General features: G+C 43.6%; 2 protein-coding genes across 17 annotated transcripts; both read right to left on the bottom strand.

Annotated features, from left to right (window-relative positions):
• Positions 1-34,166: 34,166 nt before the first annotated feature.
• LOC123110458 (uncharacterized) lies at positions 34,167-37,516 on the bottom strand. 16 transcript variants are annotated; one of them, XR_006453436.1, is made up of 6 exons: positions 36,845-37,514; positions 36,588-36,680; positions 36,405-36,504; positions 35,982-36,043; positions 35,368-35,903; positions 34,167-34,549 (listed from the first exon to the last, which is right to left on the bottom strand). XR_006453436.1 is itself a non-coding variant. In XM_044530981.1 (6 exons), the coding sequence occupies exons 1-5, from the start codon at positions 37,118-37,120 to the stop codon at positions 35,856-35,858; spliced, it is 486 nt and encodes a 161-aa protein (XP_044386916.1). In that variant the 5' UTR covers positions 37,121-37,516; the 3' UTR covers positions 34,167-34,549; positions 35,368-35,855. The 16 variants fall into 16 exon arrangements, 4 of the variants coding, with proteins under 4 accessions (XP_044386916.1, XP_044386915.1, XP_044386914.1 ...); XM_044530981.1 differs by having other exon boundaries at positions 35,982-36,053; positions 36,948-37,516; XR_006453432.1 differs by having other exon boundaries at positions 35,982-36,053; positions 36,405-36,680; positions 36,845-37,513.
• A 679-nt stretch (positions 37,517-38,195) lies between these two features.
• LOC123110457 (uncharacterized) lies at positions 38,196-49,054 on the bottom strand. Its single transcript, XM_044530978.1, has 13 exons — positions 48,510-49,054; positions 46,139-46,288; positions 45,822-46,034; positions 45,652-45,741; positions 44,782-44,898; positions 44,193-44,462; positions 43,948-44,104; positions 43,010-43,087; positions 42,217-42,317; positions 41,689-41,859; positions 40,282-40,356; positions 39,072-39,167; positions 38,196-38,819 (listed from the first exon to the last, which is right to left on the bottom strand). The coding sequence occupies exons 1-13, from the start codon at positions 48,918-48,920 to the stop codon at positions 38,484-38,486; spliced, it is 2,265 nt and encodes a 754-aa protein (XP_044386913.1). The 5' UTR covers positions 48,921-49,054; the 3' UTR covers positions 38,196-38,483.
• Between the last annotated feature and the right edge of the window lie 23,035 nt (positions 49,055-72,089).

Below are 72,089 nucleotides of genomic sequence, written 5' to 3'. Positions count from 1 at the left end.
GAGTTGGCCATTTGTGGGCATTGGGATTTTGACGCCTTTGCAATCTTGCATGCCGAATTTCCTCGGGACATCCTTGAGGTATTTCTCTTGAGATACGAAGATGGCATTGCGTTGTTGACGAATTTGAAGACCTAAGAAGAATTTCAGTTCTCCCATCATAGACATTTGATATTCTTCACTCATCATATAAGAAATTTTGTCACTGTAACATTTGTCAGTGCAACCAAAGATAATATCATCCACATATATTTGGCACACGAATAACTCATCATTGTAAGAGTTTGTGAAAAGAGTTGGGTCAAGTGAACCGGGTTTGAAGCCTTTCTTCGTAAGGAATTCCTTCAGTGTGTCATATCACTCCCGAGGGGCCTGCTTGAGGCCATAGAGGGCCTTATCGAGTATGAATATTTTGTCAGGATGCTTAGGATCTTCAAAACCTGGGGGTTGAGCAACATATACTTCTTCAAGCTTACCATTGAGGAATGCACTTATCACATCCATTTGATATAAGATGGTGTTATGATGGTTAGCATAAGCAAGCAATATGCGAATAGCTTCAAGTCTAGCAACAGGTGCAAAAGTTTCATCAAAGTCAATTCCCTCAACCTGTGTGTAGCCCTGAGCTACAAGACGGGCCTTATTCCTCACCACTTGGCCATTTTCATCTTGCTTGTTGCACTAGATACACTTGATACCTATGATCTTGTGCTTGCGAGGATCTGGTCGCTTGACAAGCTCCCACACATTGTTGAGCTCGAATTGATGCAATTCCTCTTGCATTGCTTGAATTCACTCAGGCTCCAAAAATGCCTCATTAACTTTGGTGGGCTCTTTGATAGAGAAAAAAGTGAAGTGCCCACAAAAGTTAGACAAATGTGAAGCTTTTGAGCGTGTGAGAGGACCTGGTGCATTTATGTTGTCGAGGATTTTGTCAATCTGCACTTCATTAGCCACGCGAGGATGAGCAGGTTGACGACTTTGATTGGGCTGAGCATTTTCCTCAGGTGGACCAGCATGAAAGTCTTCATTATTTGGGGTAAATTCTTCAGCAGGTTCTTTAGTGGGTATGATATCCTCAGTAGCCTTGAGCTTAATGGATTCCTCAGGAGGCATTTTATCTAGCACAGGAGGTAGGTGCTCCCTTTGTGAGCCATTAGTCTCATCGAACCACACATCTATAGTTTCAACAACCTTGTGGTGATGGGTGTTGAAGACTTTGTAGGTGTGCGAGTCCTTTCCGTAACCAAAGCATAAAACCTTCATGTGCTTTCAGTGCAAATTTAGAATTGTGATGAGGATCTCTAATCCAACGTTTAGCATCAAAAACTATGAAATAACTCACATTGGGTTTCTTGTCTGTGAGGAGCTCATATGAGGTTTTCTTGAAGAATTTGTGAAGATATACCCTGTTGATGATGTGGCATGCAGTATCAATAGCCTCAGGACAGAAGACGAGGTGTCTTGTATTCATCAAGCATAGTGCGATCCATCTCAACAAGAGTCTTGTTCTTGCGCTCCACGACGCCATTCTGCTGAGGAGTGTATGGGGGCACATAACTCATGAGTAATAGCAAGTTCATCAAGATAGTCATCAAGACCAGTGTTCATGACCTCAGTCCCATTGTCACTCCTGATATGCTTGATCTTGATAACCCACAAGTATAGGGGATCGTTTGTAGCCCTTTTTGATAAATAAGAGTGTTGAACCCAATGAGAAGCTAAAGGTAGAACAAATATTCCCTCAAGTTCTATCGACCACCGATATAACTCTACACATGCTTAACATTTGCTTTACCTAGAACAAGAATAAAACTAGAAGTATTTTGTAGGTGTCAAGGGATAAGTTTGCAAGATACTAAAGAACATGAAAATAAAAGTTAGGTGTTGTTTAAATAAAGTATAGTTAAATTAGTATAGCGAATGTGGATTAGTAGCGGTAGGATTTGCGGAATTGTCCCTTAGCAACTAACTACGTTACTAGATCGATAGCAAGTTTTTATGTGGGAGAGGCCACTGCTAGCATGTCATCCCTTACTTGGAACTCCATGCACTTATGATTGGAACTATTATCAAGCATATGCAACTACTAACGTTCATTAAGGTAAAACCCAACCATAGCATTAAGATGTATTGGTCCCCCTTCAATCCCGTACATATCAATTTCTATGTTTAGGAAGAAGCTTCTGCACCCTTGCCCTCCAAAGCATAGTCCTATCAACATACAACTAACCCTATGGTGTGATCCACACACGCGCTCATATGATGGGCACCAAAGGGCAGCAACATAACCACAAGCAAATTAAACAATCATAGCAGTTCACCAATTACCGACATGACAATAAAAATCTACTCAAGCATCATAACATGGCAACATATCATTGGATAGTAATATGAAGCGTAAAGCACCATGTTCAAGTAGAGGGTACAATGGGTTGCGGAAGAGTGTACTGCTCAATATAGATGGGGGAAGGTGATGAAGATGTTGGTGAAGATGATGGAGTTGTTGGAGTAGATCGTCGTCATGTGATGATTGCCCCAGCGGCATTCCGACGCCACCGGGAGAGAGGGGGAGAGAGCCCCTCCTCCTTCTTCTTCCTTGGCCTCCCCTCCTAGATGGGAGGAGAGTTCCCCCTCTGGTCCATGGCCTCCATGGAGGCGGAGGGGCAGGATCCCCTTCGAGATTGGATCTCCCTCTCTATTCTCTTCTGTTTCGCGTCCCCCAGATCTGGCCAAAAATCATTTCTTAAATATCCGGAGATCTGTAACTCCGGTTGCGCTGGGATTTTAACACAATTTTTTTTCGGATATAAGCTTCCTTGCGCCCGAAGTAGAGCAGCAACCGCCTTACGAGGTAAGTACAACCCGTCACCCCGCGCCTGGGCCCTGGGCCGCGCCATGGTGTCTTGTGGGGGCTGTGGGCCTCCTTTTGCGTTGATTCCACCTCCCAAAAATCACAGATATTCCAAAATAATTCCCCGTAAAAATTTATTGCATTTGGACTTTGTTTGATATGGATATTCTGCAAAACAAAAAACATGCAAAAAACAGGAACTGGCGCTGGGCACTGGATCAATATGTTAGTCCAATAAATCATATAAAATGTTGCCAAAAGTATGTGAAAGTTGTACAATATTGACATGAAACAATTAAAAATTACAGATACAATGGAGACGTATCACATCTTCACACCCAAATTTATCGAGGCCCTTGAAGAAAATCGTCTGAAGACTTCCCGCACTTCAGTTTTGTACGTGATGATATGCACCCAGGTGTAAAGAGAATAATCACCAACAATAACAAAGTCATATAATGATGTTGCATTTGTTAGTGGGGCATAATGAGTGGGGCCAAAGAGGTCCATGCGAAGCAATTAAAAGGATGAGTGGTAGTCATGATAGTCTTCGAGGGATGCTTGGATCTGGTCATCTTTCCAGCCTCACAAGCCCCACAAAGATGATCTTTGAGGAATTTGACACCCTCAATGCCGATGACATGCTTCTTCTTTGCGAGTGTGTGCAAGTTCCTCATGCCAGCATGACCAAGTCGTCAATGCCATAGCCAGCCTTCTAAAGCTTTCGCAAGTAGACATGTGGCAGGTTGTGGTCATGCAGAGAAATCAACAATATACAATTCTCCTCTCCTTAACCCTACGTAGACTTTGGAATTGTCAAATTCCATGAGTACTATGCAATGATATTTGCCAAAGACGACAACCATATCAAGATCACAAAGCATTGAAACAGACATGAGGTTGAATTTGAGAGATTCGACAAGCATGACTTGGTCCATGTGTCGATCCTTTGAGATTGCAACCCTACCTAGAACCAATACCTTGCTTTTGTCCTTTGTCAGTGTAGGTGATATGCTTCAGATGTGATGGAGATTGCACAGAGTCCATCAGTAAGTTCTTGTCACCAGTCATGTGATTTGTACATCCACTGTAGAGGACCCACTCAGTAGCTTTGGGTGATTCATCCTGCAGACGAATTAGTGTATCTTAAGAACTCATATACTTCAGAGTGAAGAATATGACATCAAATTTGTCAGATAGAATTTCATCAAGCAGTACAATAGATACAGCAGTTTAAGGATGTGAGAAATGATTAATTCATTTCTTCATGATTAGCTTGCATCCTTTCAAGTACTCTTAGGTCCCTAGCAAATTCTTCAGACGTTCAAGTTTGTGTGGAGACCTGACTCTGCATAAGAGATTAGTTCATTTTCTTCACCACCCACATCTGGAGGGGTGACAAAGAGTTCACCATTCTACGAGCTCCATATGAGAAAGGTGGCATTGAAGCCAGTGCACTTTGTTTCACAGGAGAAGGGTTAGAGCATGCATATGAATAAGTAGAGAAATTCTTTGAGGACTTATGAACATAATGGTTTGAAGAATAATGCACATATTCATGGCCCTTAGATTTTCCCTGTGAAACAGAAGCATTAGCATGAGAATAAGTATACTTTTGATCATATGAGGAATTTGATCCATGTGAAGACTTTGGTCCATGTGAAGAATTTGATATGGGGTTCCTGTTCTTCATGGGTGGTGTCATGAGGACATTCACCTGAAGACTTTAAAGGTACCTTTTGGGAACCCAGATTTTCTTCATAGGAGGACCATTCCTGCAGTTAGTTCCAACATATCTGGCTAATACTTCACCATTCTGACTTTTGAACAATTTATAGTTGGAGTCAAATGAATCATCAGATGAACATGAAGATTCACATGTAAAGCCAGTAAAGTAGATGGATCTATAGGAGGTCCTTTTGCAGCAACCCATGAGGTTTTGGGACACTGCTCAGGTTTCCAGTAGGTTCCATCGGCACTGAGTTTCCTCTCAAATGCAATACCCTCTTTCCTAGGGTTCCTGTTCAGAATTTGCTTTTTAAGCACATCACAAAGGGTTTGATGCCCTTTGAGGCTTTTCTATATGCCTGTCACATGCAATTCCTTAAACCATGCATTTTCATCAATGATACTTGTGGTATCCTCAGATGAGGAATTTGTGACCACATAAATAGTTTAAGAAGTTGCAGCAATAGAAGCATTTGAACCTTCAGGTGAAGAATTAGCAGTTTCACGTTTGATGCATTTATAGCAAGGTGGAATAAATTCTTCCTGAGCAGTATTGATCTGCTGAGCAAGCAAAGAATCATTTTCCCTTTGAAGATCATCATGGTCACCCTTAGTTTCTCAAGATCTTGCTTTCTTTGAAGAAATTCATAAGAAAGCTTCTCATGATATGCTAAGAGAGTTTCATGACAACTTTGAAAGTTATCAAACTTAGATTGAAGATGTTGAAGAGCATCAATTAGAGTTTATGTACGATCCATTTCCTCACTCAATAGGTCATCGCTTTTCTCAAGAAACTTTTGAACCTTTTCCAAAGCTTTTTGTTGTTTAGTGGCAATATTAGCAAGTTTGGAATAGCTAGGTTTGAGATTTTCATCAGATTCACCTTCACTAGATTCAGAGGAGGAATATTTGATTACGATGGCACCTTTTGCCATGAAGCAATAGGTGGGAGAAAAGTCATCGATGTTGTCGTTAGTGGTGTTGGAGTTGCCATATTCCTAAGTGTTGAAGATGGACTTGCTGATGAAAGCAGTAGAGAGAGCTAGGCTCGCCACACCAGAGCCTGACTCCTCATCATATCCCTCCCTCTTCCTCATTTTCCTCAGATTCAGCCTCAGAGTCCATTTCCTTACCAATAAATGCTCGAGCCTTTCTAGAACTGCTCTTCATGTGAGATGAAGACTTTGAAGACTTTTGAAAGGATCGATATAGTTGACTAGAGGGGGTGAATAGGCAACTAACAATTTTTAGCTTTTCTTTACCAAATTAAACTTTGCATCAAAGTAGGTTATCTAGATATGCAACTAGGTGAGCAACCTATAAGATGCAACAACAACAAGCACACAAGCAAGCAAGGGATACAACACAATATAAGCTTGCATAAGTAAAGGTGAGAGATAAGCAAGAGTGGAGACGGTGGAGACGAGGATGTGTTACCGAAGTTCCTTCCCTTTGAGAGGAAGTACGTCTCTGTTGGAGTGGTGTGGAGGCACAATGCTCCCCAAGAAGCCCCTAGGGCCACTGTATTCTCCTCACGCCCTCACACATTGCGAGATGTCATGATTCTACTATTGGTGCCCTTGGAGGCGGCGACCGAACCTTTACAAACAAGGTTGGGGCAATCTCCACAACTTAATTGGAGGCTCCCAACGACACCACGAAGCTTCACCACAATGGAATATGGCTCTGCATGACCTCAACCGTCTAGGGTGCTCAGACACCCGAGAGTAACAAGATCCGCAAGGGATTAGTGGGGGGAATCAAATTTCTCTTGGTGAAAGTGTAGATCGGGGCCTTCTCAACCAATCCCTAGAGAATCAACAAGTTTGATTGGCTAGGGAGAGAGATCGGGCGAAAATGGAGCTTTGAGCAACAATGGAGCTAGGGGAGGGAAGAGGTGTGGATTTGGAGAAGAAGACCCCCCCTTATATAGTGAGAGGAAAGATCCAACCGTTACCCACTTACTCAGCCTACGACATGCGGTACTACCGCACCAACTTGTGGTACTACTGCTAGGTGGTGTGGTACTACCGCTTTCATGGCAGAGACCAGACGAGGCCCTGTTGCGTTAAAGCAACGAGCGGTAGAACCGCCGGAGCGGTACTACCGCATGTCCTTGCGGTACTACCACAAGGCAGGGTCCGACTAGGCTGGGAAGGCACGGACTAATGAAATTACATCTGCGGCTACTTCTGCTGAATTTCGATCTGTGCAAAAATCCAACACGGTACTACCGCATGCAGGGAGCGGTACTACCGCGTAGGGCACGGATGTAAAAAATTACTTCCGCCCCTACTTCCGTGTGTGTCTCTGTGCTAGGCTAGAGGACACTGTACTACCACGCATGAGGAGCGGTACTACCGCATAACGCAGTAGTACCGTGGGCCACTGCGGTACTACTGCTCCCTTGAGCAGTACTACCGCATGCCATAGCACAATAGCACTTGGAGTCCTTCATTTTGTAAAGACACGGATAAACGGTTGGTGCTCCAAAGAAGCACAGGAAAGGTGGTGCAAAGGGACAAACGTGTACATGTTGATTCCACTCTAACCTTTCCGACGCGGACCCCTCTTAATAGTACGGCTTTCCTACGACTCAAATCCATCGAAAAGAAACATAGAGAAACGACGTCTTCACGTAGGCTCTGAGGGGCACCGAATCGTCTTGTGCCTAGACATGAGATATCTAAAATGCTCAATGCACATGATTAGTCCGCAAAAGCATTGTCATCAATCACCAAAACCACATAGGGAGAAATATGCCCTTACAATCTCCCCCTTTTTGGTGGACTGATGACAATACGGGATTTGCACATAAGGATACAAAAATGAACTTAAGCAAACCCAACATCTACAAAATATAGACAGGCTCCACCTAGATGTGTGCACTCTATATATATGCTTTGGACTGCACGGCACACATACTAGGATCAACACCCCCCCTATACTTTATAGACAAGGCATTCCTTGCAACAATATATAAATGACACTAAGCATGGAGGCAAGGTAATGAATATGAGCATAAAGTAAAGGGCACAAGATAGCATAAGCTCACGAACTACTAAGCATAATAGAGAATAAGATAAGCTTGAGTGCATATGTCCTACACCATATGATAGTCTCTGGGACTCACACGAACACAAACGCAAACCAACAAACAAAAGCAACACGAACGAAGGTCCAACGAGACAAAAACAAAGAGACACGACTCGCAAATCCTACACTCTCTCCCCCTTTGGCATCGAGACACCAAAAGGCAGAGAGGACACCTACGACACAGGGGGTAGCATCCTCTGTAGAGATCACCCAACAATCTCCTCATCGGTCTCGGCAGAGGGAATGGACTCCTCCTCTGACTCGGTCCACTGATAGCCCTGCTTTGTCATCCAGTCAGCCTCAGGAGTGATGTTCTTCTCTGACCCACTCTCCACGATCTTGCTGAACATCCTCAAGATCCTCTTGTCACGCTGGCGACTCTCCTTCTGAGCAACATGAGTCTTGTACTGCCCCTTGGCCTGCATGCAGAACAAAGCCTTCATCTTTGCCTTCAGCTTCTTAGCCCAAGAGGGCTCAGTAGATGGAGGAGCATAACCCGCAGAACAGTCCTTAGCCTCCTCCTCCTCCTCAACCTTGTCCTCATCAACATTCATCCTAGCAGCCTCAGCCTCAGCCTTGGTAGTGGTATTGGCCCACTTGTTCTTCTAATGCAGCTTGATAGGCTCGTGGCGAACCCAGTTTGGAGCAGAAAAGTCTTCATCCGGATAGAGCTTCTCCCAAGTCTTCGAGATAAATAGGTGCAGGTATGGACCATAGATGGGAACTTTGTGATTGTAGACAGCAAATCGGAGCTCAACCCACATGATATGAGAGATGTCCAGAGGTTGGGTAACTTGACGACGCGCCTCCTCACAAAGAAGCATCATATCCACGAGATAAGCATGCACCTTATCCTTGTCACGAATGCGCGGAAAGAGAGTGTTGTAGAAGATCCGGTGCATGACATCAAGGAAGGGTTGAGTACCCAAGACTGTGTGCCATTGGCTAACTTCTTCTCCACAAGGAACGGTTGAAGCTTGTTCTTGTTGGCGGACTCTGGGTTGCCGCGAGGGCGGACACCAACGACACATTGAGCCCCTCATCACGAACATGCAGCATCTCCATGAATTCCCTCCATTTAGCAAACATCCTCTTCCCATTGGCCATCCAAGTCAGGGTCTGCTCCTCATCCGTGTGGAAGTGCACGGAAGCAAAGAACTGAGCCACGATCTCCGGGTCAAAGTCCATGTAGAACGTGATAAAGTCTTCAATGCCAAACTGCTCCACCAAGTCCAATGCCTCACCAAAGTACGCCCGGTCCTTCCTCAGATGATTAATATCAATCCACTGCATTGGAACATAGATGTTGTGCTTGGACTTGATCACATCGATGTAGATGAGATTCTGCTGCTTGGTCCACAACAACTCATTCCCTCTGACATTCTCATGAGGGTTCACATAGGGGTTAATCCTCCTTCGAATGATGAACTTGGCTTGAGGCATCTCGTCCATGCCAAGAGTTGGCTCCTTGAACTTGTTGGCGGTTTTCTTGACATTGCGTTGTTGGGCATTGGAGCCCTTAGGTGCTTCTTGATTGCGAAGCCGCTTAGAGCTCGTGTCACAGCTGGGATTCGAGCGACGGACATTGGAGCCACCACCTATGACACACAACACAAAACACACGAGAAGAACAAGAAAGGTCATTGCAAAGACTAGGGCCAAAACAAACGAAACAAGTAGAAATAAGATTGGGTAGTCACAACAAGGTAGTTCATATGTCAATGGTAATACCGCACCATGAGGCAGATGTAAAAATTTACATCTGCTCTAGCCGCGGTAGCACTGCACTGGGATGGCACGGTAGTACCGCGCCTAGAGCGGAAGTAAATTTTTACTTCCGTGCGCCGAGCGGTACTACCGCTCCAATGGAGCGGTAGTACCGTATGGGCAGATCTCGCCAGAGTGGTAGTACCGCACGGGAGGCGCGGTAGTACCGCATGGATTTAAATCTGGCAAGAATGGATCTAGGCACATCCGCAAATTTGGATCGGTACTACCATTGATCAAAATTACCATGTTGCAACATACCAAATAGCATCTCTACAACACTAGCACTCTCCTACACCCTCCTCTTGAAATGATTTAGCCAAAAATCTCAAGAACTACACATGCATCTCCCAAAACCTAGAAGCAAAACGACGAGGTAGAGAGAGAAGAACTAAGGGAGATACCGGGTTCCATGGCAAGAGGGCGGGGTGGGTATCGATCCCACCGGTCGAAATACGAGGAGAGTGGCCGGAGACGGAGATCCGGCGAGGTCCTCTGGCGCCGTTCTTGGGCAGGAGAGAGAGAGAGAGAGAGAGACAAAGTGGGGGAAAGAGTTGAATGGGTATGGGCGAGTTGGAACTCCACCTGCCCGCTCTTGACCCCCACTCGCTCGCGACGGCGCGGTAGTACCGTGGTGCATTGCGGTAGTACCGCCCGGGCGGAAGTACCGCACACAAGGCGGTAGTACTGCTCTTCCAGCGGCAGTAAAAAATTACTGCCGCGATGGAAGCAGTAGTATCGTCCCTCGGATGTAGCTGTGCAGGCACATGGCAACCCAACTCCTGCGGTAGTACCGTGGCTTGCCATGGTAGTACCGTAAACCAAAGAAAGTTCATGTTTCGACAAGACAGAAAACACGGCCTTTGCAAAGCAACCTTCAATTAACCGGACACACAAATGAGCACACACACGAGGCAACTCAAACACAAACATGACTCAAAAGAAGGCAAAAGACAACAAGGACCAAGCACGAACCAAAACCTCTTAAGAGGAGAGGGCGGTGGCCGGAGCCACCTATGTTTGTGTCAATTGGTATGGCACCACGAGGAATTATCCTTGGGCCCATGACCAAAACTCATCTTTGAAGCACAAGTACCATCAAAAATGGCTAATGTGAAAGAGTTGATCAGTTTATGCATAATGAGGGGAGGGAGAGTTCATTGAGAGAACAACACTCCCCCTATGTCCATTCCTACACCTAAACAAGATATCAAGATGAGTATGGTGTGGTGTGCAAGGGTTCAAGCCACATTGCTCGAATCAATGATATTTAGCTCATGCCTTAACTCGCGAAATCTTGCTTCATCCAAGGGCTTCATGAAAATATCTACAAGGTTATCATGAGTTTTGACATATTTGAGCTGGATCTCCCCTCGCCTAATGTGATCCCGGATGAAGTGATACCGAATCTCAATATGCTTCGTCTTGAAGTGTTGCACCGGGTTGAGAGAGATCTTGATGGCACTTTCATTGTCACACCAAAGAGGCACTTTTTCACAAATGACACAGTAATCCTTTAAAGTTTGCCTCATCCATAGAAGTTGAGCACAACAACTACCAACGGCCACATACTCCGCTTCGGTGGACGAGAGAGACATGCAACTTTGCTTCTTAGAAGACCAACTCACCAAAGAGCAACCAAGAAATTGGCACCCTCCGGTGGTTGACTTCCTATCCACTTTTTCTCCCGCCCAATCCAAGTCCGAATAGCCCAAAAGGTTGAAGTTAGCTCCTCTTGGGTACCATAAGCCAAAGTTTGGGGTATGAGCCAAATATCGAAAGATTCGCTTGACCGCCACATAGTGCTTTCCTTAGGTGCGGCTTGAAACTGTGCACAAATTACCACACTCAACTGATATCTGGTCTATATGCACAAAGGTAAAGCAAGGAGCCAATCATGGAACTATATACCTTTTGATCCATCGCTTTACCATTGGGATCTATGTCAAGTTGGCATTTGATGGGCATTGGAGTGGAGGCCGGCTTGACATCACTTAGCTTGAATCTCTTGAACATGTCTTGAGTGTATTTGGCTTGGTTGATGAAGGTTCCTTCTCTTCTTTGCTTGATCGAACCCGAGAAAGAACTTCAACTCTCCCATCATAGACATCTTGAACTTCGAGGTCATAAGAGCGGCAAATTCCTCACTAAAAGCTTTGTTAGGGGAACCAAAGATAATATCATCAACATATAGTTGGCATACAAAAAACTCCCCTTTGACCTTCTTAGTAAAAATAGTGGGGTCGATTTTCCCAATTTAAACCCACGATCTTGCAACAACTCGGTAAGGTGCTCATACCACGCACGTGAGGCTTGTTTAAGGCCATAAAGTGCCTTATCGAGTTGGTACACATGATTAGGGAACTCGGGTTCCTCAAACCGGGGGGTTGTTTGACATACACCAACTCATTAATAGGACCATTAAGAAAATCACTCTTCACATTCATTTGTTGCAACTTGAAGTTATGATGAGAAGCATAAGCAATCAACAAACGAATAGATTCAAGGCGAGCAACAGAGCAAAGGTTTCACCGTAGTCGATACCCTCGACTTGGGAGTAGCCTTGTGCTACCAAATGAGCCTTGTTGCGAACGATATTTCCATGAGCATCTTGCTTGTTCTTGAAAATACACTTGGTTCCAATGACATTATGTTTCCCCGTTGGCCTTGGCACAAATCTCCACACCTTGTTGTGCTCGAAGTTGTTGAGTTCTTCATGCATGGCATTGAGACAATCCGGATCCTTGAGCACCTCATAGACCTTTTGGGGTTCAACACAAGAAACAAATGCGTGATGTTCACAATAGTTTGCTAATTTTCTATGAGTGCTTACCCCATTTCTCAAACTTCCAAGCACATTCTTCATAAGATGTTCTTTTGTAGTGAGCTTGGAAGCAATCTTGGCGGCACGACGCTCCAATTCCTCCTCAAGATATAGTTGAGGAGTGGAAACTTGATCATCTTGAGCGTCATCATGAGCTTGTTCTTGATCTTGAGCTTGCTCTTGATCTTGTACTTGCTCGGGGGGAGAACTTGACCTTGGGCATCACTTGGTGGTTCGCCACCATCTTGAGATTGATCTTGCCCTTGATCTTGTTCACTTGGTTAAGGGCCTTCACTTTGTTCTTCGAAAGCGTGTGGGTCTTGGGTTGGTGATGGCTCCACTTGAGTGGAACTTTGTCCTTCTCCTTCGGCCACAAGGGGTTCCTCAATGGGTAGGATATGACCAACACCCATTCTTCATATGGCTTGGGGTGGAATTTCATCACCTACATCACAAGTACCACTTTGCTCCACTTGGGAGCCATTATTCTCGTCAAACTCCATGTTACACGTCTCCTCAATGAGTCCTGTGGACTTGTTGAGGACACGGTAAGCATGAGAGTTTGTAGCATAACAAACAAATATGCCCTCATGAGCTCTAGCCTCAAATTTAGACAAATCAATACCTTTCTTGAGAATGAAACACTTACAACCGAACACCCAGAAGTACTTGAGGTTGGGCTTGTTACCGATAAGTATCTCATATGGAGTCTTGTTCAAGCCCTTGCGGAGATAGAGCCGATTGGATGCATGACAAGCGGTGTTGATGGCTTCGGCCCAAAAGTTGTAGGGAGACTTGAACTCCGCCATCATGGTCCTTGCCGTGTCCATCAACGTCCGGTTCTTCCTCTCTGCTACACCATTTTGTTGAGGGGTGTAAGGTGAGGAATATTGATGCTTGATCCCTTCATCACTAAGAAACTCATCCAAGGTGTAGTTCTTGAACTCAGTGCCATTGTCACTTCTTATTGTCAAGATCTTTGCATTACGTTGACGTTGAGCTTCATTTGCAAAGTCGATGACGGTTTGTTGAGTCTCACTCTTCCTCTTGAAGAAATATACCCAAGTGTATCTTGAATAATCATCCACAATCACCAAGCAATACTTTCTACCCCCAATACTATCAAAGGATGGAGGCCCAAAGAGGTCCAAGTGAAGGAACTCCAAGGGTCTCTTCGAGTAGATGGTAGTCGTGGGAGGGTGAGCCTTCTCATGTATCTTTCCTTCGATACAAGCACTGCAAGCACGATAACTAACATTTGTTAGTCCACGGACATGGCCCCCCCTTGAGAAGAATTTTCAAAGATCTCATATTGACATGGGCTAAATGGCGGTGCCAAAGCCATCCCACCTCAACTTTAGCCATTAGGCATGTCGCGGTCTTAGTGGGTCGCTCCAAAAAGTTAATCACATAAAGACCGTTCTCGACATGCCCAACAAAGGCTACTTTAAGAGTCTTGCTCCACAAGAGGGCCATGGTATCAATATCAAAGAAAGTGGCAAAACACATGAGTGCAAGTTGACGAACGGAAAGTAAATTGTATGCAAGGGACTCAACAAGCATGACTTTCTCGATCGTGAGATCATGAGAAATGACAACCTTGCCAAGACCCAATACCTTAGAAGACGAGGCATCACCCCACTCGACATTGGTGGGCATAGATGAGACCTTGTGCACGTCCACCACCAAGTCCTTGCTTCCGGTCATATGATTTGTGGCTCCACTATCGAGCAACCATGATCCCCCACTGGAAGCAAACACCTACAAGAGATCAATGCTTGGTTTTAGGTACCCATTTTGTAATGGGTCCTTTGATGTTAGTAACAAGGGTCTTAGGAACCCAAATAGACCATTCAATGTACTCATAAGGAGAACCAAAAAATTTGGCATAAACATGCCCATCACTAGCACGACATAGCACATAAGAAGGGTTAAAGTTGTCGGCTTTGTTGGAAGGAGTGGTAATGCCCTTCTTGACACCACCACCCTTCACATTGTTTTTCTTCTTCTCCTTAGGAGCACCCTCTCCCTCCTTCACAAAAGTTTGCTTGAGAGGAAGAGGTTGTTTGGCCTTGTCATTCTTCTTCTTGTTCTTGGACTTGGGAGCGAACCCAATTCCCTCCTTGCCCACAACTTCCTTTTGATTGCTCAAAAGATCGTTGAGGTTCTTCTCACCTTGTATGCAAGACACAAGGACTTTCTCAAGTTGCTCATTCAACTTTGCATTCTCCTCCACAAGATGCACATGCTCACAACACGGGTTAGTAGCATTTGCATTATCAATTAAGACCATGTGAGGAAAACTGGCTTTCTCCTTGGTTAGCTTCACTTGGAGTTGATCATGAGACTCCTTGAGGCTAACATGAGCACCCTTCAAGGCCTTGTGAGCCTTGTCAAGTAAATCAAACTCCTCCTTGAGTATAGCATCGTCAACTTCAAGTTTAGCCTTCTCGTAATTGAGCAAATGAGATACAACAAGAGAATGATCAAGATCTTTCTTTAATTTAGCATGATCATCGTTGTGTGACTCCTCAAGAGCCAAACGATGACCACGCTCTTCCTCAAGCGCATCAGAGAGATCCGATATCTCATCAGTATAGTCAAGACTATGTCCTTCCATCTTAGAGATGGTTTCTTCGTGAGCCTCGATCATGTAATTGGCTTCACCAAGTTGTTCCAAGAGAGCAACAAAGTGCTTCTTGAATTTTCCCTTGAGCTTACTCATAAAATACTCAAATTCATTTACTTCCTCATTAGACCTCTCACTTTCATTATTGCAATCCATCAAGGAAGGATTAGTAGTGATGGTAGTTTTGATGTTGGGATTACCTTGTTGGTGGTTTGGCCATGAGGCACTTGGCGGTGATGTTCTCGTTGGCTAAGTCAAAGAGGGACACCTATGGAGTTGTGGCAATGGCAACGGAGGCCATGGCCACCGCCTCACCATATTCATCATCACCATCATCCTCATTGTACTCTTCTTGTGCCACCAACCCCTTGGGAGGAGTCTTCTTGGTGAAGTTGTTCTTGTTGGGGAAGGACTTGGCTTTGTCTTTTCGGATAAGCTTTCCACCATTGTCTTCCCGCTTCTCGTAAGGGCACTCCGCAACAAAGTGGCTCACATTGCCACAATTATAGCATGTTCTCACATGTTGCTTGCCCTTGGTGCCACTTGAGTTGTTCTTGTTGAAGTTGGGCCTGAGTTCTTCTTGCTCCAAAATTGCCTTGAAGCAAGAGCCATGTGCTCATGATAATCATATTTTGTATCTTCGGGGTTACTCCCCTCTTCTTCCTTTTCATCCTATTCTTCCACACTAGCCTTGGCCTTCAAAGCAAGGTTGGGTTTCTTCACCCATTGGGAGCACATCACCGCATTGTCGGCGGTCTTGTCCAAGATTCTCATAGTCCAACACTTCACTTGAGGACAAGGTATGAAAGTCCGGCCTTTGACGGATGACATGTCGTTGTGGTAGGGCATCATGGCCTTGAGAAACTTGCGGTTGATCCAATTGTCATCCGTATCCTTGCTCCCATGATCTCGGAGTGAGACCGCGGGAGCGGTTAATCTCCGGTAGAGCTCATGAGGTTCTTCATCTTCATTCATCGCAAACTCATCAGCTTCATCTTGCACGACTTCATAGTTGAAGCATTGAATGCTTGCGCTTCCCTTGTAAATGGAAACAACATGTTGCCATGCTTCCTTGGCCACGGTGAAAGGTCGGAGATGCGCAATATCTTCAGGTGGAATTGCATCTTCAATAATGAAGAGAGCGGGCTCATTGAATTGACGATACGCGACTTCTCTAGGAGTAAGGTTGATTGGGTCATGCGGGTAGAAACCTTGCTCAATAATTCTCCAATGATTAGTAGAAGTATGATTTAAATGACGTTTAAAACGGTAGACCCAAGAAGCAAAATCCTCATTTTTCACAAACTTAGGAGGAGGAACAACATGATTCAAATGAGTGGAGGGAACCGGTCCTCCATAAGTAAGAGGTGGTTCAACATGGGAAAAGATGCCGTTTCCACTTCTACCACTAGGCAAAGGAATTTTATCACTAGAAGCTTCCCCCTTATCGGAGTTAGCATCTTTCACCTTGTTAATGGGATCGACCACTTCAAACGGTGCGGTGGATAACTTAATACCATCAAGAAACTCCTTGAACATGCCTTTGACCTTAGTCGTCTTGGAGGTTTTCAATGTGTCCGAAGCCGCATTGAATTCCTCACGAGAGACCGAGGATCGCCCATCGGCCGTAGGCAAGGATGGATTCACACCGGGGTGCTCCTACCCACTGTCTATAGTGTCAACCATACTCTTCGGATGGTAAAGTCCTTAATAAAGAGATGAGGCTCTGATACCAATTGAAAGGATCGATATAGTTGACTAGAGGGGGGTGAATAGGCAACTAACAATTTTTAGCTTTTCTTTACCAAAATAAAATTTGCATCGAAGTAGGTTGTCTAGATATGCAACTAGGTGAGCAGCCTATAAGATGCAACAACAACAAGCACACAAGCAAGAAAGGGATACAACACAATATAAGCTTGCATAAGTAAAGGTGAGAGATAACCAAGAGTGCAGCCGGTGGAGACGAGGATGTGTTACCAAAGTTCCTTCCCTTTGAGAGGAAGTACATCTCCATTGGAGGGTGTGGAGGCACAATGCTCCCCAGGAAGCCACTAGGGCCTCTGTATTCTCCTCACGCCCTCACACAATGCGAGATGTCGTGATTCCACTATTGGTGCCCTTGGAGGCGGCGACCGAACCTTTACAAACAAGGTTGGGGCAATCTCCACAACTTAATTGGAGGCTCCCAACGACACCACGAAGCTTCACCACAATGGAATATGGCTCCACGGTGACCTCAACCGTCTAGGGTGCTCAAACACCCAAGAGTAACAAGATCTACAAGGGATTAGTGGGGGGAATCAAATTTCTCTCGGTGGAAGTGTAGATCGGGGCCTTCTCAACCAATCCATAGAGAATCAACAAGTTTGATTGGCTAGGGAGAGAGATCGGGCGAAAATGGAGCTTTGAGCAACAATGGAGCTTGGGGAGGGAAGAGGTGGTGGACTTGGAGAAGAAGAACCCCCTTATATAGTGAGAGGAAAGACCCAACCGTACTACCGCACCAACTTGCGGTACTACCGGAAGGCCTTACGGTACTACCGCTCCCGCGGCAGAGACCAGACGAGGCCCTGTTGCGTTAAAGCAACGAGCGGTAGAACCGCCGGAGCGGTACTACCGCGCGTCCTTGCAGTCTACCGCAAGGCATGGTTCGACTAGGCTGGGAAGGCACGGACTAATAAAATGACAACCGTGGCTACTTCCGCTGAGTTTCAATCTGTGCAAAAATCCGATACGGTACTACCGCATGCAGGGAGCGGTACTACCGCGTAGAGCGCGGATGTAAAAAATTACTTCCGCCCCTACTTCCACGCGTGTCACTGTGCTGGGCTAGAGGCCACGGTACTACCGCGCCCGAGGAGCGGTACTACCGCATAGCGCGGTACTACCGCATCCCTGGCCGGTAATACCGTGGGCCACTGTGGCACTACTGCTCCCTTGAGCAGTACTACCGCATGCCACAGCACAATAGCACTTGGAGTCCTTCATTTTGCAAAGACACGGATAAACGGTCGGTGCTCCAAAGAAGCAGAGGAAAGGTGGTGCAAAGGGACAGACGTGTACGTGTTGATTCCATCCTAACCTTTCCGGCGCGGACCCCCTCTTAATAGTACAGCTTTCCTATGACTCAAATCCACCGAAAAGAAACGTAGTGAAACACCGTCTTCACTTAGGCTCCGAGGGGCACCGAATCGTCTTGTGCCTAGACATGAGATATCTGAAATGCTCAATGCACACGATTAGTCCGCAAAAGCATTGTCATCAATCACCAAAACCACATAGGGAGAAATATGCCCTTACAACTTTTAAGATGAGGACTTTGAAGATTTCTTCTTTTTCTTTGAGTCATCTGAAATTTTCATCCTTGTCTTATTCTTCTTTGATTCCTTCATCCACAGAGGGCAATCAGCAATGTAGTGACCAGACTTCTTGCATTTGTGGCAAGTCCTTTTCTTGTAATCGCGGGATGTAGAATCTGATCTTAAGTCATCACTTCTTGAAGATTTTTTGAAATGGCCTCGTCTTGAGAACTTCTGGAATTTCCTCACGAGCATTGCTAGCTCCTGACTTAGTTCTTTAGGATCACCAAGGCTACTATCAGAGTCTTCCCCTTCAGATGAGGAAATTTCCTTGGCCTTCAGTGCACGTGATCTTCCATAGCTTGGCCCGTAGAGGCCTCTCTTCTCAGCTTGCTGGAACTCATGAGTATTTAGTCTCTCGAGAATATCAGCAGGATCTAGTGACTTGTAGTCTCCACGTTCTTGAATAATCAGTGTCAGTGTATCGAATGAGGAATCAAGAGATTTTAGTTCTTTCTTCACCACCTCGTGGTCGGTGATGTCAGTGGCACCAAGAGCTTGGAGCTCATTGGAGATGTCAGTAAGACGATTGAAGGTTTGCTGAACATTTTCGTTGTCGAGTCTTTTGAAGCGGTTGAAGAGATTGCGAAGAACGTCAACTCGAGAATCACGTTGGGTTGAGACTCCTTCATTGACCTTGGATAGCCTATCCCAGATAAGCTTAGCAGTCTCCAAAGCACTCACTCTGTCATACTGACCTTTGCTTAGATGGCCACATATGATATTCTTTGCTTGGGAGTCGAGTTGCTTGGATCTCTTCACATCAACAACGTTTACGGAGGGAGTGATGGAGGGGACACCATTTCCCACAACGTACCAGAGATCGTTGTCAACTGCCTCAAGATGCATGCGCATCTTGTTCTTCCAGTAGGGGTAGTCCATCCAATCGAAGGTAGGACACCCAGCCGAGACCTTGATCATACCTGTAGTTGACATAACTAGAACTCCGGGTGGTTAACCAAAATCGCACAAAACAAGGGAATACCTTGCTTTGATACCATTTGAAAGTGTGTTATATCGACTAGAGGGGGTGAATACGAGATTTTTATAAATTCGTCACTGAGGAAATACTACTTGAGGAATTACCTAAGTGACGAAATAGAAGCAGCGGATAAAGTACTCAAGTGCACACATAACAAGGCAGTAGCATAGTCATTGTTATGCAATGAAACATACATATAGCACAAGTAGCGAGTAAACAAGATAAGCAGGGAAAAGACAAGAAGACTGAAGAATTTGGGTTGAGGAAATTGAGAAAGTATTCAGTCAATTCTTCAAACAGCAACGTTCAAGTTCAACAACAAGTAAGCGAGGAATTGAAAGGATTGAGGAAATAGAACCAGTAGCTCGGTGAAGACAGTAATTTCATAGACCAGTTCCAACTGCTGTGATAGTTGTACGTCTGGTTGGAACGGCTTGATATTTAAACCAAAGGACACACAATCCTTACCGTGTTATCCTTGAGTTAAGGTCGTACAGACCTCACCCAATCACTCGTGGTAAGTCTTCAAGGTAGACTTCCAAACCTTCACAAACTCGGTCACCCGACGATCCACAAATCCTCTTGGATGCTCTAGACATGACGCATAACCATTTGGAAGATGCACAGTCTTCAAAGGTAAAAAAACATCGGTTCCCACAGGAACAATCTCTTCAGTGATGCTCAATCACTTTGGGTTTTAGGTGTTGGGGTTTTGGGTTTTCCTCACTGATAATTTTCGCTCAAAGTCCTCGGAGGATGGGATGCTCTAAATAACACTTGTTAATCTCTCTTAGGGCAGCCAACCAGATAGTGGTTGAGGGGGCGTCCATTTATAGCCATGGTGCAATCCAACATGATAACACATAAATGCCCCTAATGATATGACCGTCAGATGGATAAGATATTTGGACAGCTGGCACAAAGAACATCAATGGTCGAAAATTCGAACCATGAAATTCCTCAGGGCTATCATGTTCCTCACTATTGTCAATTCGCACTGGCGAATGCCTAACTCCTTAGTTAGAACAAATTCCTCAGAGATTAGAAGAACTTCGTCTCTGTTACTAAAGAACTTGACTGGGCTGCAAAAGATTTCCGAAGGCTTCACTTGAAGGATTGGGTATTTGTAGGCTTTGAGTTGAGCATCACTTGGAAATTTTCCTTAGTATTACCTCAACTCCCTTTAACAGTATGGTGTTTCCTATGACTCAAAATAAGGAAATGAAACTACGAAAACAAAAGTCTTCACGCTTCATAGTCCTCGCATTAATATCTTCAAGGTCACACCAATTTCTTCATTTTCAAAGTCTTCAAGAAAAGCACAAAGTCTCCAGATGAAGACCTTCATTTTTGGGGTCGACATTCTTCGGAATATCAAACTCCTCAAAGACTTATAGGACATGTGTACACTCACAAACACATTACTCCCTTAACCTATAAGTCTTCAATACACCAAAATCACTAAGGGCCACTAGATGCACTTACACTGGATGGAAACTTATCCTCCCATGAGTTTGTGACGGAAGCATGGTCTATCTTCTCCATTGTAGGTGCCCGCCTCTCATTTGTCCATATACCTCCGCCCGTTCAGGTATAGCTCCTTGAGCTTAAGTCAGTTTAGCAATGCCCCCAGACGAGCCATCCTCCTCCTATAAATCAGCGTATTGCTCTTGTCCTCACGGATTACAATCAAGTTAAAATCACCCACTAGAGCCCAAGCACCCACATGCAAGTCACTGATGTCCATGATCTCATGGAGGAACTGCACCTTCTCTGCATCCCCTTGAGGATCGTAAAATCCTGTTGACCACCACATGGAATTACTCACTCATGTTTGAATCACAAGCGTCGTGAGCGTGTTCTCAGTTATATGTGGGTTTGAGAGCGCCACCACTACTAGATCCCACGCAACGAGCACACTCCGCATGTGATCTCAAATTTATTTCTGAGATAATGCCGGATAATTTCAATCGTTACAACTTCCATTTTCGTCTCTTGAAAGCAAACTATGCTTGGATTAGCTGCCCCTACGACTTGATATATTGCATTCTGCCTCGCTGGAGAGTTTAGGCCACGGACGTTCCACATGAGAAGCTTTGGCGGTTGTGTAGCCATATGGAAGACCCATACAAGACTGATATGTCTCCAACGTATCTATAATTTTTGATTGTTCCATGCTATTATATTACCTGTTTTGGATGTTTATGGGCTTTACTTTACACTTTTATATCATATTTGGGACTAACCTACTAACCAGAGGCCCAGCCGAATTGTTGTTTTTTTGCCTATTTCAATGTTTCGAAGAAAAGGAATATCAAACGGAGTCCAAACGGAATGAAACCTTCGGGAGCGTGATTTTTGGAACAAACGTGATCCAGAGGACTTGGAGTGGAAGTCAAGAAACAAACCAGGCGGTCACGAGGGTGGAGGGCGCCCCCCCCCCCCTACTGGGCGCGCCCCTTGTCTCGTGGGCCCCTCGGGCGTCCACCGACCTACTTCTTCCTCCTACATATACCCATGTACCCCGAAAACATCAGAAGCGACCACGAAAAACTATTTCCACCGCCGTAACCTTATGTATCCGCGAGATCCCATCTTGGAGCCTTCGTCGGTGCTCCGCCGGAGGGGGAATCGATCATGGAGGGCCTCTACATCATCTCCAAGGCCTCTCTGATGAGTTGTGAGTAGTTTACCATAGACCTTCGGGTCCATAGTTATTAGCTAGATGACTTCTTCTCTCTCTTTGAATCTCAATACAAAGTTCTCCTCGATCTTCTTGGAGATCTATTCGATGTAACTCTTTTTGTGGTGTGTTTGTCGAGATCCGATGAATTGTGGGTTTATGATCAAGTTTATCTATGAGAAATATTTGAATCTCCTCTGAATTCTTTTATGTGTGATTAAGTTATATTTGCAAGTCTATTCGAATTATCAGTTTGGTTTGGCCTACTAGATTGATCTTTCTTTCAATGGGAGAAGTGCTTAGCTTTGGGTTCAATCTTGCGGTGTCCTTTCCCAGTGACAGCAGGGGCAGCAAGGCATGTATTGTATTGTTGCCATCGAGGATAAAAATATGGGGTTTATATCATATTGCATGAGTTTATCCCTCTACATCATGTCATCTTTCTTAAAGCGTTACTCCGTTCTTTATGAACTTAATACTCTAGATGCATGCTAGATAGCGGTCAATGTGTGGAGTAATAGTAGTAGATGCAGGCAGGAGTCGGTCTACTTGTCACGGACATGATGCCTATATACATGATCATGCCTAGATAATCTCATAATTATTCGCTTTTCTATCAGTTGCTTGACAGTAATTTGTTCACCCACCGTAATACTTATGCTATCTTGAGAGAAGCCACTAGTGAAACCTATGGCCCCCGGGTCTATCTCTTATCATATAAGCTTTCAATCTACTTTTATTTGCATCTTTACTTTTCCTATCTATATTATAAAATACCAAAAATATATTTATCTTATCATATTATCTCTATCAGATCTCACTTTCGCAAGTGGCCTTGAAGGGATTGACAACCCCTTATTGCATTGGTTGCGAGTTCTTGTTTGTTTGTGTAGGTGCGTGGGACTTTTGAGGAGCCTCCTACTGGATTGATACCTTGGTTCTAAAAAACTGAGGGAAATACTTATGCTACTATTGCTGCATCACCCTTTCCTCTTCAAGGAAAATCAACGCAAGCTCAAGACATAGCAAGAATGATTTCTGGCGCCGTTGCCGGGGAGGTCTTCGCTCAAGTCAAGACATACAAAGTACCCATCACAAACTCATCTCCCTCGCATTACATTATTTGCCATTTGCCTCTCGTTTTCCTCTCCCCCACTTCACCCTTGTCGTTTTATTCGCCCTCTCTTTCCCAACCTCCTCTCTCTTTCGCTTGCCTTTTTGTTTGCTTGTGTGTTGGATCGCTTATCTCATCGTCATGGCTAGTCCCTTATCCGCTCCTATGTCTCCCGAGTTTGAAGTTCTTCACTTCAAGCAAAGGCAAGGAGAAAACTTAAAAGATGCTTGGTATAGGATGATGGAGTCTTATCTAATTGCACCTTAGAGGTGAATTTTAGAATTTTACTTCACAGTTTTTATGTTGGGCTAAATATGTCCCATAGAAAACTCTTGGATTGCATTGCCAAAGGAAATTTTATTGAAATTGATCCCAGTATTGCACATGAAATTATAGAGGGAATAGTGGGAATACTACCTCAAAAGGGGGGACCACGTCCTACCCAAGAAAAAACACAAGTGTTTGAAAAGATTTTCGAAGTAACAAAAATCTTACAAAAGTCTCTTGAACCTCTTAAGAGTGTTAGCAGAAATCTTCACCACATGAATATGCTGATTACTCTTTGCAATAAGCGGTTGGATTATTTAGATCTAAAAATTTCCGAGTATGAAGGGAAACGTAAAGAACCTCTTGGATTCAAGCATGACTCCACTAAAAAACTGAAAATTAAAGATGGCACTACTTAGATCTATCCTCGCTTTTATGCCTAGCTAGGGGCGTTAAACGATAGCGCTAGTTGGGAGGCAACCCAATTTTATCTTTGTTTTTTGTTTTTGCTTCTGTTTAGTAATAAATTTTGCATCAACCTTCTGTTTAGATGTGTTTTTATGTTTTAATTAGTGTTTGTGCCAAGTAGAACCTATAGGATAACCTATGGTGATAGTTAATTTGATTCTGCTGAAAAACTGAAACTTTGCACGCACGAAAATAATTTAAGTAATTCACAGAAACGTACTTTTGCGTTGATTCTTTTTTCTGTAGATCAATAGACTAATTTCCCAGGACTTCCTATTTTGATAGGATTTTTAAAGTTCTATAATTATTTGAGAGTTACAGATTGCTACAGACTGTTCTGTTTTTGACAGATACTGTTTTTCGTGTGTTGTTTGCTTATTTTGATGCATCTATGGCTAGTATTAAGTGGTATGAACCATAGAGAAGTTGGAATACAGTAGGTTTAACACCAATATAAATAAAGAATGAGTTCATTACAGTAACTTATGTGGTGGTTTTTCTTTCTTGCACTAACGGAGCTTATGAGATTTCCTGTTGAGTTTTGTGTTGTGAAGTTTTCAAGTTTTGGGTAAAGATTCGATGGACTATGGAATAAGGAGTGGCAAGAGCTTAAGCTTGGGGATGCCCATGGCACCCCAAGATATTCCCCTCTTTCGTCTTCGTCTATCGGTAACTTTACTTGGAGCTATATTTTTATTCGCCACATGATATGTGTTTTGCTTGGAGCATCTTGTATGATATTCGTATTTGCTTTTTAGTTTACCACAATCATCCTTGCTGTACACACCTTTTGGGAGAAACCCACTTGATTGGAATTTATTAGAATACTCTATGTGCTTCACTTATATCTTTTGAGCTAGATAGTTTTGCTCTAGTGCTTCACTTCTATATTTTAGAGCACGGCAGTGGCTTAATTTTGTAGAAATTGTTAATCTCTCATGTTTCACTTATATTATTTTGAGACTCTTTTAAAACATCATGGTATTTGTTATGGTTATAAAATTTGTCCTAGAATGGTGGGCATCCAAGTTGGGTATAATAAAAACTATCATAGGAAGTGAATTGGATGCTATGATCAATTTGATACTTGATAATTGATTTGAGATATGGAGGTAGCGATATTAGAGTCATGCTAGTTGGGTGATTATGAATTTAAAGAATGCTTGTGTTGAAGTTGGCAAGTCCCGTAGCATGCACGTATGGTGAAAGTTGTGTAACAAATTTGAAACATGAGGTGTTCTTAGATTGTGCATCCTTATGAGTGGCGGTCGGGGGCGAGCGATGGTCTTTTCCTGCCAATCTATCCCCCTAGGAGCATGCGCGTAGTGCTTGGTTTTTGATGACTTGTAGATTTTTGCAATAAGTGTATAAGTTCTTTTTGACTAATGTTGAGTCCATGGATTATACGCACTCTCAGCTTTCCACCATTGCTAGCATCTTCGGTATCGTGCATTGCCCTTTCTCACCTTGAGAGTTGGTGCAAACTTCGCCGGTACATCCAAACCCCGTGATACGATACGCTCTATCACACATAAACCTCCCTATATCTTCCTCAAAACAGCCACCATACCTACCTATTATGGCATTTCCGTAGCCATTCCGAGATATATTACCATGCAACTTTTCACCATTCCGTTTATCATCATGACACGCATCATCATTGTCATATTGCCTTGCATGATCATGTAGTTGACATCGTATTTGTGGCAAAGCCACCATGCATAATTTTTCATACATGTCACTCTTGATTCATTGCCCATACCGGTACACCGCCGGAGGCATTCATATAGAGTAATATCTTGTTCTAGTTTTGAGTTGTAATTCATGAGTTGTAAATAAAAAGAAGTGTGATGATCATCATTATTAGAGCATTGTCCCTAAATAAAAAAAGGCCAAAGAAAAAAAGGCCAAAGAAAAAAAGGCCAAAAAAAAGAAAGGCCCCCCAAAAAAAGGGGGCAATGTTACTATCTTTTTCCACACTTGTGCTTCAAAGTAGCACCATGTTCTTCGTATAGGGAGTCTCATATGTTGTCACTTTCATATACTAGTGGGAATCTTTCATTATAGAACTTGGCTTGTATATTCCTACGATAGGCTTCCTCAAATGGCCTAGGTCTCCCTGAGCAAGCAAGTTGGATGCATACCCACTAGTTTCTTTTGTTGAGCTTTCATACATTTATAGCTCTAGTGCATCCGTTGCATGGCAATCCCTACTCCTCATGTTGACATCAATTGATGGGCATCTCCATAGCCCGTTGATTATCCTCGTCAATGTGAGACTTTCTCCTTTTTTGTCTTCTCCACATAATCCCCATCATCATATTCTATTCTGCCCATAGTGCTATGTCCATGGCTCACGCTCATGTATTGCGTGAAAGTTGAAAAAGTTTGAGATTATTTAAGTACGAAACAATTGCTTGGCTTGTCATCGGGGGTGTACAAGATGGGAGCATTTTTGTGCAACGAAAATGAAGCATATCCTAACTATATGATTTTGTAGGGATGAACTTTCATTAGCCATGTTATTTTGAGAAGACATGATTGCTTTGATTAGTATGCTTGAAGTATTACTATTTCTTATGTCAATATGAACTTTTATTTTGAATCATTTGGATCTGAACATTCATTGCCACAATAAAGAAAATTACATTGAGAATTATGCTAGGTAGCATTCCACATCAAAAATTCTGTTTTTATCATTTACCTACTCGAGGACGAGCAGGAATTAAGCTTGGGGATACTTGATACGTCTCCAACGTATCTATAATTTTTGATTGTTCCATGCTATTATATTACCCGTTTTGGATGTTTATGGGCTTTACTTTACACTTTTATATCATTTTTGGTACTAACCTACTAACCAGAGGCCCAGCCCGAATTGTTGTTTTTTTGCCTATTTCAGTGTTTCGAAGAAAAGAAATATCAAACGGAGTCCAAACGGAATGAAACCTTCGGGAGCGTGATTTTTGGAACAAACGTGATCCAGAGGACTTGGAGTGGAAGTCAAGAAACAAAACAGGCGGCCACGAGGGTGGAGAGCGCCCCCCCCCCCCCTACTGGGCGCACCCCCCTGTCTCGTGGGCCCCTCAGGCGTCCACCGACCTACTTCTTCCTCCTACATATACCCATGTACCCTGAAAACATCAGAAGCGACCACAAAAAACTATTTCCACTGCCATAACCTTCTGTATCCGCGAGATCCCATCTTGGAGCCTTCGCCGGTGCTCCGCCGGAGGGGAATCGATCACGGAGGGCCTCTACATCATCTCCAAGGCCTCTCCAATGAGTTGTGTGTAGTTTACCATAGACCTTCGGGTCCATAGTTATTAGCTAGATGGCTTCTTCTCTCTCTTTGAATCTCAATACAAAGTTCTCCTCGATCTTCTTGGAGATCTATTCGATGTAACTCTTTTTGCGGTGTGTTTCTCGAGATCCGCTGAATTGTGGGTTTATGATCAAGTTTATCTATGAGAAATATTTGAATCTCCTCTGAATTCTTTTATGTGTGATTAAGTTATCTTTGCAAGTCTCTTCGAATTATCAGTTTGGTTTGGCCTACTAGATTGATCTTTCTTGCAATGGGAGAAGTGCTTAGCTTTGGGTTCAATCTTGCGGTGTCCTTTCCCAGTGACAGCAGGGGCAACAAGGCACGTATTGTATTGTTGCCATCGAGGATAAAAAGATGGGGTTTATATCATATTGCATGAATTTATCCCTCTACATCATGTCATCTTTCTTAAAGCGTTACTCCGTTCTTTATGAACTTAATACTCTAGATGCATGCTAGATAGCGGTCAATGTGTGGAGTAATAGTAGTAGATGCAGGCAGGAGTCAGTCTACTTGTCACGGACGTGATGCCTATATACATGATCATGCCTAGATAATCACATAATTATTCGCTTTTCTATCAATTGCTCGACAGTAATTTGTTCACCCACCGTAATACTTATGCTATCTTGAGAGAAGCCACTAGTGAAACCTATGGCCCCTGGGTCTATCTCTTATCATATAAGCTTTCAATCTACTTTTATTTGCATCTTTACTTTTCCTATCTATATTATAAAATACCAAAAATATATTTATCTTATCATATTATCTCTATCAGATCTCACTTTCGCAAGTGGCCTTGAAGGGATTGACAACCCCTTTATTGTGTTGGTTGCGAGTTCTTGTTTGTTTGTGTAGGTGCGTGGGACTTTTGAGGAGCCTCCTACTGGATTGATACCTTGGTTCTCAAAAACTGAGGGAAATACTTACGCTACTATTGCTGCATCACCCTTTCCTCTTCAAGGAAAACCAACGCAAGCTCAAGACGTAGCAAAGACCACCGGGCCGCATGGTCTATTGCCCGTTAACCAGGTCCACCGGTCTGTCCTATAGGGGAAGCATCTCTTGCTACTATCCAAACAGATCTAGGATGGCCGTCATGTGGCTGTCAGTGAGCGGCTTCTCAAACAACTTTGCATACGCTTGTAGGGCTTCCTCCCCTATGATCTTAGCTTCACTTGCCAGGCATAGCTTCCAAATGAGAACAACTTGCTGCTTAGTTGCCTTAGAGCCATTCGTCTTCCCCTTGGCGATGCGAACACTACATTGCGGCATCATAACCGGCGGTCTTCTTTGTTTGGGCCTTCTCGCCCGCATTAGTTGCGCATGAGCAACCGGCTGAACTAGAATTGGTGTCAGCGTGCAACGTATCTCAATGCACTACTGCTCAACCTGGGAGCGTAGCAACGTCGACCGGGCTGCATGTGCCTCCAGCGACGCGAAATCCTCCTGATACGCTAAGAGTCATTTTAAAGAAGCGGGTAATTTTGCAGGACTTATTCCAAATCTAGTGGATGTTGGAGTATGTGTCCTGCAATACGCCAACGACACTATCATCTTTATGGAGCATAACATTGAGAAAGCCAAAAACATGAAATTGATTCTTCGTCTTTTTTAATAGTTATCTAGGCTCAAAACAGAATTTGACAAGCACAAACTCTTTGATTGGAAATGTTAGAGCAGAGTGGGTCGGTACAAACAACTTTTTGGTTGTGAGGCTAGCTCATTCCTGTTTAAGTATCTTGGTATTCTGATGCATTTTCATAGATTGCTCAACAAGGAATGGAAAGTTATTGAAGACTGATTCAAGAGAAAGTTGGCTTGTTTGATAGGAAGCTCAAGTCTTATGGGGCAAGGTTGACTTTGAACACAGGGTAAGCAAATTGTTGGATTAATACACTTCCAGAATTATTTTGGTCATCTGATGAACATAAGCTTAGATGTCAACTAACGAGATGGGATGTCATATGTTTCCCAAAGGACCAAGGTGGTCTCGGGGTGGAGGACCTGGAGATTAAAAATAAGCGTTTGTTGAGCAAATGACTGTACTAGCTACTTGTCGAGGACGCCGGGATGGTGTATGGCAAGAATTGCTAAGAAATAAGTACTTAATCCCTCTTATATTTCTTTACAGAGGGAGTACATTCTAAAACTCTCTGTGAGGTTTAGGCAACACCAACTAACTTGCTCAGCGGGTTCAGGCATGATTCTGAGAGATGGCAAAGGTGGTGTGATATACACTGCTTACTGCAAACTTTTCCATTGCAATGAAGCCCTGGAAGCAGAACTACAAGCAATGATGGAAGGGCTTAAATTGGCGGTTGAGCATTCTAACGCCACAATTTTGCTTCAATCGGCTTGTGCAGTGGCTCTCAAAGCGCTCTCGGATTGTTCGCTAGATAGATCAGCATATGGCCATTTGATTAATGAGATTAAAGGTTATTTGAGTGATAGGGTTGTTATTCTTGTTAAAATTCTTTGAATAGAATAGAGTTGCAGATTTTTTAGCAAACCTTGGTCGGGAGGGGATAGCATAGCATGTTTGCTGGGTCAACCCTCCGTTTGTTAGCGATTTAGTCGCTTAGGATTGCAATTATGTCACTTTGGAATAATAGACCATGTGATTCCGCATTAAAAAAACCAACTCGCCCTTCTGAAAAGGCCTCAGTAGGTAGGCAATGGCCTAACTACTAATTCTAGGAACATACACACCTTTAGTCATGTAATATTTGTGCCTCTATCATATTGTGCAACGGAAAGATGTCTATGTTGCCTCTGTGATGGGTCAGGTTCCATTGAATGTTTCCTTTCATAGACCACTGATTGGTGAAAAATGGAGAACCGAGTTAAATCTTGTTGAAAGGTTGATGATGTTCAATCTTTCACATGAATCAGGCACATTTCGTTGGAAGTTAAGTACGTCCCATGTCTTCATAGTGAAATACATGTATATGAACCTTATCAATGATGGACAACCTTTCCACAAATATACTTGGAAGACGAAAGTCTCACTGAAACTTAAAATCTCATGTGGTATCTTGATCGTAATGCCACTTTGACTAAAGATAACGTGAAGAACCAAAATTGGCATCAACCATATGGTGGCGGCTATGACGCGTTGGAATGAGGTCTTTCCAGCCTCTTCCTACCTCGATGACATCTGATCCTATGACGATGAAGAGCTTATGAGGATAGGTATTGCTAGATTTGTTGGGTCTCGTCGGATCTTGGCAGTTAAAGTGTTAATCATGGGAAGTAGTTGGATGGATCTTGGTGCAGCGACTTTGACCTCTTATTTTGAGTTGCTCTGCGATATAGCCCCTTTTTCTCAACCGTTATACTGGAGGCGAATTATTGCAAACCTGCTTTGCATGGGTGCCTTCAAAGCCTGGTATGGTGAGAGCATCTATAGCCGGACACCTCAAACCCGCCTAATATGCTCGGGTGAGCCGTCCGATCAAGAAATTTCAACCCAGACAGGTGCCTCAAACAGGCCTCAAATGCCCGGGCCGACCGGCACCCCTCATATCCAGCCCAAATATGGGGCAGATATGGGGGCGCCCGGGCACGCCCACCACGTCGGACCCGACAGCCCAACCCCATTGCAAATTGCACCAAATCCACCCCCCCCCCCAAACCTGTTGGATCCATTTGCTATCTCCTCTTTTCTTCCTCCTCCGCGTCATTCGTCTGGCAGCTCCGTTGCTGCACACGCTCCGCGGCTGTTCCTAGCCTCTGCACCGCTAGCTCCGACAAAGCAGTCTTCGCTCTCGTCCTCGCCACGGGGGACGTCGTAGCTGGCTCAGACATTACCGCGGTACATCCGGCCTTGCGCTTCATGTGTTTGACACATTGTCTGACCGGAACTTTTGTGATTTTAGAAAATGATGGATTCCGATGCTTCATCGGACAAGGAGTATGAATCGACGGAGCTTGATCAAATGATTCAAGATGAGTTCTTCTATTCCTCAGATTTGGATGAAGAATTGGACATGATCATGCTCACATCATGCTCATGAGCATGCAAGAGGATATGGACTGGCAAGTGGAGCATATTCTCAGCTTCAAGGGCCCAATCAAAGGGAGAAGAGTGATAAATTGGGATAGGGTGTCCGGAGCAAAACTACCGCATAGGGACCTACTTTGGTCCCAGCCCTACTTTCCTGGATGATCCATGGTTTCGTCCCCGTTTTCGCATGCAGAAACCATTATTTATGCATGTTGTGGAGGGAGTGGAGGCACACGATGACTCACAAAGGATTGTTGCGAACAACTCTCTTTCTCCGCCAAGCAGAAGTGAATGACTGCTCTGAGATGCTAACACTTGGTACTACTGCAGATGCCATTGGTGAGATGGTCAGGATGGGGAAGAACACATGCCTGAAGACTATTGTCAAGTTTGCCCGCGCCGTGGTGGAGGTGTTTGGACCTGAGTATCTCAGAGAGTCAAATGCGCAGGACATGGAGAAATTGTAGGCTATTGGAGAGGCCAGGGGGTTTCCAGAAATGCTCGGATCAACTAATTGCATGCATTGGCAATGGAAGAACTACCCCAAAGGTTTGTGAGGAATGTATCAAGGTCACACCGAAGAGGCCACCATCATACTAAAAGCGGTGGCATCACATGACTTATGGATTTGGCATGCTTTTTTTGGAATGACGAGTTCTCACAACAACATCAACGTGCTTGAACGATCTCCGGTGTTCAGGAGGCTTTTGCAATGGGGAATCACCACCGTGCAACTACACCGTCAACGGCCGAGACTACAACATGGGATACTATCTTGCCGATGGCATTTATCCTCAGTGGGCGGTGTTTGTGAAAACCATATCCGAACCTCATGGCAATAAACAGAGCCACTTTGCAACAATGCAGGAAGCGGCTAGGAAGGATGTGAAGAGGGCATTTGGTGTGCTTCAAGCTCGTTGGGGAATTGTGTGTGGCGTTGCAATGATGTGAGAATCAGAAACTTTGTGGCAGCTGATGATATGTTGTGTTATTTTGCACAATATGATTGTCGAGGATGAGGGTGATGGTGTTGCCCAAACCAATGATTTTGAAGCACCTATAGAACAAGTTGAAATCCCGGAAGATTAAGATGCAACTCAGCTCATGAACTTTCTACAGATGCATCAGAATCTTCGAGATTAGCAGGTGCACGCGCAGCTACTCAATGATCTTGTGGAGCATATATGGACCCACAATGAAAACCAAAGAGGTGACGTTTGAGTTGTGCACTTAAAATAAATTTTATGTAAACACTATTTATGTTTGGTATCAACATTTGTTATTTACGTGCGACATTGGCTTTTATGATCAACGTGTATGGATTTAAGAGTCCGGATTTAAGATACTAGATGACCTGTCGCGCCATTTGGCGCGCAAGACAGACTTGAACCAAGAACTAAAAGAGATTCCTTTGCTTTTTTTAGCATACCGTTTTGATGTATACTTGTTTATCAAGTGCTATGAATCAGTATAGAAATATTTTGGATTGATTGTTGTGTAGGAAAGGCGAAAGCCCAATTTAAACTATGAACCGAAAGCAATTATTTTGATGAACTTAGGAGTGCACGTGGGTTTTTATCATATAATGGCCTTGCTTTCAAGTGTATTGAAAGAACACAAATGTTTGATATCATAGATAGCCAAATACGCGATTCAAATAGTTTTTGACACAAGTGATACATTGCAGTTAAGTTAGTACTACATGGTAAGATAGGATCAAGTGTTTGGTTTTGTTGGCAATTGATACATTGTTCTTCCACAAGGAGAGATTGTGTCCATCTCTATCACTGGATTGGTAGGTCTCATGGTCTTTGATGGTTAAATGAAGCCTCTTGACAACTTCTGCAAGCATGTATTCTCCTCTTTATTTCACCATGGATTGGTGACAGTTGAAACGCATAGGAGCAGTATAGATGAATGTCCTGAAATTTATCAAGTGACATATATGACTAAACTTTTGAAGATTCTCTATGGGCAATGTAGGAGATCTAAGTTAGGCTGCTAAACCAACTACAAAAATAATAATATTTAGGCAATATTTCAAGTGAATGGGTAAGGAATTGATAAAATGGAGAGCTGCACTATCATCATGAACAGGAGGAAAAAGCATAGACAATTAAGAATATTTGTCTTAGTTCAGAACCATAATGTTGGTTCAGAATCAGTGTTATGTCATGCTATCCAGGTTTTCGCCCCATGATACTCGTTTCGATGGCGAGCGAGTATGGTGGGTTTTCTGGTAGTGCTAGAACTCGCTTTACTTCTTTCCCTCCCCCTGTCCTTCTCGTTTGAACTGGTTGTATTTCCGTTCTTTGCAATGGAAAGGGGTAAAGCCCAGTTCTAAATTTTTTTTAAGAATATTTGTCTTAGTTCAGAACATACATGAACATGACTATAGACACACAAGATTTATTTTCCACAATATGCACAATTTATTTTAAAGAAATCCATGTTGCTTTATAGTAGGAAGAACACACATGCAACGACAAAATTACAAAAAGGTAAGATCCGAGTAACTATACAGATAGGCGATACAATAAAATGTAAGACATGTCAACATAGAGCACTGTGTCCAGGAGCAGTTCTTAGGAATAGCAGTCAAATACATCATATAATAATGGGATCCAACACAATCAACCCATGGTACCTTTTCTACCTAAAAAGCATACAAAAATATGATATAGATGTTTCTTCTGATCTTCTCTACCAAATATTATCAGTCTGATCTTCGTGACTATGATCAGTCTAATAAAATATGCAAACCATATGATTACTACGAAAAAGATGGACACAAATTTGTGAGCTTCCTTGTGCACAAATCAAAATACATGTGCAATGAATGTCAAAAGAAAATCAAGTTTCCAGATAAGCAACCTTGGTTTGGTATATGTGACAAAAGTTGTTGTTTCATATTAGTTTCTACCATACTTCTACTATTGTAATTAGGCCTGGTTAATTTATAGAGATGATTTGTCATATAAAATAAATATGATATAGATGAAATGAACACTGCAGATACACAGAATTAGTGGTTTTATGATTAAACATTGCCAAGATATAGACAAAGTGAACACTGCATATAGACACAAAATTAGTGGTTTTATGATTAAACATTGCCAAGATATAGACGAAGTGAACACTGCATATAGACACAAAAATAGTGGTCTTATGATTAAACATTGTGAAGGCCACTGTTGTGGCATGGCGAGGCACCAGTGAAGCGCCGCTTGCCTCCATCCCAAGGTGGGCTACACTGATCCACCCAGCACGCAGATAGCCGCGCAGATCTCTAATCCAGGGTCTTCCCCACAGCACAACTCCACCATGCTGACCAACTTTGCCTACACCATGGATCCGACCAACCACCACCTCAGCATAGCCATCCAGAAGAATATCCTGCCTCCATTCCCACTCAGGTCCATAGTCCTCTTCTTTTCGGGACTGTTACATGGAATACAAATGCCAATTTATTTGCTGGTGGTAATTGCATTTTCCATGCATTTTAAGCGTTCTTCACTCAGGTGCTTGCTAATTTGTGAATAAATGCATCTATGTTCACACAGTCTGATTTTAGATTACACTGAAATTATAAAACAATGAATAGCTCATTATGTTATATTGGAATATAAAGTAGAAAGGAAACCGGGGAATGGGTAATCATATATTGGTCTGTCTCAAAAGAGGGGAATTGCTTGGTCAGCAAATATATCTATCTGCACATTCTACATAGTATAGATACTACAGATACGTGTTCGATGGAAGATGGTTTCAGGGTCTTATTATGACAGCAAAAAAAGTAAACAAACTGATTGTTTGTATATTCAGGGTAGAATTAAGCTCACAAAATAACATTATGCCAAATGATAAGCATGTATGAGGAAAACTAAATGTTCAATAAAGATTTATCTAGGACATATGGTGTAGTGACTTTTCCTGGAAGAACATATTTCGCAACAATTTGAATAAACCCAAATGCAGGCCGCAAAATTTGTTCATCGAGGGGTTATCAAGATTCACAATATAGCTAAGATAATCTGTGCATCACTGATTTATGACGATAAGAAATATGTCCGGCCCTATAGAAACACCATTCATCTTAGTAACCTTAATTATCATAGCAGACACATTTGGTTGAGAGCATAAAAATTATAAACCATAAACCAGTCATACTAACACCAAAACCATGATGAACTTTAAAGAAGATCAGTTTTTCCATTCGGAAGAAAAGGCATCAAAGAGGAAAATGGGGAAGAACTCACGTGAGCAAAGTCAACAGAATAATGCGTAGATCCTGCTTATGCTCAGCGCAATCAAGGTTACAGAATTGTTGACAAAATCCCAAACTGAAGAAACGGCAGCGTTCCAGCAAGATCCTCTTCCATGGCAGTCATGTGCAAACACGTGTTGAACTGCTCCGTTGCACTGCGCTCGGTCACGCCGGTGAACTCCAGGCCAATTATTCCAGTGTCACATCACATGATATATCCATGCAAGACTCTTCTGACCGTGGTAAGTGTGAGCTGCATTCGTACAGAAGTATCCATATATACATGTGCATAATCCAGTGCTAGGAATATGTCTGCCCTTACAGAAACACCATTCATCTTAGCAAGCATCTCACTCCTAATTAAATAAGCTATACGGCTAGAGTAACCATCTACTTGCAATTTCCAAGCCACTCTTCATAAATACTATACCCCATGGTATATGGCCATGTCAAAAAGTGAAATCAGATGAAACTCAACAATCATATGGTACATGTCCATGTCAAAAAGTGATACCAGATAAAACTCACCTACATACGAAAAAATAAGCATCAAAATATAAGAAAAATGAAGTACCAGTGACAATGAGAATAGGGACTTATCCATACCACCATCTTTGTCAATAAGAACTTTTCTTTCCCTAAACTTCCTGAACCTTTAGCTTGTGTGGCTGCGATATTCTTGAAATGCCAAATTGTATGAGAACAATCACGATTATTTATGTAAAAAGGAGATATCTGTATATTCTGATCTGGAAGTGTTATATATGATAATAGTGTAACAAATACGCATGTACATGTACACCTAGTAAGTTTACGGTTTACAGGACACACATCGACCAAATATACAGCAAAAGTTCACTTCTGAATTTAGGCAAGCAACATATAAAGAACTCATATTAAGATACAACCAACAATGTGTGCACATACAAGAAACATATGCATGTCAATTCCAGATATTTGAATGAACCTAAGTAAAATATTACATGACCTTTGAATTTATACTATACAATGCTTAGGCTGTAGCATTACCTGTTCCATTTCTGTCAAAAGAACAACCTGAACTCGGCCTGCAGCTTTACACCAAAAATAAGACCAATAACTTGTAGGCATCACACAATGAACTTCGTAGCTACAGCAGGAGGTTTGTGACCAAATTATGCACTTAAATGAGCAGAAGCACACACAAAAATTAATTTGTGGTCAATATTCAACCTGGTAGCAGATATATCATCAAAATTCTCAGGTATATCATTACAGTACTTAATCCCCATCGACAATATATCAATTAGATTTATATCTTCGAACCTGCAACAAATCTAGAAATTAAAGAACGTTGTTCAAGAAGATTTATATAAGACATGAAGAATGTAATATTCTAACTATAAATACTCTCTTGCACACCAAATAAGATAGCCTTATGCAGAACATATGAACGTGATAGTAGTGTTCAAGAGAGAGGGAGAGATCACTTTGTTCAAACTTTTCATCAAGATTCACCCTCTTCTCTTTTTCCTCAGGTCTGCATATGTGTGTTTAAAAAACCATAAATCAAGGAGGCTGCATATTGGCAACCTAGATTGGGGACAGGTACCATGGCCAGCACCGTCTGGAACTCCAGCCTCGCTGTTACTTCCCTCACTGCCATTCTCCTCATCCTCCACACCCACCAAGAAGATCATGCCGCCCTGCTCGCCTAGATCCAGAAGCACGGCGCGCGGCAGCAGCAGATAGAAGATCAGTCGCATGGGTGAGAAAGAACAGAGATTGCGCCAAAGCCAAGCCGTCCACGGCAGCAGCACCGGCGCAAGAACGGCAGCGACGCGGGCGCAACAGGCGGCAAGTTCTCAACAAAGAAGAGCACAACCGCCCAAGAGGAGGCGGATCTGCCACTCCTCTTCGCCTACCCCATCCATCGGTCTGGCCGTGTTGCCGGGTGCGCGGAGGCAGGGGAGGAGGAGAGGCAGGGATGGAGAGGGTGGTGGCAGGGGAGGAGGACGTGGCGGCGGCGGAGGAGACGAGGCGACCGAGAGGGAGGAGGGAAGCGGAGGCGGCGGCCAGAGAAGAGGAACGGGGAGAGAAGAGATAGGACATATTTTCACTGGAGAGGGAGGGGCCGCCCAATCCCGTGCTCGCTATAGTCCACCCCAATCCTGCGCTCGATGCTGTTCACCCCTTTTCTCACCCGAGACACGCGCAGACACACTACAACGGTGGACCCACGGGTAAATAAGGCCCACCCGTCATCCACTGAAGCACAAAACAATAACAAGGAGAGAAAGGAACGCTTGGATTTTTGACAGCGAGGTTGATCGTGTGAACGAAAATTACGGAGCGACGCAAGTGACGTGGCTGGTGCCGCTAGGTAGGCGCACTAGCTCATCCTTTATATGTTCAATGTGGATGCCAGAAGTGAAATATGAGGGTTCGTCTGGATGCGTCCGCGGGCGTCTCCGGCCATCCGCGAACGTATAGGGACCGGATTTATCAAAGTCCGGCTATAGAGGGCGTTGACATGTGTCCCTTTCAGTGCATTTTTCAAACTCAGTCGGAGCTGCGTATAATCGAAGGAAGATGACAGCCAGTACGTAGCTCGATTTGAGAGAGATTTCATGCTGATCATCTGTGTTCGATCTGAGTACCATGCCAATCCCTTGCGGGGCAGCAGGCGCACTATATGTGAGTCGGTGGACACACCACGGGAGCTTGCCGCACAGCGGAGAAGCCGGAAGGAGGACGTTCGACCGCCCAGCAAAACAGTAGTCGCCCGAGAGATCGCAAGGGACAGAAACGTCTCGTGCGACTCAGTTGGGCAAAAAGAGGTTAAATGCAGGTTAACTAAATGTACCCTGCTCAACTGTTCTTGTGCATTTCAGACGGAAAAGAAAACAGTTGTTGTGGGACAAGTAGTCATTTCTCTTGGTTTAATTTCACTTAGCTCGCTTTACATAGCCAGTGCATCAGACGGTTTATTACCGGCCGATATCGACAAGAGAGGCCTCACAATCAAGCAGTACATAAATAAATACTATATACGTGATGCGCATCCTATACAGCAATACTATGCACACTTTTACTGTACAACACACCACGCCTTTCCTCGGGCCGTCGTCAGTCCGACCCGCCCCCGCCGCAGCACAGCTCCGTGCAGCACTCGAAGCAGCCGAGGAAGGAGAGGGCGGCGCAGGCCTGCACCAGGACGACGGCGCACCGGTCGTTCATCTTGCTGCAGCAGTTGATGAAGCACATGCAGCAGCAGCAGTCCGTCACGCGGGCGCAGCAGCCGCCCACCGCCTTCCCGAACATCTCGAATTTATCCGGCGCCCTCGTGTCCCCGAACCCCGAGGTTAGGTTCTCTGTCGTCGCCGTCACGCTGCCGAAGCCAAGTGTCAGGCCCTGCAGCAGCGTCGCTGAAGGCTCCTCTGGTTTCTTTGGTTTCCGTTTTCCCTGCATAAGTGCAGCAGTAAGCTTGATCACATATTCTCTGAACTTTCTTTGAAGACACTAGAGCGTAGTATACTATGAATCAACACGTATCGTCTGAAGAATTATGTTAATAGGCAATGCAGCATACTGAGTTCTAAGCGAGACCTGCTCCGTTTGTTTTCTAGATGGAACTTAATCTTTGATTATTCTGAGTTGGCAATATCAACCGAGACATGATAAAGAAGGATGAATCTGTTGGGACAATATGATTACCTGTTGTGCTGGATCTATTTTTTCCATGATGGTTTGAAGTAGGACCGTCCGTGTGTACTCCGAAGGAATGCCATTTTGTATGCTCATTTTCGCCACCTGTTTGTTCAAATAATGTGAGCGCTGGAGCAGATTTTAGAAACAATGTTATTCGTTAAGGTGAATATTCCAACTTTAAGCTTCCAGGCACATCACAAAAGAATAAAAGATAATTTCAAGCAAGGATATATTAAACTTTGATTGCAGTAAAAAGAACGAAATGACTTCCACAGAGAAAAGAAAGCTTGATGTCCTAGAATATGCAAAAGTATGCCGCGCCTTACATAAAGGAACTGGCCAACATGTACAGGGACATAGTAGTCATGAATTTAATGCACATTCGCGTAGCGATTAAGGAGTTATCAATACAAGAAATTAGAGGCATAGCGATTAGCAACATGAAGACATGGTATGAATGCCCTCTTATAGGATGACCAACGCCTGATGCATAAAAACCGAATAGATTAGAGCATCTCTAGCCCTTTCTAAAAGCCCTTTAGCCCCCTGAAAAAACCATTTAGGAAGTTAGCCCCAGCAAGTCCTTCCCCTAAAAACTTAATCCCTCAAAATTATCACTGCTTTGAGTTCATCTTGCTTCCCTACATGCTCCCAGTTCACCCACTTCTCACTTCAAAACACCTTCCTGAAGAAGCTTTTAACCCCAAACCAACCTCCACCCCCACCTGCTCAAATTTAGGCAGAAAACTCCTAATCTCAGTAAATTCTCTTCGATTTCTCGTCTTCCCTGCCGACCTCTGGCGAGACTCCGGCGACAATTTTTAGGGGAAGGGATATAGATGCACTTACAACTTGCAGTGCCCAACTAGCACTAGGGCTCTGCTTCAGACTCTGACACAACTGACTCACATATCCCTATTTCTTTAATCCAGCTACATTGTTGTAGTAACCAAACTGGACTCTAATTGTGCTAATAACACCACAACACTACCAAGTACGTGATAACCATGTCTTGTGTTTAGTGATCCTCTCACATTTTGCTATAATTTATTCTCTAATCTTGACATCGAGTTCAGTGGAGTGGAGTGCCCTTAAAGTAACCACTTGAACATTGTCATATCAGGTTAATACCTAACACTAACAGGCAGAGCTTAATTTAAGAATGTGAAGTCAGAATCAGATGTGATGAGAGGTATTAGCCCAGAATATACGTTACCATTTGCTCCAGTTGCTTGTTTTCAGAAAGCCATGCTTTTGCTGTTAGAAGGTCCATCTGTTGCTTTGCCAACACCTGAAATTGGAAAATAAAATGGATTATAAAATCTTGAGTAACCTTTCACATAATATTTCCCAGTTACTACCCTCAACAACAATTCCACAAGCTTACTATTTAACGCACACTTAGAGCACATCTTGAGCTCAACGGCTCTGTAATCTTGTTAGGACAACAATAGTTCTAAATTCTTATATGCAACAAACATTTTCAAGTCAGACAAGCCGAGCCAAGGCACCACCCAACTGGCTAAGCGACTACCTAACCACCAGTCAGTGCTACAAGGATTACGAGTCGACGAGTCAAGCCGTGTCTCCAGGATACCAACACTGGCAACACATGGACTAGTCGCAGTACTAGATAGTCGTAACTAGTCACAGCTAGTCGAGGTATTCAGTTGGCAGGCAAGTGCTGACTTAGGCTAGTCGAGCCACTGTTATTGCCTAATAGTCAGGGAGTTCAGGCCAGCAGGAGGTTTCAAGTCACATAGTGTTGCCTAGGACTACTTTTAGTCGGACATATATTTTGGAGTTCCTAACTGACAACTCGACTACTAGTCGGAGGTTCAAAGCTACTCCCTCCGTTCCAAAATAGATGACTCAACTTTGTACGGAGGGAGTAGCTGGTAAACAAGCCGGCGAGTCACTTTGACTTCATCAGCTAGCCGGGTCGTTTGGCAAAACCGGCTAGGTGAATAATAGAGGACCAGTCGTCGATTTAAAAACAATGCTAATATCTATTCCCTCCGCCCCAAAATATAAGATCATTTTTTACACTATAGTGTCAAAAATGATCTTATATTTTGGGCGGAGGGAGTAGTTTTTGTCGTCCTCTATCTGTGTCTGGTCACTGCGACGATAAACAATGGTCTCGGTGCACAAAGTGAAGCTATAGGTGACATATTTTATTTAATTGATTGATTTCCATGCCATTCACTCCATGGACAGTAAATCCTTTCAAAAAATCCATGGACGGTAAATACTTCCAGAGATGTTCCAGACAAATTTTACCATTTTGGTAAGCTATAGGTGACATATTTTATTGAATTGATTGCCATGCCATTCACTCCATGGACAGTAAATACTTCCAGAGCTGATCCAGACAAATTTTACCATTTGGTAAGATGACGTGATATCTGGTTAGTAACTACCGGAGTTTCTCGTTCGTAAAAAGAACTACCGAAGTCCCTTTTGATGACTAGCGAAAGTTGAATTGTTACATTACCCCCCCCCCCCCCCCAAAAAAAAAAATCATCCACAATCAAAATTAGGTCAATGAGGAAGTTGGAAGTTCCATAAGTAACTGAAGAGTGCCTTTGAATGGAATTAGAATAAAGTGTGAAAAACTTACTTTGTCAAGAGGTATATCCTTTATATTGTGGACCTTCAATTCAATCGATATCTTACTCATGTCAGACAAATAGCCCTCGGCATAAAGAGTCTCCGGCAGTTCACCTCGGAATCTTCCAGATACAAATAATGGATATTTTGCTGAAATGTCAGGAATATATTCACAATCCACCTGAATGGGAAAAAGGTGCAATTGTAAGAGACATGGATAATCCAGCTGTTATATGAAGAAAGAAAGTTAGATGGTCTTAAGTACCAAATACCAACTATCCACACCTTTATATCAGAAGAAAATGAGCAAATGCAGGAGGGCATTTATTTCATAAAATTAAAGATGCAACATGCTGTTGAGTGCTCCCAAAATGAGCAGTCAACTGAATACCCCAAAACACGGAACTTACTAAAGTGTTTTACTAATAGTACATGGATATGTCACCACAAAATTAATAGTAAATGAGTGTCATATGTTGCTTTTTCGTGACATGGCTAAAAGGTGACAGCCTGACAGGTTTGCTGGGATAGAACTCACTTCAAATTCTTGGGTATGCTTTGTGACATCAATCGAAATGTCTGCCACGATTGTGGATGAAGCTTTCTGGAACCATTGAAGCATTCGGCACTCAATTGATCCTGGTGTCAAAAATCAGAATGAAAAACAACAATTTTGCAAAGTATAGCATTGGACTTTGGAAAAAATACTGCAAATTCGAGTACTGCCAAGACACTTATAAACTATCAAGTTCACTGCACAATTTCATTCTGCCACCCGAGATGCTGAATGAAATAGAAAAAAAATAAGTCAAAACTTGTGTGTTATAAAAAGCCATAGAACTAATTTGCCAACTTACTAAGTCATATGATTCGATAATACAACATGCTGTTGAGTGCAAAACTGAACAGGAACAAAATGATTCCATACACCTTTAAATCATCTCATCAAATTCTACTCTCTGCTCAGCACGAATTCTAATAAGTTTGTACAATCAATATGCACGTCAAGTTTTTTGGTTTGACTAGAAAAAATGGTGAAGGGCCCTAATGAAAATGATATTATTAACAAAGTAAGAATGTGTACGAGGAGAGGACTCACAATGTACACAGTTTATAAACCAAAACCCTAAGTTGGGAAAAACAACAAAACAACAAGAAAGCCTTTAGTCCCAAACAAGTTGGGATAGGCTAGAGCTGAAATCCATAAGATTGTCCTAGCCGGAACTTGCCAAAGTTGGATCATTAGAGCATAATGCAGAGTTTTGAGTTTCAGCAGTGCGTAGAACAAAACACTGCCTGGTTCGAGGATTAAGGGGGCAATTTGTTCGTACCTGTATCAAACGCAGCATCATAATGCCCCTTGCCAATTGATGCCAACATCCGCAAGAAATAGTGGTTACAGTATGAACCTAATATTGTTTCAAGGGTAAGTACAAACAATTAAAAACTATTCCGAGTAAAAAAAATTGGCAATCATACAAGTAAAATAAAATATCGATGTCGCCAATATCATCCTTGTTTACTGAAAAAACTTGAGTAATCGAAAAGGATTTACACATAAGAATGAATACGTAAGAGAATGAATTTAGATGTATTTTCAACATGAGAATGAAAACTTTCAATGGTGCGACCCCTGACGTTCGTCGCCTCCTACATCTCATTCAAGATGAGTGCCGGGCCTGGTCCAGTGTGGGTGCCCTGGGATTGCTCAATCTGATCCCAGGATAGTACTTGGGTGTCTGTTGTTTTGGGTGTCCAGCCTCATTTGAATGCCTTGCTGTAGCTTTTTTGGGTGTTAATGAAATGATACGCAAAGCTTTTTGCGTGTTCGCGGAAAAAACAAAGTGTCCTTGTTTTGTCCCAAGTCAAACTTGCTTAAGATTGACCAAGTTTATATTAAAAAATCAACATCTACAAAACAAAACCAATACCAATAGATACATCATGGAATATATGTTCGTAGTATATTTATTTGGTATTATAGATACCAATATTTATTTTTATAAACTTTGTCAAACAAAAAAGTTTGACTTGGGACAAAACAAATAGGACTTGCATTTTGGGATGGAGAGAATATTTTATAATTGGTAAAGTTGTATGTGTTGTATGGAGGGACAACACCTTAGACATGATACACCACCACAAAATCAAACAGTATTTCCTTTCAGTATATCTTAGAGCAATATGTTAAGTCGTAAATAAGAAAAATCATATTTGCTAAAGTTAGTACAAAATTGAGTCACTTATATTGGGATGAAGGGAGTATTACCTAGTCCGAAAGTGGAAATCCGAGGGGAAATAGATCCTTTGTTTGTGAGCTGAGTTTTCACAGTGTGACAGATATTCCGTTCATCCTCAACTGAACCATCGGTCACAAGAAAGATTTGTGGAAGTGCGCCATGAGAGTTTGACAGCAACGCCAATGACTTACAGCACGAGAGGTAATGTGAGCACTGAAGGTGGCATCAATCATATATAAAAATGTCAACTGGTATAGTCTTCCAAATATTGTACCTCGGTCAAAGGATGCATGATGTCAGTGCCACCCTCGGCGACGAATTTTGAGTTCATCCAGTTTATTGCATTTTCTGTTGTTTTGCCATTTACTTTCTCCAAACAGGATGAGAATGAATGAAGTTCATCATTAAATGTTACTATGTTGAAGTAATCTCCTTCCTCAAGCTCGGAGACAGCAGTTGAGATGGCATTCTTAACATTCTCAATAGGCTTTCCTTGCATGCTTCCACTTGTATCAACAATAAACACAACTGCCTTTCTGAAGATCTATCACATAACTCGAATGAGATAAATATCCATTCACAGAAATATTTTATGAAGCAAAAAAGCAGATAAAAAATATTGTGTCATGTTGAATTAGATTGGTAAATTTTTCACACAGAAAGTAGGGCTAAAGAAATGTCAACATGAAAAACAGAATGAACACGACCCACGATAGTTAAGTACCTTAAACACTTTCAGTGAGTTACCAACTTCTAAGTAAAGATTTCTCAGTAAAATTATCTTCAAGCATCAAGTGATTTCCGCACCGACATAGTTTAGTTACTAGTGTCGAGATAACAAGACAATAAGTAAAAGGAACTACCTTCCTGTTCTGGTTATTGCCAGGTAAGAGAAAAATGCTGAAAATGTCTCTGTCATCATAGTCACGTAATGTTGAGCGCTGCACAAGCACTCCACCGGACACATCACCTGAGTAAACCTACAGACATGAGCGATGCATTAGGTAATGACAATGATCTCAATGACAACCATGCAGTAAATACTGTAGTCTCCATATTAACAAAATTTATTAATCAAATAAAGTGTTTAAATTTGGAAAAGGTTTGTCCTTCAACCCTAAAATCTGAAACTGTATGACTTGGGACCTCAGACAAATCAGTGAAGGGAGAGGGCCCACACTCATTGGCAGGAGTCTCATCGGACCGCACTCAGGAAAGATAGCACCGTGCAGTCTCGCCTACTGATGTGGCAGTGATGTGGCCCACTCCCTGTAGTTATTTGTTTGGAAGACAATCATGTTTTCCTTTGTTGCAGTCTTGTAGCATGCTAATGATGCTCTCGCCCCTGGATGCAAGATAGAAGAACTATTCTTCTAGATCTTGCTTGCTTTACTCCTCATAGGGGGTCTAACAATCCAATCTAAGCAACAAATCGCAGATATTATCTCTCCAATTGGTCTAAGTACCAAGCTAAAAAATATATTCCTAATTTAAATGATAAACTTTGTAACTGAGAGATCAAGGGGAGCCTCTCCCTAACTTGGTGCCGGATGGGCCATGTACTGTATGTGCATAACATATTCATAAATTCATATTTGAACAAATAGCACACATATTGCTTTCAATATTTGCATATGAAAGGCTGTGGAACATAACGAGCATGAAATTATTTTAGAAGTACCGAAGAGAAGGTAAAGTTAACCAAATAAATAGATTACTGGAGAATAACTTACACTATATGAAAAGGTGAAATCTTTGATTGACCAATTCTCAACCACAGCTTCATGCAAGAAAAACAATTTCTCAGCCTGCCTGGTTTTTTCCTGAAAATGCACAAGAACATCTCATGGTAACCATGACATCGGACAGATTACCAAATGGTGCTTACAAAAAAGTTGATTACCTTCAAGGGATGGCTGGTTCCCAGCAATAAAACCTCTTTACTCACACCACTATTCACAGCTAACTGAATTTTCTCCTTTTTTGTAAAAAGTTTAGGTAAAGGGTTCACATAATGTGGAAACCGAAACGGAATATCAACAGAAAACTGTCCATTATCATACAACAACTTCTGTGACCATCTAATTGTGGCAAAGATGTCTTCTCCTCCTACAACCTTGCGGAATGAAAGAACATAGTTAGCACAGGCAGATATGGCTGCTGAAAGCTTGAATCTTGACAAGCTAGCAGTTGGGAAACTGATGACTACAAAACAAGTACCTGTGGTATTGTCAATTGAAAAAACTGGCGCTTCAGAATACCACCACTCTCAGTTTTCACAATCTTCACAGGACTGTTACCATCTACATCAATTACATGAGTACTGTACGATTTTTTTCCAACAGTAACCTCAGCGCCTAGAATTGAACCCTGTTAGCCAAACTGTTGTTCTTAGACTGAGATCACCAGTAAATTCAAAAAAAATAACTGCATTCTGGATATATACACATATGCATTAAGAAGTATTGCAACATAAAACAGAATAGCAAGTGTATGTTTGCTTTTCAAAATGCATACAGTGATGACTAATATCACTTGCACTGTTTGCATTCGATGTTGACTAGAGAAGTACTCCCTCCGTTCCAAAATAGATGACTCAACTTTGTCATCTAAAGTTTGTACAAAGTTGAGTCATCTATTTTGGAACGGAGGGAGTAAAGTTAGTACAAAGTTGAGTCATCTACTCCCTCCGTCCCATAATGTAAGACGTTTTTTAACACTAGTGTAGTGTCAAAAAGTGTCTTATATTATGGGACGGAGGGAGTATTTTGGAACGGAGGGAGTAGTAGAGGTTCTCTTTCGTTGTTGTAAACATCATGTTGTTAAGTGATGAATATGTCACCACCATTGTGGTGATTTAGTTATCTGGCTATTCTAACTAATATTACACAGTAGTCGTGATGTAGTTAGCATGGTGTTAATAAACATAGGTCGTAGTACACACACGTGATGCAGTTACCGACATGTTCTAGTAAACAATAACCATTATAGATGTGTGTTCTTACCAATTCATTCAATTCAAATTAGCAAACAAATACAATCATTGCATTTGCCCATCATGGTAGGATTACCACAAATGCTACAATGACTACTCATGATTTGATGACTACTCGCAATGCTCAACAGGACTTGTTGAACTGCTATTCTTTTCTCACTGTTTACGCACATATTTCCAGGTGATTTCCACCCTTGTATTCATGGCCGCATGGACAACATCTCAATATGTATTCAGTACTATGTAACTTCATAAAGAACATAGTTTTTTGTGAATATTTCTTTAGGAGAGCCTCTGCCGTAACCTGGAACAGATTAGGAATATAAAAAATGTAGCATGACTGCTTCCTAATAGCTTGTCGCCACGCTCTTATCTAAGCCGCCATATTTTTTATGTTCATGTGCAGCAGAAATGGAGCATGTTTGAAGTTCCATGGTTGTTTGAGAGACGAATGATGCGTCAGTAACGGGCATACCTAAACCGAATTACAATCCAGAATGCCAGTCTGATCAACGTGTATTCAGTAAAAATAGCTAAATTATCAGATAGACCAAGGAAAAATAAGGCAAAACTGAGAGACGGTATGGGCTGCGGGCTGAAACAGAAAGGTTGGGGCACTTCATGTTGTCAAGTGGGACAGATGTTAGTGGGCAGGTGGCCAAAACAGAGGCGACGCAGGAGAATACAGTCATGCATTAAGCCTGTTGCGCGTGCTGTCATGCCCTATTTGTGCTTAAGTTTAATAAATCAAATAACAGAAACCGCAAAAATAGATAGAAATCAAGCTTCCACGCACTTGTCTCAGCCTCTCACTTCTGAGCTTAGACTAAGTCTTTGCCAACTTACACCTAAATGCAACCAAAACAACAGAACCCTAACAGCATTTCGTAAACATGAACATAAAAAACAAAGACCTAGACCATATAAATGCACTACTTAATATGCCATTCAACTTACATTTCTCCAGAACAGCTGAAAGGAATGTTCTGTTTGGGCCGCCGGAAGATATTTGACTACGACGAGACGAACGGAAATGACAAGTTAAAAAAATGCACATCCTAAAAATAGTATGACTGTACCAACTAAAGCATTTAGTGGACAAGTGTACAAACTACAAACAGAGTTCTCCTCAGAAAGTCAGGCTACTTTCCCTAGTCCAAACCGAATATTTCTTTCTTGATGATGCTTATTTCCATGATTGGTAAGCAAGGAATTGGCCTCGCTTGCTTCCAAAACAACGATGGAGCCCACAGCCAGCAGAGAGCTAGCATCGTCCAAGAGCAAAGAACTCCAAAGGGCAAAGGGAACCGTCTATAACGGCACCCCCAATGTTCCAGCAAGCATGACTATAATGTATAATGACGCGCATTCGCAAGTGGCTGGCTCCATGTGCGGTCCAGCGCAAATGATTTATGCGCACAGCCAAATTCATGGGCCCCGACCACCTAAAGCAAAGCCAAATTAACTAGAGAATAACCGCAAACTTTATCGGTATAATCATTCCAGCGCCTAACGGCAACAAAATCAGGCACAACGGCAAATTCCAATCGACGGCGAAATGGCAAAGGGGGAGGGGGAGGGTTCGAATCGGGTCACCTCCTCGCCCATGGGCACGACGAGGCGGCAGTCGCAGTCGCGGCTGCGGGTGAGGCAGTGCAGCCACCAGCGGGCGACGAGGGTGACCTCGGCCGTGGCGCACCCGGCGGCGCAGTTCACGCGCAGCTCGACCTCGCGCATCTGGAGCGGAATGAGCGCGGGCGGGCTGAGCCGGCCGTAGACGTGCGGCTGGTAGCTGGGCACGTCGGGGCTGTCGACGGCGGCGGGGTCCGTGACGACCGCGTACGCCATGGGGGCCACGGGCAGCAGCGACGACGCCGCCGCGGCGTCCGGCGCGCCGTAGCGGTCCATCCCGGCGTGCGGGCGCGGCGGGGCCGCGCCGCCCGGGAGGACGAGCCGCTTGGAGAGCCGGAGGCCGTCCTCCACCGCGCGCTCGAAGTCCTCCTCCATGGCTGCTGCTGTCGGCCTGAAGCGGAGGAGAGGAGGAGGCGGTGGAAATTAATGGCTGGGGAGTTCCTTCGTGGACAAGTGAGCGGAAGTGGGAGGGGGCTCGGTTTTTGGTGTGGTTTAGTGGGGAAATCATGAGCTGTTGGGGTGGAAGACGAGCCAGATAGCGGGGGCAGCTCAGCTGCTGTGCCCCGCGGAGGTGAGATTACCGGGGGTGCCATGTGAAGGCAGCCGTTTGTCTCTCTCAATTGTGCTGTGGTTTGCAGGGACTGGACGGTTATTTGTCTTGTTTTTTCCGTCTGTCTTCGTGGTTTCTGATGCCTGGTAGTAGTGGGGTATAAATTCGGTTGTCTTTACCTTTAACCTTTTTTGTGGCAAAATTAACCTTTAATCTTTGATATGTTATACACTGTCAATCATAGGAGAGCTGGTCATGACAGATGATTGACTCATTGTTGTGTTGTGGTGGAAAAGCATTGTCTCGTTTGTATAGCAAAAAATTGCTTTTTGAGCTCGGCCTCCATGGTGGCTGGTTTTTGAAACAATTCAACAAAGTTCATGTTTTTATATTTCAAAAGATTCTGAAATAAAATACAAACATGCATGGAGGCATAACACACATGCGTGTAAGTTTTCAGAACGAAGTACGTTGAAATGAGGGGTGTGCAAAAAAGACAAATTTGTGACTTTTCAACACATGATACTATTCATCCCAAAAGTCCATGAATTTGTTCTTTTTGCGTAGATCGCATCTTAAGGTATTTCATTGTGAAATTTTACACACATACACATCACATCCTTATATATTTGTAGTATTTTTTTCAGATTTTTCTGAAACTGAAAAGTATGAATTTTGATTATTATTTTCAAAAAATTCAGCCTCCATGGAGGCCGAGCTCCAAAATGCCGTTCTCTGTTTGTGGTATATATAAACTTGATTTGTGTGATACAGAGTTCCTTTTTCATAAAAATTTGTTGAACTATGTTTGTGTGGGACTTAATTTCGAACATCTTGTCATGAGATACACGGTTATGAAATAAAATTTTGATTTGGACACTCGTGCTGAAAAAAATGTGATTCTAAAATTTCATAATGGATTTGCATGTTATTGACGTCAATGATAACAATAGCCAAAAAATGTGAAAGACTTGAGCACACACGAGAGACTAGGGCGCGCGACCAAGAGAGTGAGGATGAGGCAACCGATGTTCGCTTGTTGTCTTGCAGTTGGTGTGGACGCAGAGAGAGGGAGGTTTGGGGTGCCTCCTCACGTCGACTTCGGTGGTAGCCTAGCCGAGGCGGGAGTTACCCACATTGATGATGCAAGAAAGAGGGCTCCGGTGAGGGATGGATCGTACCTTAAGCGCGAGGGTACGTTTGGGTGACAAGGGACAAGAGGGTATCAACGGCCTGGGCGGGTGCGATCTCGAGGCGTGGGAAGGTTGGGCGGGCTCGATGACGGAATGCATCTTTGCCTTAAGTTATGCGCTGCACAAACGTATGCCGCCATTGCTTCCTCTCCTCGGTCGTGGTCTTTGCGCACACCTCCTGTATGTCTTCTCGGATCGCTCATGTGTGCGCCTCCCCCTCAGCCGAGGTAAGGGGAGATGGGAGACCAACGCCGAGAGGGGAGATAGGGGCTCCGCTGAGGCGTCGGCCGGCAGCGAGGCCCGGGAGGTGGCGTCGACAGGTCTGGAAGGAACAATCGAAAAGACAAAAAGGGATAAGATCATGGATAAATGGCCCACCATAATAGTTGGTAGAAAGAGGAAATACAGTGCAAAACGAACACAAGTATCGTGCCACCCTCCCCCGCATTTGAACGTAATGAAAAATAGAGTATTATTATAGTAAAACTTGTGTGTTTAGCATTTTTATAAGGAAAAAAACAATGTCTATAGTACCAAAATTGTATCATTAGATTAAGCATGAAAAGTATTTTTCATATTTTTTATTTGATATCATGGATTTGATATTTAATTCCATAATATGGGTCTATCATGAAACTGTTTGACTTTTATGAAAATTAATACACTTTGTATTTCGAAGTGAAAGGCATAGGTGTTATGCGTTTGTAACTCTCAGTTTCCAGTAAGATATGCGCAAGTCACCAGAAAAATTGTTGTACGTGCTCATATAGTAATTTGAGTTACAACGGCCGGAGTTCAATCAAATCTCTATCTCTACCTAATATGGGAAGGATTTGCTGGAATTTTTGTCTATTTGGTCCTAGCCCAATAGTAATTTCAGAAATTCCTAATAAATCCTGGAGGCCCACGCAGCCCATTCGTGCAAGGCAAGAGGTGGAACTAAAGTTTAGCCCCACATTGCTAGTTTAGAGGGAGTTGAACCTCTTTATAAGGGAGGTTCTTTTCCCTCATATATGAGCATGAGAACATGGGAGCTGAAACGTTTTGTTATTGTTGGGGAACGTAGTAATTTCAAAAAAAAATCCTACGCACACGCAAGATCATGGTGATGCATAGCAACGAGAGGGGAGAGTGTTGTCCACGTACCCTCGTAGATCGTAAGCGTAAGCGTTATGACAACGCGGTTGATGTAGTCGTACGTCTTCACGATCCGACCGATCCAAGTACCGAACGTACGGCACCTCCGAGTTCAGCACACGTTCAGCTCGATGACGATCCCCGGACTCCGGTCCAGCAAAGTGTCGGGCATGAGTTCCGTCAGCACGACGGCATGGTGACGATGATGATGTTCTACCGGCGCAGGGCTTCGCCTAAACTCCGCGACGATATGACCGAGGTGGAATATGGTGGAGGGGGGCACTGCACACGGCTAAGGAACGATCTTGAAGATCAACTTGTGTGTTCTAGGGTGCCCTCTGCCCCCGTATATAAAGGAGGGAGGGGGAGGTGTGGTCGGCCCCCTAGGGGTGCGCCTAGAGGAGTCCTACTGTTGGGGAACGTAGCAGAAATTCAAAATTTTCCTACGCGTCACCAAGATCTATCTATGGAGAAACCAGCTACGAGTAGAAGGAGAGTGCATCTACATACCCTTGTAGATCGCTAAGCGGAAGCGTTCAAGTGAACGGGGTTGATGGAGTCGTACTCGTCATGATTCAGATCACCGATGATCCTAGTGCCGAACGGACGGCACCTCCGCGTTCAACACACGTACAGCTCGACGATGTCTCCCACGCCTTGATCCAGCAAAGAGAGAGGGAGAGGTTGAGGAAGACTCCATCCAGCAGCAGCACAACGGCGTGGTGGTGATGGAGGAGCGTGGCAATCCTGCAGGGCTTCGCCAAGCACCTACGGGAGAGGAGGAGGTGTCACGGGAGGGAGGGAGGCGCCAAGGGCTCAGGTGTGGATGCCCTCCCTCCCCTCCACTATATATAGGGGCAGGGGAGAGGGGGGAGGCGCAGCCTTGCCCCTTCCTCCAAGGAAGGGGTGCGGCTAAGAGGGGGGGAGGAGTCCATCCTCCCCAAGGCACCTCGGAGGTGCCTTCCCCCTTTAGGACTCTCCCCTTTTTCCTATATCTTGGCGCATGGGCCTCTAGGGGCTGGTGCCCTTGGCCCATGTAGGCCAAGGCGCACCCCCTACAGCCCATGTGGCCCCCCGGGGCAGGTGGCCCCACCCGGTGGGCCCCCGGGACCCTTCCGGTGGTCCCGGTACAATACCGATGACCCCGAAACTTGTCCCGATGGCCGAAACAGGACTTCCTATATATAAATCTTTACCTCCGGACCATTCCGGAACTCCCCGTGACGTCCGGGATCTCATCCGGGACTCCGAACAACATTCGGTAACCACATACAAGCTTCCTTTATAACCCTAGCGTCATCGAACCTTAAGTGTGTAGACCCTACGGGTTCGGGAGACATGCAGACATGACCGAGACGTTCTCCGGTCAATAACCAACAGCGGGATCTGGATACCCATGTTGGCTCCCACATGTTCCACGATGATCTCATCGGATGAACCACGATGTCAAGGACTCAATCGATCCCGTATACAATTCCCTTTGTCTAGCGGTATTTTACTTGCCCGAGATTCGATCGTCGGTATACCGATACCTTGTTCAATCTCGTTACCGGCAAGTCTCTTTACTCGTTCCGTAACACATCATCCCGTGATCAACCCCTTGGTCACATTGTGCACATTATGATGATGTCCTACCGAGTGGGCCCAGAGATACCTCTCTGTTTACACTGAGTGACAAATCCCAGTCTCGATCCGCATAAAACAATAGATACTTTCGGAGATACCTGTAGTGCACCTTTATAGTCACCCAGTTACGTTGTGACGTTTGATACACCCAAAGCACTCCTACGGTATCCAGGAGTTACACGCTCTCATGGTCAAAGGAAGAGATACTTGACATTGGCAAAGCTGTAGCAAACGAACTACACGATCTTTGTGCTATGCTTAGGATTGGGTCTTGTCCATCACATCATTCTCCTAATTATGTGATCCCGTTATCAACGACATCCAATGTCCATAGCCAGGAAACCATGACTATCTGTTGATCACAACGAGCTAGTCAACTAGAGGCTCACTAGGGACATATTGTGGTCTATGTATTCACATGTGTATTACGATTTCCTGATAATACAGTTATAGCATGAATAAAAGACTATTATCATGAACAAAGAAATATAATAATAACACTTTTATTATTGCCTCTAGGGCATATTTCCAACAGTCTCCCACATGCACTAGAGTCAATAATCTAGTTCACATCACCATGTGATTAACACTGACAGGTCACATCACCATGTGACCAACATCCAAAGAGTTTACTAGTGTCACTAAACTAGTTCACATCATCATGTGATCAAGACTCAATGAGATCTGGGGTTTTGTCATGTTTTGCTTGTGAGAGAGGTTTTAGTCAACGGGTCTGAACCTTTCAGATCCGTGTGTGCTTTACAAATCTCTATGTCATCTCCTAGATGCAGCTACCACGCTCTATTTGGAGCTATTCCAAATAACTGTTCTGCTTGGAGCTATTCTAAATTATTGCTCCATTATATGTATCCGGTCTCTCTACTCAGAGCTATCCGGATAGGTGTCAAGCTTGCATCGACATAACCCTTTACGACGAACTCTTTTACCACCTCCATAATCGAGAAAATTCCTTAGTCCACTAGTTACTAAGGATAACTTTGACCGCTGTCTGTGATCCATTCTTGGATCACTCTTGTACCCCTTGACTAAGTCATGGCAAGGCACACTTCAGGTGCGGTACACAGCATAGCATACTGTAGAGCCTATGTCTTAAGCATAGGAGACGACCTTCGTCCTTTCTCTCTATTCTGCCATGGTCGAGCTTTAAGTCTTAACTTCGTACCTTACAACTCAGGCAAGAACTCCTTCTTTGACTGGTCCATCTTGAACACCTTCAAGATCATGTCAAGGTATGTGCTCATTTGAAAGTACCATTAAGCGTTTTGATCTATCCTTATAGATCTTGATGCTCAATGCTCAAGCAGCTTAATCCAGGCTTTCCATTGAAAAACATCTTTCAAATAACCCTATATGCTTTACAGAAAATTCTACATCATTTCTGATCATCAATATGTCAACAACATATACTTATCAGAAATTCTATAGTGCTCCCACTCACTTCTTTGGAAATACAAGTTTCTCATAAACTTTGTATAAACCCAAAATCTTTGATCATCTCATCAAAGCGTACATTCCAACTCCGAGATGCTTACTCCAGTCCATTGAAGGATCGCTGGAGCTAGCATACCTTTTAGCATCCTTAGGATCGACAAAAACTTTCTGATTGTATTACATACAACCTTTCCTTACGAAAACTGGTAAGGAAACTTGTTTTGACATCCATCTGCCAGATTTCATAAATGCGGCTAGTGCTAACATGAATCCGACGGACTTAAGCATCGCTACAGATGAGAAAATCTCATCGTAGTCAACTCCTTGAACTTGTGAAAAACTCTTCGCCACAAGTCGTGCTTCATAGATGGTGACATTACCATCCACGTCCGTCTTCTTCTTAAAAGATCCATTTATCTCAATGGCTTGCCGATCATCGGGCAAGTCCACCAAAGTCCATGCTTTGTTCTGATACATGAATCCTATCTCGGATTTCATGGTTTCTAACCATTTATCGGAATTTGGGCCCACCATTGCTTCTCCATAGCTCGTAGGTTCATTGTTGTCTAGCAACATGACCTTCAAGACAGGATCACCGTACCACTCTGAAGTAGTACGCATCCTTGTCATCCTACGAGGTTCGGTAGTGACTTGATCCGAAGCTTCATGATCACTATCATAAGCTTCCACTACAATTGGTGTAGGTGCCACAGGAACAACTTCCTGTGCTCTGCCACACACTAGTTGAAGAGACGATTCAATAACCTCATCAAGTTTCCACCATCCTCCCACTCAACTCTTTCGAGAGAAACCTTTCCTCGAGAAAGGACCCGATTCAAGAAACAATCCCTTATTGCTTTCGGATCTGAGACAGGAGGTATACCCAACTGTTTTGGGTGTCCTATGAAGATGCATATTATCCGCTTTGGGTTCGAGCTTATCAATCTGAAACTTTTTCACATAAGCGTCGTAGCCCCAAACTTTTAAGAAACGACAACTTAGGTTTCTCTAAACCATAATTCATACGGTGTCATCTCAACGGAATTACGTGGTGCCCTATTTAAAGTGAATGTGGTTGTCTCTAATGCCTAACCCATGAACAATAGTGGTAATTCGATAAGAGACATCATGGTACGCACCATATCCAATAGGGTGCAACTATGATGTTCGGACACACCATCACACTATGGTGTTCCAGGCGGTATTAATTGCGAAACAATTTCCACAATGTCTTAATTGTGTGCCAAAACTCGTAACTCAGATATTCATCTCTATGATCATATCATAGACATTTTATCCTCTTGTCACAATGATCTTCTACTTCACTCTGAAATTACTTGAACCATTCAATAATTCAGACTTGTGTTTCATCAAGTAAATATTCTCAACATCTACTCGAATCATCTGTGAAGTAAGATCATAACGATATTCACTGCATGCCTCAACACTCATTGGATTGGACACATCATAATGTGTTACTTCCAACAAGTTGCTATCTTGTTCCATCTTACTGAAAACGAGGCTTTTCAGTCATCTTGCCCATGTGGTATGATTTGCATATCTCAAGTGATTCAAAATCAAGTGAGTCCAAACGGTCCATTTGCATGGAGTTTCTACATGCATATACACCAATAGACATGGTTTGCATGTCTCAAACTTTTCAAAACGAGTGAGTCCAAAGATCCATCAGCATGGAGCTTCTTCATGCGTTTTATACCATTATGACTTACATGGCAGTGCCACAAGTAAGTGGTACTATCATTACTATCTTATATTTTTGGCATGAAAATGTGTATCACTACGATCGAGATTCAATAAACCATTCAGGTTTAATACTAATCTTGATGGTAGAGGGAGCGTGCGATGTTTGATCATATCAAACTTGGAAACACTTCCAACACATATCTTCAGCTCACCTTTAGCTAGTCTCCGTTTATTCCGTAGCTTTTATTTCGAGTTACTAACACTTAGCAACCGAACTGGTATCTAATACCCTGGTGCTACTAGGAGTACTAGTAAAGTACACATCAATACAACGTATATCCAATATACTTTTATCGACCTTGCCAGCCTTCTTATCTACCAAGTATCTAGGGTAATTCTGCTCCAGCGGCTATTGCCCTTATCACAGAAGCACTTAGTCTCGGGTTTGGGTTCAACCTCGGGTTTCTTCACTGGTGCAGCAGCTGATTTGCCGTTTCATGAAGTATCCCTTGACTTGCCCTTGCCCTTCTTGAAACTAGTGGTTTCACCAACCATCAACAATTGATGCTCCTTCTTGATTTCTACTTTCGCGGTGTCAAACATCGCGAATACCTCAAGGATCATCATATCTATCCCTGATATGTTATAGTTCATCACGAAGCTCTAGCAACTTGGTGGCAATGACTTTGGAGAAACATCACTATCTCATTTGGAAGATCAACTCCCACTCGATTCAAGTGATTGTTGCACTCAGACAATCTGAGCACAAGCTCAACGATTGAGCTTTTCTCCCTTAGTTTGTAGGCTAAGAAAATTGTCGGAGGTCTTATACCTCTTGACGTGGGCACGAGCCTGAAATCCCAATTTCAGCCCTCGAAACATCTCATATGTTCCGCGACGTTTCGAAAATGTCTTTGGTGCCTCTACTTAAACCATTTAACTGAACTATCACGTAGTTATCAAAACGTGCATGTCCGATGTTCGCAACATCCATAGACGACGATTGGGGTTCAGCACACTGAGCGGTGCATTAAGGACATAAGCTTTCTACTGTCCGCATAATTGCTACTATCAACTTTCAACTATATTTTCTCTAGGAACATATCTAAACAGTAGAACTATAGCGTGAGCTACGACATAATTTGCAAAAGGTCTTTTGACTATGTTCAGGATAATTAAGTTCATCTTATGAACTCCCACTCAGATAGACATCCCTCTGGTCATCTAAGTGATCACATGATCCGAGTCAACTAGGCCGTGTCCGATCATCACGTGAGACGGACTAGTCATCATCGGTGAACATCTTCATGTTGATCGTATCTACTATACGACTCATGCTCGACCTTTCGGTCTCCGTGTTCCAAGGCCATGTCTGCACATGCTAGGCTCGTCAAGTTAACCCTAAGTGTTTTCGCTGTGTAAAACTGTCTTACACCCGTTGTATGTGAACGTAAGAATCCATCACACCCGATCATCACGTGGTGCTTAGAAGCGACGAACTGTAGCAACGGTGCACAGTTAGGGGAGAACACTTCTTGAAATTTTGTAAGGGATCATCTTATTTACTACCGTCGTCCTAAGTAAACAAGATGCATAAACATGATAAACATCACATGCAATCAAATAGTGACATGATATGGCCAATATCATTTTGCTCCTTTTGATCTTCATCTTCGGGGCTCCATGATCATCATCGTCACCGGCATGACACCATGATCTCCATCATCATGATCTCCATCATCGTGTCTTCATGAAGTTGTCACGCCAACGACTACTTCTACTTCTATGGCTAACGCGTTTAGCAATAAAGTAAAGTAAGTTACATGGCGTTCTTCAATGACACGCAGGTCATACAAAAAATAAAGACAACTCCTATGGCTCCTGCCGGTTGTCATACTCATCGACATGCAAGTCGTGAATCCTATTACAAGAACATGATCAATCTCATACATCACATATCATTCATCACATTCTTCTTGGCCATATCACATCACATAGCATACCCTGCAAAAACAAGTTAGACGTCCTCTAATTGTTGTTGCATGTTTTACGTGGCTGCTATGGGTTTCTAGCAAGAACGTTTCTTACCTACGCAAGACCACAACGTGATATGCCAATTGCTATTACCCTTCATAAGGACCCTTTTCATCGAATCCGTTCCGACTAAAGTGGGAGAGACTGGCACCCGCTAGCCACCTTATGCACCAAGTGCATGTCAATCGGTGGAACCTGTCTCACGTAAGAGTACGTGTAAGGTCGGTCCGGGCCGCTTCATCCCACAATACCGTCGAAACAAGATTGGACTAGTAACAGTAAGCATATTGAACAACATCAACGCCCACAACTACTTTGTGTTCTACTCGTGCAAAGAATCTACGCAATAGACCTAGCTCATGATGCCACTGTTGGGGAACGTAGCAGAAATTCAAAATTTTCCTACGCGTCACCAAGATCTATCTATGGAGAAACCAGCTACGAGTAGAAGGAGAGTGCATCTACATACCCTTGTAGATCGCTAAGCGGAAGCGTTCAAGTGAACAGGGTCGATGGAGTCGTACTCGTCGTGATTCAGATCACCGATGATCCTAGTGCCGAACGGACGACACCTCCGCGTTCAACACACGTACAGCTCGACGATGTCTCCCACGCCTTGATCCAGCAAGGAGAGAGGGAGAGGTTGAGGAAGACTCCATCCAGCAGCAGCACAACGGCGTGGTGGTGATGGAGGAGCGTGGCAATCCTGCAGGGCTTCGCCAAGCACCTACGGGAGAGGAGGAGGTGTCACGGGAGGGAGGGAGCGCCAAGGGCTCAGGTGTGGATGCCCTCCCTCCCCTCCACTATATATAGGGGCAGGGGAGAGGGGGGAGGCGCAGCCTTGCCCCTTCCTCCAAGGAAGGGGTGCGGCTAAGAGGGGGGGAGGAGTCCATCCTCCCCAAGGCACCTCGGAGGTGCCTTCCCCCTTTAGGACTCTCCCCTTTTTCCTATATCTTGGCGCATGGGCCTCTAGGGGCTGGTGCCCTTGGCCCATGTAGGCCAAGGCGCACCCCCTACAGCCCATGTGGCCCCCCGGGGCAGGTGGCCCCACCCGGTGGGCCCCCGGGACCCTTCCGGTGGTCCCGGTACAATACCGATGACCCCGAAACTTGTCCCGATGGCCAAAACAGGACTTCCTATATATAAATCTTTACCTCCGGACCATTCCAGAACTCCTCGTGACGTCCGGGATCTCATCCGGGACTCCGAACAACATTCGGTAACCACATACAAGCTTCCTTTATAACCCTAGCGTCATCGAACCTTAAGTGTGTAGACCCTACGGGTTCGGGAGACATGCAGACATGACCGAGACGTTCTCCGGTCAATAACCAACAGCGGGATCTGGATACCCATGTTGGCTCCCACATGTTCCACGATGATCTCATCGGATGAACCACGATGTCAAGGACTCAATCGATCCCGTATACAATTCCCTTTGTCTAGCGGTATTTTACTTGCCCGAGATTCGATCGTCGGTATACCGATACCTTGTTCAATCTCGTTACCGGCAAGTCTCTTTACTCGTTCCGTAACACATCATCCCGTGATCAACCCCTTGGTCACATTGTGCACATTATGATGATGTCCTACCGAGTGGGCCCAGAGATACCTCTCCGTTTACACGGAGTGACAAATCCCAGTCTCGATCTGCATAAAACAATAGATACTTTCGGAGATACCTGTAGTGCACCTTTATAGTCACCCAGTTACGTTGTGACGTTTGATACACCCAAAGCACTCCTACGGTATCCAGGAGTTACACGCTCTCATGGTCAAAGGAAGAGATACTTGACATTGGCAAAGCTGTAGCAAACGAACTACACGATCTTTGTGCTATGCTTAGGATTGGGTCTTGTCCATCACATCATTCTCCTAATTATGTGATCCCGTTATCAACGACATCCAATGTCCATAGCCAGGAAACCATGACTATCTGTTGATCACAACGAGCTAGTCAACTAGAGGCTCACTAGGGACATATTGTGGTCTATGTATTCACACGTGTATTACGATTTCCTGATAATACAGTTATAGCATGAATAAAAGACTATTATCATGAACAAAGAAATATAATAATAACACTTTTATTATTGCCTCTAGGGCATATTTCCAACACCTACTCCCACCGGGAGTAGGACTCCCCCCTCTTGCCTTGGTGGAGAAGGAAAGGGGGGAGGGGAAAGAGGAAAGGGGGGTGCCGCCCCCCCCCTTCCTTGTCCTATTCGGACTAGGGAGAGGGGGCGCGCGGACTGCCCTGGCCGGCCCTCCTCTTCTCGCTCATGGCCCACTAAGGCCCATTAACCCCCGGGAGGGTTCCGGTAACCCCCCGGTGTTCCGGTAAAATCCCGATTTTACCCGGAACCATTCTGATATCCAAATATAGGCTTCCAATATATCAATCTTTATGTCTCGACCATTTCGAGACTCCTCGTCATGTCCGTGATCACATCCGGGACTCCGAACAATCTTCGGTACATCAAAACTTATAAACTCATAAAACTCTCATCGTAACGTTAAGCGTGCGGACCCTACGGGTTCGAGAACTATGTAGACATGACCTAGAACTATTCTCGGTCAATAACCAATAGTGGAACCTGGATGCTCATATTGGCTCCTACATATTCTATGAAGATCTTTATCGGTCAAACCGCATAACAACATACGTTGTTCCCTTTGTCATCGGTATGTTACTTGCCCGAGATTCAATCGTCGGTATCCAATACCTAGTTCAATCTCGTTACCGGCAAGTCTCTTTACTCGTTACGTAATGCATCATTCCGTAACTAACTCATTAGCTACATTGCTTGCAAGGCTTATAGTGATGTGCATTACCGAGAGGGCCCAGAGATACCTCTCCGACAATCGGAGTGACAAAACCTAATCTCGAAATACGCCAACCCAACATGTACCTTCGGAGACACCTGTAGAGCTCCTTTATAATCACCCAGTTACGTTGTGATGTTTGGTAGCACACAAAGTGTTCCTCCGGTAAACGGGAGCTGCATAATCTCATAGTTACAGGAACATATATAAGTCATGAAGAAAGCAATAACAACATACTAAACGATCAAGTGCTAGGCTAACCGAATGGGTCATGTCAATCACATCATTCTCCTAATGATGTGATCCCATTAATCAAATGACAACTCTTTTGTCCATGGCTAGGAAACTTAACCATCTTTGATTCACGAGCTAGTCAAGTAGAGGCATACTAGTGACACTATGTTTGTCTATGTATTCACACATGTATTATGTTTCCGGTTAATACAATTCTAGCATGAATAATAAACAGTTATCATGAAATAAGGAAATAAATAATAACTTTATTATTGCCTCTAGGGCATATTTCCTTCAGTTATAATGGAGACTGAATACGAACGGCGCTGCTACAATCTTCCCCATCCCGGCTTGTGGCGTGCATCGCAGGTCGGGACAGTAGGCCTCCGAAACCGCACCTTTTGAGTCCTCGTCACGGACGCCCCGGACTCCAACGACTACTTCCCCGACGTCGACAACCTCCTCGACGACATGGAGGACACCGACCCCAAGTCCAGTGCCTCTGCTCCTGCTGTTGTCCCGTACGTGTTTGTCCCCTTTTTATTAGAGGTTCCGCTACAGTTCCTTGTTCTAGTATTTGCCCTAGATATGTTAGACTCTATTTCATATATGCAACCTGCTATACTGTCTGCTCTAGATATGTTTAGTTACGGTTCATATATGAACATGCTATTTACCTTCTCTTTGTCAAATCGCATGGCTTATTGTATCACTGCTATACTAGCCATGCTTTATCTAGTATTTATGTTAATAAAATCATTCTGTAAATTGCTCATATTTCCAACACTTTATCTAGTATTTCTGTTAATAAAATCATTCGGTAAATTGCTCATAATTCCAACAATCCAAAAACCTTATTATAGGCAATTTACCCCGAGTGGTTTTGCTGCTTTCATGAGACCTCCTATGTTTGAGGGTATCCACTATAAGAGGTGGCGCGTGAGAGCAGTCTTATGGTTTCAGACCATGAGCTGCTATGACGCCACTCTTGGCAAACATGAAGGAGAGCAAGATGCCCAACAGGCACAAGCTTTTCAGAAAATGGATACATTGTTTAAGGCTGCTCTCTTGAGTGTTCTTGGTGAGAACATAGTTGATACTTATGTGTCAATTGATAATGGAAAAGATATGTGGGATGCACTTGAGGCCAAGTTTGGGGTCTCGGATGCTGGCACTGAGCTGTACATGATGGAGCAATTCTATGACTACATGATGACTGAAGAGCGCTCCGTGGTTGAGCAAGCTCATGAGATACAGTCATTTCCTAGAGAACTTGAGCACTTCAATTGTATCCTACCGGACAAGTTTATTGCCGGAGGTATCATCACTAAGGTTCCTCCCACGTGGAGGAACTTTGTGAAGGAAATATGCCCTAGAGGCAATAATAAAGTTATTATTTATTTCCTCATATCATGATAAATGTTTATTATTCATGCTAGAATTGTATTAACCGGAAACATGATACATGTGTGAATACATAGACAAACATATAGTCACTAGTATGCCTCTACTTGACTAGCTCATTAATCAAAGATGGTTATGTTTCCTAACCATAGACACGTGTTGTCATTTGATTAGTGGTATCACATCATTAGAAGAATGATATGATTGACATGACCCATTCCGTTAGCCTAGCACTTGATCGTTTAGTATACTGCTATTGCTTTCTTCATGACTTATACATGTTCCTATAACTATGAGAATTATGCAACTCCCGTTTACCGAAGGAACACTTTGGGTACTACCAAACGTCACAACGTAACTGGGTGATTATAAAGGAGTACTACAGGTGTCTCCGAAGGTACATGTTGAGTTGGCGTATTTCGAGATTAGGTTTTGTCACTCCGATTGTCGGAGAGGTATCTCTGGGCCCTCTCGGTAATGCACATCACTATAAGCCTTGCAAGCAATATGACCAATGAGTTGGTTACGGGATGATGCATTACATAACGAGTAAAGAGACTTGCCGGTAACGAGATTGAACTAGGTATTGGATACCGACGATCAAATCTCGGGCAAGTAACATACCAATGACAAAGGGAACAACGTATGTTGTTATGCGGTTTGACCGATAAAAGATCTTCGTAGAATATGTGGGAGCCAATATGGGCATCCAGGTCCCGCTATTGGTTATTGACCGGAAACGTGTCTCGGTCATGTCTACATAGTTCTTGAACCCGTAGGGTCCGCACGCTTAACGTTTCGTTGACGATATAGTATTATATGAGTTATGTATGTTGGTAGCCGAATGTTGTTCGGAGTCCCGGATGAGATCATGGACATGACGAGGAACTCCGGAATGGTCCGGAGATAAAGTTTGATATATGGGATAATAGTGTTTGATCACCGGAAGGGTTCCGGAATTCACCGGAAGGGGTTCCGGATGTTTCCCGAAATGTTTTGGTACGAGAACACTTTATCTAGGCCAAAGGGGAAAGCCCACGAGGTTTTTGGAAAGTGCAAAAGGAAGTTTTGTGGAGTCCAGGGGCCAGACGCCAGGGTCCCTGGCGTCTGGGTCCAGACGCCGGGAACCCTGGCGTCTGGCCCTGGAGTCCGAGAAGGACTCTTGCCTTTCGGGTGAAACCGACTTTGTGGAGGCTTTTACTCCAAGTTTCGACCCCAAGGCTCAACATATAAATAGAGGGGTAGGGCTAGCACCAAAGAGACATCAAGAAACACCAAGCCGTGTGCCGGCAACCCCGTCCCCTCTAGTTTATCCTCCGTCATAGTTTCCGTAGTGCTTAGGCGAAGCCCTGTGGAGATTGTTCTTCACCAACACCGTCACCACGCCGTCGTGCTGCTGGAACTCATCTACTACTTCACCCGTCTTGCAGGATCGAGAAGGCGAGGATGTCATCGAGCTGAACGTGTGCAGAACTCGGAGGTGTCGTGCGTTCGGTACTTGGATCGGTCGGATCGTGAAGACGTACGACTACATCAACCGCGTTGATAAACGCTTCCGCTTAGCGATCTTCAAGGGTATGAAGATACACTCCCCCTCTCGTTGTTATACATCACCATGATCTTGCGTGTGCGTAGGAATTTTTTTTGAAATTACTACGTTCCCCAACACTTTGCTACCTCACTGAAGCATAAGAGGCAGGAGTTTTCCGTTCCGGATCTCATTGGTACTCTTGATGTGGAAGAAAAGGCAAGAGCAAAGGACAACCGTGCTCGAGGTATTGAGGGAGGTTCTAGTGCCAATCTGGTACAGAAGAAGAACTTCTAGCCCCACAAGTTCAAGAACAAGGGAAAGTTTGATGGGAAGAACAAGGCTGTGCAGCACACGAACTTTAAGAAGAAGAATGACAAGAAGAAAGGTGTTTGTCATGTGTGCGTAGGAATTTTTTTGAAATTACTACGTTCCCCAACAGTGGTATCAGAGCCTAGGTTTTATGTGTTAATGTTATATGCACGAGTAGAACACAAGTGAGTTGTGGGCGATACAAGTCATACTGCTTACCAGCATGTCATACTTTGGTTCGGCGGTATTGTGAGATGAAGCGGCCCGGACCGACATTACGCGTACGCTTATGCAAGACTGGTTTCACCGTTACGAGCACTCGTGCTTAAAGGTGGCTGGCGGGTATCTGTCTCTCTCACTTTAGCTGAATCGAGTGTGGCTACGCCCGGTCCTTGCGAAGGTTAAAACAGCACTAACTTGACGAACTATCGTTGTGGTTTTTGATGCGTAGGTAAGAACGGTTCTTGCTAAGCCCGTAGCAGCCACGTAAAATTTGCAACAACAAAGTAGAGGACGTCTAACTTGTTTTTGCAGGGCATGTTGTGATGTGATATGGTCAAGACGTGATGCTATATTTTATTGTATGAGATGATCATGTTTTGTAACCGAAGTTCTCGGCAACTGGCAGGAGCCATATGGTTGTCGCTTTATTGTATGAAATGCAAACGCCCTGTAATTGCTTTACTTTATCACTAAGCGGTAGCAATAGTCGTAGAAGCAATAGATGGCGTAACGACAACGATGCTACGATGGAGATCAAGGTGTCGCGCCGGTGACGATGGTGATCATGACGGTGCTCCGAAGATGGAGATCACAAGCACAAGATGATGATGGCCATATCATATCACTTATATTGATTGCATGTGATGTTTATCCTTTATGCATCTTATCTTGCTTTGATTGACGGTAGCATTTTAAGATGATCTTTCACTAATTATCAAGAAGTGTTCTCCCTGAGTATGCACCGTTGCGAAAGTTCTTCGTGCTGAGACACCACGTGATGATCGGGTGTGATAGGCTCTACGTTCAAATACAACGGGTGCAAAACAGTTGCACACGCGGAATACTCAGGTTATACTTGACGAGCCTAGCATATACAGATATGGCCTCGGAACACGGAGACCGAAAGGTCAAACGTGAATCATATAGTAGATATGATCAACATAGTGATGTTCACCATTGAAACTACTCCATCTCACGTGATGATCGGACATGGTTTAGTTGATTTGGATCACGTGATCACTTAGATGACTAGAGAGATGTCTTTCTAAGTGGGAGTTCTTAAGTAATATGATTAATTGAACTTAAATTTATCATGAACTTAGTACCTGATAGTATTTTGCTTGTCTATGTTTGTTTGTAGATAGATGGCTCGTGCTGTTGTTCCGTTGAATTTTAATGCGTTCCATGAGAAAGCAAAGTTGAAATATGATGGTAGCAATTACACGGACTGGGTCCGAAACCTGAGGATTATCCTCATTGCTGCACAGAAAAGTTACGTCCTAGAAGCACCGCTAGGTGCCAGGCCTGCTGCTGATGCAACTGACGACGTTAAGTACGTCTGGCAGAGCAAAGCTGATGACTACTCGATAGTTCAGTGTCCCATGCTTTACGGCTTAGAACCGGGTCTTCAACGACGTTTTGAACGTCATGGAGCATATGAGATGTTCCAGGAGTTGAAGTTAATATTTCAAGCAAATGCCCGGATTGAGAGATATGAAGTCTCTAATAAGTTCTACAGCTGCAAGATGGAGGAGAATAGTTCTGTCAGTGAACACATACTCAAAATGTCTGGGTATAATAATCACTTGATTCAACAGGGAGTTAATCTTCCTGATGATAGTGTCATTGACAGAATTCTCCAATCACTGCCACCAAGCTACAAGAGCTTCGTGATGAACTATAATATGCAAGGGATGAACAAGACTATTCCCGAGCTCTTCGCAATGCTAAAAGCCGCAGAGGTAGAAATCAAGAAGGAGCATAAAGTGTTGATGGTTAACAAAACCACCAGTTTCAAGAAGAAGGGCAAAGGGAAGAAGAAGGGGAACTTCAAAAAGAACAGCAAGCAAGTTGCTGCTCAAGAGAAGAAACCCAAGTCTGGACCTAAGCCTGAAACTGAGTGCTTCTACTGCAAGCAGACTGGACACTGGAAGCGGAACTGCCCCAAGTATTTGGCGGATAAGAAGGATGGCAAAGTGAACAAAGGTATATGTGATATACATGTTATTGATGTGTACCTTACTAATGCTCGCAGTAGCACCTGGGTATTTGATACTAGTTCTGTTGCTAATATTTGCAACTCGAAACAGGGACTACATATTAAGCGAAGATTGGCTAAGGACAAGGTGACGATGCGCGTGGGAAATGGTTCCAAAGTCGATGTGATCGTGGTCGGCACGCTACCTCTACATCTACCATCGGGATTAGTTTTAGACCTAAATAACTGTTATTTGGTGCCAGCGTTAAGCATGAACATTATATCTGGATCTTGTTTGATGCGAGACAATTATTCATTTAAATCAGAGAATAATGGTTGTTCTATTTATATGAGTAATATCTTTTATGGTCATGCACCCTTGAAGAGTGGTCTATTTTTGTTGAATCTCGATAGTAGTGATACACATGTTCATAGTGTTGAAACCAAAAGATGCAGAGTTGATAACGATAGTGCAACTTATTTGTGGCACTGCCGTTTAGGTCATATCGGTGTAAAGCGCATGAAGAAACTCCATACTGATGGTCTTTTGGAATCATTTGATTATGAATCACTTGGTACTTGCGAACCGTGCCTTATGGGCAAGATGACTAAAACGCCGTTCTCCGGAACTATGGAGCGAGCAACTGATTTGTTGGAAATCATACATACTGATGTTTGTGGTCCAATGAATGTTGAGGCTCGCGACGGATATCATTATTTTCTCACCTTCACAGATGATTTGAGCAGATATGGGTATATTTACTTGATGAAACACAAGTCTAAAACATTTGAAAAGTTCAAAGAATTTCAGAGTGAAGTGGAAAATCATCGTAACATAAAGTTTCTGCGATCTGATCGTGGAGGAGAATATTTGAGTTACGAGTTTGGTCTACACTTAAAACAATGCGGAATAGTTTCGCAACTCACGCCACCCGGAACACCACAACGAAATGGTGTGTCCGAACGTCGTAATCGTACTTTACTGGATATGGTGCGATCTATGATGTCTCTTACTGATTTACCGCTATCGTTTTGGGGTTATGCTTTAGAGACGGCCGCATTCACGTTAAATAGGGCACCATCAAAATCCGTTGCGACGACACCTTATGAACTGTGGTTTGGCAAGAAACTAAAGTTGTCGTTTCTTAAAGTTTGGGGCTACGATGCTTATGTGAAGAAACTTCAACCAGATAATCTTGAACCCAAATCGGAGAAATGTGTCTTCGTAGGATACCCAAAAGAAACTATTGGGTACACCTTCTATCACAGATCTGAAGGCAAGATTTTCGTTGCTAAAATCGGATCCTTTCTAGAGAAGGAGTTTCTCTCGAAAGAAGTGAGTGGGAGGAAAGTAGAACTTGATGAGATAACTGTATCTACTCCCTTATTGGAAAGTAGTTCATCACAAGAACCGGTTCCTGTGACAACTACACCAATCAGTGAGGAAGCTAATGATATTGATCATGAAACTTCAGATCAAGTTTCTGCTGAACCTCATAGGTCTACCAGAGTAAGATCCGCACCAGAGTGGTACGGTAATCCTATTCTGGAAGTCATGTTACTTGACCATGATGAACCTACGAACTATGAGGAAGCGATGATGAGCCCAGATTCCGCAAAATGGCTAGAGGCCATGAAATCTGAGATGGGATCCATGTATGAGAACAAAGTATGGACTTTGGTTGACTTGCCCGATGATCGGCAAGCCATTGAGAATAAATGGATCTTTAAGAAGAAGACTGACACAGATGGTAATGTAACTGTCTATAAAGCTCGACTTGTTGCGAAAGGTTTTCGACAAGTTCAAGGGGTTGACTACGATGAGACCTTCTCACCCGTAGCGATGCTTAAGTCTGTCCGAATCATGTTAGCTATTGCTGCATTTCATGATTATGAAATTTGGCAAATGGATGTCAAAACTGCATTCTTGAATGGATTTCTAGAAGAAGAGTTGTATATGATGCAGCCAGAAGGTTTTGTTGATCCAAAAGGTGCTAACAAAGTGTGCAAGCTCTAGCGATCCATTTATGGACTGGTGCAAGCATCTCGGAGTTGGAATAAACGTTTTGATAGTGTGATCAAAGCATATGGTTTTATACAGACTTTTGGAGAAGCTTGTATTTACAAGAAAGTGAGTGGGAGCTCTGTAGCATTTCTGATATTATACGTAGATGACATATTATTAATTGGAAATGATATAGAATTTCTGGATAGCATAAAGGGATACTTGAATAAAAGTTTTTCAATGAAAGACCTCGGTGAAGCTGCTTACATATTGGGCATCAAGATCTATAGAGATAGATCAAGACGCTTAATAGGACTTTCACAAAGCACATACCTTGACAAAATTTTGAAAAAGTTCAAAATGGATCAGGCAAAGAAAGGGTTCTTGCCCATGCTACAAGGTGTGAGTTGAGTCAAACTCAATGCCCGACCACAGCAGAAGATAGAGAGAAAATGAAAGATGTTCCCTATGCTTCAGCCATAGGCTCTATCATGTATGCAGTGCTGTGTACCAGGCCTGACGTATGCTTAGCAATAAGCTTGGCAGGAAGGTACCAAAGTAATCCAGGAGTGGATCACTTGACAGTGGTCAAGAACATCCTGAAATACCTGAAAAGGACTAAGGATATGTTTCTCGTATATGGAGGTGACAAAGAGCTAGTCGTAAATGGTTACATCGATGCAAGCTTTGACACTGATCCGGATGATTCTAAATCGCAAACTGGATACGTGTTTTTATTAAACGGTGGAGCTGTAAGTTGGTGCAGTTCTAAACAAAGAGCCATGGCAGGATCTACATGTGAAGCGGAGTACATAGCTGCTTCTGAAGCAGCAAATGAAGGAGTCTATATGAAGGAGTTCATTTCCGATCTAGGTGTCATACCTAGTGCATCGGGACCAATGAAGATCTTCTCTGACAATACTGGTGCAATTGCCTTGGCAAAGAAATCCAGATTTCACAAGAGGACCAAGCACATCAAGAGACGCTTCAATTCCATTCAGGACCAAGTCCAAGTGGGAGACATAGAGATTTTCCAGATACATACGGATCTGAATGTTGCAGACCCATTGACTAAGCCTCTCTCACGAGCAAAACATGATCAGCACCAAGACTCCATGGGTGTTAGAATCATTACTATGTAATCTAGATTATTGACTCTAGTGCAAGTGGGAGACTGAAGGAAATATGCCCTGGAGGCAATAATAAAGTTATTATTTATTTCCTCATATCATGATAAATGTTTATTATTCATGCTAGAATTGTATTAACCGGAAACATGATACATGTGTGAATACATAGACAAACATATAGTCACTAGTATGCCTCTACTTGACTAGCTCATTAATCAAAGATGGTTATGTTTCCTAACCATAGACATGTGTTGTCATTTGATTAGTGGGATCACATCATTAGAAGAATGATATGATTGACATGATCCATTCCGTTAGCCTAGCACTTGATCGTTTAGTATACTGCTATTGCTTTCTTCATGACTTATACATGTTCCTATAACTATGAGAATTATGCAACTCCCGTTTACCGGAGGAACACTTTGGGTACTACCAAACGTCACAATGTAACTGGGTGATTATAAAGGAGTACTACATGTGTCTCCAAAGGTACATGTTGAGTTGGCGTATTTCGAGATTAGGTTTTGTCACTCCGATTGTCAGAGAGGTATCTCTGGGCCCTCTCGGTAATGCACATCACTATAAGCCTTGCAAGCAATATGACCAATGAGTTGGTTACGGGATGATGCATTACATAACGAGTAAAGAGACTTGCTAGTAACGAGATTGAACTAGGTATTGGATACCGACGATCAAATCTCGGGCAAGTAACATACCGATGACAAAGGGAACAACGTATGTTGTTATGCGGTTTGACCGATAAAAGATCTTCGTAGAATATGTGGGAGCCAATATGGGCATCCAGGTCCCGCTATTGGTTATTGACCAGAAACGTGTCTCGGTCATGTCTACATAGTTCTCGAACCCGTAGGGTCCGCATGCTTAACGTTTCGTTGACGATATAGTATTATATGAGTTATGTATGTTGGTAACCGAATGTTGTTCGGAGTCCCGGATGAGATCATGGACATGACGAGGAACTCCGGAATGGTCCGGAGATAAAGTTTGATATATGGGATAATAGTGTTTGATCTCCGGAAGGGTTCCGGAATTCACCGGAAGGGGTTCCGGATGTTTCCCGAAATGTTTTGGTACGAGAACACTTTATCTGGGCCAAAGGGGAAAGCCCACGAGGTTTTTGGATAGTGCAAAAGGAAGTTTTGCGGAGTCCAGGGGCCAGACGCCAGGGTCCCTGGCGTTTGGGTCCAGACGCCGGGAACCCTGGCGTCTGGCCCTGGAGTCCGAGAAGGACTCTTCCCTTTCGGGTGAAACCGACTTTGTGGAGGCTTTTACTCCAAGTTTCGACCCCAAGGCTCAACATATAAATAGAGGGGTAGGGCTAGCACCAAAGAGACATCAAGAAACACCAAGCCGTGTGCCGGCAACCCCGTCCCCTCTAGTTTATCCTCCATCATAGTTTCCGTAGTGCTTAGACGAAGCCCTGCGGAGATTGTTCTTCACCAACACCGTCACCACGCCGTCGTGCTGCTGGAACTCATCTACTACTTCACCCGTCTTGCTGGATCGAGAAGGCAAGGATGTCATCGAGCTGAACGTGTGCAGAACTCGGAGGTGCCGTGCGTTCGGTACTTGGATCGGTCGGATCGTGAAGACGTACGACTACATCAACCGCGTTGATAAACGCTTCCGCTTAGCGATCTTCAAGGGTATGAAGATACACTCCCCCTCTCGTTGTTATACATCACCATGATCTTGCGTGTGCGTAGGAAATTTTTTGAAATTACTACGTTCCCCAACACTTTGCTACCTCACTGAAGCATAAGAGGCAGGAGTTTTCCGTTCCGGATCTCATTGGTACTCTTGATGTGGAAGAAAAGGCAAGAGCAAAGGACAACCGTGCTCGAGGTATTGAGGGAGGTTCTAGTGCCAATCTGGTACAGAAGAAGAACTTCCAGCCCCACAAGTTCAAGAACAAGGGAAAGTTTGATGGGAAGAACAAGGCTGTGCAGCACACGAACTTCAAGAAGAAGAATGACAAGAAGAAAGGTGTTTGTCATGTGTGTGGAGATCCTGATCATTGGGCTCCTAGTTGCCCCAATCGCTATGACAAGCGTCATCCTGGGAAAGGCGGCAAGACCGCTAATGTTGTCATTGGAGACACTGACATGAACGATGCTGGGTATGGTATATTTCTCACTATTCTTTCAGTATGTCATTCTCCTGATTGGTTGATTGACACGGGTGCTAA

The sequence above is a fragment of the Triticum aestivum genome, chromosome 5B (genome assembly GCF_018294505.1).
Source record: "Triticum aestivum cultivar Chinese Spring chromosome 5B, IWGSC CS RefSeq v2.1, whole genome shotgun sequence".
NCBI lineage: Eukaryota > Viridiplantae > Streptophyta > Magnoliopsida > Poales > Poaceae > Triticum > Triticum aestivum.
The sequence above is the reverse complement of the archived record's forward strand: the minus strand, read 5'-3'. Positions and strand labels throughout refer to the sequence as shown.

Excerpts from the sequence above, each read along its gene's own strand:
- LOC123110458 (XM_044530980.1), bottom strand. The coding sequence starts at position 37,120 with ATGCGACTGATCTTCTATCTGCTGCTGCCGCGCGCCGTGCTTCTGGAT. Across the intron at positions 36,505-36,587 it reads GATGATATATCTGCTACCAG|CTACGAAGTTCATTGTGTGA; the intron begins GTTGAATATTGA and ends CTCCTGCTGTAG. Across the intron at positions 36,054-36,404 it reads TTTTGACAGAAATGGAACAG|AATATCGCAGCCACACAAGC; the intron begins GTAATGCTACAG and ends TGGCATTTCAAG.
- LOC123110457 (XM_044530978.1), bottom strand. The coding sequence starts at position 48,920 with ATGGAGGAGGACTTCGAGCGCGCGGTGGAGGACGGCCTCCGGCTCTCC. Across the intron at positions 46,289-48,509 it reads TCGTGCCCATGGGCGAGGAG|GGTTCAATTCTAGGCGCTGA; the intron begins GTGACCCGATTC and ends TTTGGCTAACAG. Across the intron at positions 40,357-41,688 it reads AGGATATACCTCTTGACAAA|GTGTTGGCAAAGCAACAGAT; the intron begins GTAAGTTTTTCA and ends TTCCAATTTCAG.